Source organism: Cnephaeus nilssonii (assembly GCF_951640355.1).
Source record: "Cnephaeus nilssonii genome assembly, chromosome: 13".
In the NCBI taxonomy this organism is placed as follows: domain Eukaryota; kingdom Metazoa; phylum Chordata; class Mammalia; order Chiroptera; family Vespertilionidae; genus Cnephaeus; species Cnephaeus nilssonii.
The window spans coordinates 18,166,711-18,238,799 of record NC_137084.1 but is presented as its reverse complement, the minus strand read 5'-3'; the positions used below and the strand labels follow the sequence as shown (position 1 = coordinate 18,238,799).

The following is a 72,089-nucleotide window of genomic DNA, read 5'->3' as shown; positions in this document are numbered from 1 at the left end:
GTAGACGGGTTTTGATTAAAGTTACATATGTCATTATCTTGTTTGGAGTCATGCAATGTTTGTTATATTTGTATATGTGATTTTGAGAAAGCAAAAGCATCTTGTATTCACAGCAGTTCATAACTGCAGAAATATCCTTAATCATTTAATGATTTTTTTTCTTTTTCTTTTGCAGTTTATTTTGGGTTCCCTTCCTTTGCAACTAAAGACTCATGATAAATCACACGTTATCTCATTTAATCCTGCAACAAGTTTTTGTTTGTTTGTTTTCTTTTTAAATATATTTTTTATTGTTGATAGTATTACATATATCTCTCATTCACCCCCCTCCCTTTACCATTAGCCAATAGTATGCACATGTCTGAAATATTCAGATGAACATAAGACAATTTGTATGAATCTCATAAACAAAGATGATGTTTTAGTTTTGCCTAACCAGGTCAAGGTAGAAAGAAACTATTATACTCTTCATAGCTAAATGCCCCTTGTGACATTCCAAAACATGTATTTCCTACATGAGGAAAAGGGTATCAGCAGGCACGAAGAGCTAATGACAGGTCAGCATAATTTAAAAAGCATGGTTTTGAAAACGTATATTTAAATTCAGTTTCAGGCTTTGTCATTTACTGTGTGATCTTTGGTGAATTACTTGAATTGTCTACACCTCAATTTCTTTATCAATAATATTGACAGGGTAATAGGTATTTCATAGATGTGTAAAAATTAAATTAGGAAATGATATTAATATACTGAACACAAAATCTGGTAATCATGGAATCCAGGAGCTGTAGGTTTCTCTATCCTCACCCCTTTTTATCGTTAGTGCTATGGCTAATTGGTATTATTTTTAAACCCTGATATTTTTTTAATCTAAGGAACAGATCAAGGATCAAAGTGGGCAGCAATGAATATCTAGGTACAGTTTGGAATGTCAAAGTCTAGCTCATCTCTTTCCTGGATCTCCCCTTGGCCCTAATTGTCTTAATTCAGCAATTACTCTGCTTCACCAAGTTGTCTCTGTTTTCCCCTTTGCTTTCTCGTTATTATCTGACTCTTTCTTGTCCTCTGTTTCCAACCGCAGGTTGGTGCCTTTGGGAGGCTTAGCAAACTGCAATCATTACTCGGGTGAATTATGGTAGCTCGGTACCAGCCAGCTTCCCTGCTGCCAGACTGCACTATGAGAGCATCAAGCATCAATTTCTTCTTCCCTTGATGACAGTGATTATCATCATAACAGGCTTTGCTCTGAAAACTTTGATTTATTCCTAGTAGCTAATTTATCAAATCTAAATTCCTCTGCTCAGTTTTACCTAAAGCCTTATCTTAGCTCTCCCTCAGTAGTCAACCTTCTTTATTCATGCCAAATAAATGAGAGGTAACACAAGATAGATCACGGAGCCTGAAACCAACTCACCTGAAGAGTCTGTTTTTTGCTATTAATAGTCTCCAAGGAAGTTCCCACTCAGAATTCAAAATTATTTAAAATATAAAGAAGTTGGTAAATACAGAAGAAGTTTCCAATAAATTTTAATTGTTGCAATGGCAACATTTATCTTTCTTATTGTCCAGAAAAACAGAGAGAGAGAGAGAGAGAGAGAGAGAGAGAGAGAGAGAGAGAGAAATTGAAATTGATTTGGAAGTTGAATCTGACTCCCAGAACTTACGTAGGGCTTATGTATACTTCCATGACCTTGGGGATTTTGACCCTAGAGAATCTTTAATGAACTATTTCTTTTAATATCACAAACTCACAAATTAGATTGAATGCTCTCCTATATGACTTTTTTATAAGAATGCAATTTCTTCTAAATCACTGGAGATGATGCTTCATCAAGCCAAGCCTACCTTATAAATTTCTTTTTAAAATGTAATTATATAAAATATACCAATTAATGTAGAAAATATGGTCACTAAAGTAAACTGCAAATGGAAAAATAAATAAGCTAAAATGCAACTATTTACAGATCATTGCTGTTAACATTTCCTGTGTGATTTTTCTATCTTTTCTATGCATAATGTGTGTGTGTGTGTGTGTGTGTGTGTGTGTGTGTGTGTGTATAAATAATATAACTTTTATTATGCCTTTTTCATTTCACATAAAATCATCATTATTGTTCTTGGAAACATTGATTTACTTTTTTGAAACTAATGTGTTATCTTCCACATATAAGCAATCTACCCTTTCAAGCTTATATTAACCTAATTGAATAATATAATCTCTTTGTGCCTATACCATCTTTAAAATGAAAAATATATTTTAGAAGCATGTTTAGCTCTCTAAAGCTACTGGGTACCAACCAATCCATTGGTCTCACTATGCCCAAATACCACCCAATTAGACTCATATAAATTTTCCCTGGGCCTTTGACAACCAACTCATCATTGCCACACTCTCTACCAGGAACCCGTAACACAACAGAAGCTATTTTCTTACTTTATTTTTATTGTTGACACTATTACAGATATCCCCATCCCCCCTTTGCCCACCTCCACCCAGCCCCCACTCTTCCTTCTCTCTGGCCATCACCACATTATTGTCTGTGTGTATGGGTTATTATGTTCTTCGGCTAATCTCATCACCTTCTTTCATCAAGCCCCCTCCCCCAATTCCTCTCTCCTCTGAGATCAACAGAGGCTATTTATCATGGGGAATAGAATTATTTGTTATAATGGCAAGGCCTTGCTCCAGAATCCTAGTGGGTCTGCATTGTTACTCCCCCTATAGGATTGGCTTGAGTTCTACACTGCATCTGTTCCTCATCACTGACACCTCTACACCATGGACCAGCTCTGGACCCAATTTCTGCACCAGAGTGACTCAAAGCTAGCAACTTTCTATGTTACCTGGTATATGAGCTTTCTATGCTACCTGACAAATTACCATCTACTCAGTGGTTTAAACTAATACACATATTTTATATCACACTTTCTATAGGGCAGCAGTCTGGGCACCACTTAGCTGGCTTTCTGGACTCCGTAGAGAGTCATTAGGGTACAAATTAGGTGTCAGCCAGAGATGTAGTCTCATAAGAAGATTAGCTAGAGAAAGAACACTATTTTATTTAATTCTGTTTACCAGTCAGCAGAGGAGGGTGTGCACAGCCTATATGGGGCAGCAGTATACTTCATGTGCTCAGCTTGGGTGATAAGGGAGACTGTGCTACTGGATCCTAAAAACTACTACATTAGGCTACTCTACCAAGCCTGGGAGGGATAGAAGCTCTACCTAATACATAAAAACCAACACAGGGAGGCTGCCAAAGTGAGGAGACAAAGAAACATGTCTCAAATGAAAGAAGAGAACAAAACTCCAGAAAAAATAACTAAACAAAATTGAGACATAAAATCTTCTAATTGTAGAATTCAAAACACTGGTTATAAGTATGCTCAATGAACTTAGTGAGAACCTCAACAGTATATAAAAAAAAGAACCAGCCAGAAATAAAGGATATACTAACTGAAATAAATGACAATTTATAGGGAATCAACAGTAGAGTAGATGGAGTCAAGAACCAAATCAGTAATTTTTAATATAAGGAAGCAAAAAACACCCAATTAGAACAGAAAAAAGAAAAAAAGAATTTAAAAAATGAGGCTAGGGTAAAAAGCATCTAGAATAATATCAAGTATACCAACATTTGCATCTTGAGAATGCCAGAAAGAGAATAGAGAGAGCAAGAAATTTAAAACATATTTGAAAAAAAATAATGACAGTAAACTTCCCTAACCTGGTGAAGAAAATAGACATACAAGTCCAGGAAGCAGAGAGAGTCTCACTCAAGATGAACTCAAAGAGGCCCACACCAAGCCAAGACACATCATAATTAAAATGCAAAGGTTAAAGACAAACAGAGAATCTTAAAAGCAGCAAGAGAAAAGCAGTTAGTAATCTACAAAGGAGCTTCCATAAGACTGTCAGCTGATTCATCATAAGAAACTTTGCAGGACAGAGGGGATTGGCAAGAAATATTAAAAGTGATGAAAAGCAAATACCTACAACCAAGATTACCATACCCAGCAAAGCTACCATTTAGAAACAGGACTGAAAAGAGCTCCCCAAACAAGAAAATGCTAAAGGAGTTCAATACCAAACCAGTGTTATATGATATGTTAAAGGGTGTTCTTTAAGAGGAAGAAGAAAAATATATATCAAAAATATGAACAATAAAATGGCAACAAATACATATATATCAATAATTGAATTGAAAAAAAAATAAACAAATGAGCAGAACAGAAACAGACTCATAGATACAGAGAACATTTTGGTGGTGGCCAGATGAGAAGGAGGTTGAGGAGATGGGTGAAAAGGTGAAGGGATGAAGAAGTACAAATTAGTTGTTACAGAATAGACATGGGGATGTAAAGTACATCATAGGAAATATAGTCAATAATATTCTAATAACTATGTATTGTGTCAGATGAGTGCAAGACTTATCAGGATGATCACTTAGTAAGTTATATACTGTTTAATCAGTGGGTTGTATACCAAAAGCTAATATAATCATGTCAATTGTATTTTAAAAATAAAAATGATTTTAAAACAAATAAAATAAAATATTGGCACATTAATCTTTCAAGTAATAGGAAATTCTATTATATGACATTTAAATTTGTTTTCTCAGAAAAAAAAAAATTGGTTCGCTATTAGAAAATTCAAAAAAAGTAAGTTGTCATATTAAAACGTTCAAGAGTTAAAATGAAGAAAAAGTACCTTAGTTTAACATTCACCAAAAAAATACAAATAAAAAACATAACTTTGCTAATCTGGGGGAATGGGTTCCACAAAGACATAGCAAACAACATTTTAAATATAAAATATTCAATGCTTTTCTTGTGACATCAGGAAGTCAAGGATGCAGTTTTACTATTTGTCCAACATTACACTGAAGTTCCTAGCACTGAAGTTAACCAAAACAAAACAAACAAAAAAAAAAACGTAAAAGAAATAATATTGGAAATAAAAAATACATATTTAATCAGAGATTATATAATGTGCATTTTGAACATCCAAAATAATCTATAAATAAATTATAAAATTACTACATTGTAGGCTGTGATGCTCACATCACCTCAAAAATCCCAAACTTCACATTGCTTAAACTGAACTGAAATTTGACCTGGACAATCACTTGGTCATATATATTATCAAAGGAAACTTTATACTCCAATTTTTTAATCAAAAACTTAGTTTAAGTAATCAGAGCTTTCATCCCTAATATAATTTGTCATTTTAAAGTTGTTTTACTAAATATTAGGGTGAACAGATATTGGACTATTGATTGCAAGCTTACCATAGACTCATGTACTGATTTACTAATGAATAACTCTTACCAATACTCTCAAAAAAGAAATAAATAATATTCTAGCTTTACATTTATCACAGGATAATTTAGTGTTGAATAACTTCTTGACTGTCTCCTTCACATCTTTGTTCCTGAGGCTGTAGATCAGTGGATTCAGCATGGGGATGACCACTGTGTAAAAGACAGAGGCCACCTTGACCATGAGCCATGAGTTTCTGGAGTTAGGAACACAGTAGAGAAAAAGAATGGCCCCATGGAAGATGGTAATGGCAGTCAAGTGGGAGGCACACGTGGAGAAGGCTTTGTGGTGCCCCCAAGTTGAAGGCATCTTGAAATTCTTAGAAATTTCATTACATTTGTGTAAATAAATGTCCACTCGAAAACATTTCCAATAATCTATTCTAACAAAATTTGTAGCTATTCAGGATTTTCTATTCTTTGTGATGTGTCTTGTTTTCTCCTGCAAGACAGAAACCTAATTAGAATCTTAAAATTGTAATTTATTTAATTTCTATCATTTATGTGTTATTTTAAGATTAGGATCTTAAATTCAAGGACCTATAGCATCTATCAGTATGGTTCACTCTATATTGTGTTCACACACCCTAAATACATATATTCTACGATTAAAATATTTTTATTAACCTACACGGCATATGAAAGTACTTGTTGACTGAAACATTTAGTTGAATGTGTATGTCATCTGGTTGACAGAAAATTAAAAAGTTAATAAATCACATAACCCTGTAATTATATATCCTGGATTATTGAAAATATTGTTATGTGTTGCTAACCAAGCAGATAAATAGGTTAGATTACAAAGTTAGATAGCAAATCTTATAGTAATAAAAATTAGAATTTTTTTGAAAATAAAAAGCTCATGATTTAAGTAAAACCAGTAACATAATTCACAGTCTGCAGTTAGATTGGAACCATGATACCTGGAAATTTACCAAGATATTCTGTGAAACATCAACCATGATCAGCAAGTAACACCAGCAAAGAGTCATTTAATTAAGTTAATCCAATGGCCCATCCATTTATGGAAAAGTATTTCAAATTAGAACAGTTATATCATACTTATCTGGAAGATAGAAAAAGAATATTTTCCACAAAATAAACTTGACCATAAACTCTAGGTATCTATAATAATCTATAATAATCCTATCTAATAAAAGAGTAATAGGCAAATTAACCATCACTCCACTACACCCACAAGCCACACCCACCAGCCAATCAGGAGCAAATATGCAAATAAACCCAACCAAGATGGCTACGGTCACAGAGAGCAGGAGAGAGGCTTGGGTTTCCCCGGCGTCAGAGGAAGCCAAGCTTTCCACTGGCCCTTGCCGGCCTAGGCCTCCACTCAAGGCTACAAAGTTTCAATGATAGAAGATAAATAAATCCAAACAAAAATGGCGGCAACCACGAAGCTGGAAAGAGAAGGAGGCTAGGGTTGCCCCCGGCAATGGAGGAAGCCAAGCTTTCTGCACACCCTGGCCGGCCCAGGCCTCCACTTAAGGCTACAAAGTTTCAATTATAGAAGATACATAAGTCCCAACAGAAATGGCTGCCACCACGGAGCAAGCAGAAGGCTTGGCTCCACTCCAGGCTACAAAGTTTCAATTGTAGAAGATAAATAAACCCCAGATACCAGGGCCTCCACTTGGGTTGCCAGGGGGCATGGCCGGGCTGCAAACCACCACAGGCCCTCGCCCAGGCTGGCCCACGCCCCAAGGGAACCCACACCCTGATCCGGGACACCCTTCAGGGCAAACCAGCCATCCCCCACCTGTGCACCAGGCCTCTATCTTATCTAATAAAAGAGTAATATGCAGATTGACCATCACTCCAACACACAAGATGGCTGCCCCATGTGGTCAAAGATCCGGCCCCCATGTGGACACAAGATGGCCACCACAAGATGGCCAGCAGGGGAGGGCAGTTAGGAGGGACCAGGCCTGCAAGGGAGGGCAGTTGGGGGCTATCAAGCCTGCAGGGGAGGGCAGTTAGGGGTGACCAAGCTGGCAGAGGAGGGAAGTTGGGGGTGACCAGGCCTGCAGGGAAGGGCAGTTGGGAGGGACCCAGGCCTGCAGGGGAGAGCAGTTGGGGGGAACCAAGCCGGCAGGGGAGGGCAGTTAGGGGTGACCAGGCCTGCCGGGGAGGGCAGTTAGGGGCAAACAGGCTGGCAGGGGAGCAGTTAGGCATCAAACAGGCTGGCAGGGGAGTGGTTAGGGGGTGATCAGGCTGGCAGGCAGAAGTGGTTAGGGGCAATCAGGAAGGCAGACAGGCGAGCAGTTGGGAGCCAGCAGTCCTGGATTGTGAGAGGGATGTCCAACTGCCCACAGGGATCAGGCCTAAACGGGCAGTCGAACATCCCTCTAGGGGTCCCAGATTGGAGAGGGTGCCGGCTGGTCTGAGGGACACCCCCGCCCCCAAGCACAAATTTTGTGCACCGGGCCTCTAGTAAAAGCATAATATGCTAATTAGACTGGACAGCCAAATGACCTTCCAGATGACCTTCCGGATGAAGCCGGGGCTGCGAGGGCCAAGCCCCTTGCATGAATTTTGTGCATCGGGCCTCTAGTATTGAAATATTGAGGAATTACTCATTCCTCCTCTGTATGCTAATTGTCATATAACATTTTAGTTCTACATGAGGTAGATATACTTTCTCAATCATTGACTTTGTGCTCAGCGCTGTGATCTTCATTGGCTAATAGAATGTTAATAGACATAACATTCTGCCTTGTGATTCAACCACTGACAAAAGCAAAAAGTACTCTAATCAGCCCAATGGTACACAGAGCACAGCTACCCAATTACCATGAAGATCTATAGACTGGAGGTGAGTTTGCCAGTTAGACAAGACTACTGTACCAGGTTAACCAAGAAGTTATAGCTGATATTAGGAGGGCTTCCCAATCATATTACTGAAATGTTACTTTATTATTATGCATCAACAGACATATTATACAGAACTCAAGACTGGCATGAATAACAATTTTAGATTTTGTAATTACTATTTCTGAAGTGTAAATTTGTTTATTTTTTGGTGTTTTTTATACAAACAGCAAATAAAATTTACATTAACAAATACAATTTAACCAAATAATAATCTGGATTGCAGGGGGGGAGGGGGGTGCAAAGATATTTCTTCTTTGCACTTATAATGTTCTGATGTTTTCTGTGTGAAATTAAATATTTCTTTTAAATTTAGTGTTTGAGGGTAACTCTTAGATTGGAAACAAAATGGTATTATGTACTAACTCATAAATCTTTACAGGATAAACTCTGTGTATAAAGACAATTTAAACAATGGAATCTTTAGTTACTGTCATATATTATTTTATAGCTAATCTACTAATGTTTACATTAAACAGAGGTTGAATGATCCCTCAACTGGGGAATTACATTAAGTACATGCACTGCTTCACTTTTCAAAAAAGGAATTTGAAATATTAAAAATGCTAGAAGAATTAGACAAATACCCACAATGCTCTTGGAAATGAGAAAGTAAATCTTAGCCATTTTACATTAATTGACAGAATAATCTGGTACTGATTAACTTCCTAACTGTCTCCTTCACATCCCTGTTCCTGAGGCTGTAGATCAGTGGATTCAGCATGGGGATGACCACTGTGTAAAAGACAGAGGCCACCTTGACCATGAGCCATGAGTTTCTGGAGTTAGGAACACAGTAGAGAAAAAGAATGGTCCCATGGAAGATGGTAATGGCAGTCAGGTGGGAGGCACATGTGGAGAAGGCTTTGTGGCGCCCCCCAGTTGAAGGCATCTTCATGACTGTGATAAAAATGAAAACATATGAAGTAAGAATGATCATCAGGCTGCTTATTTCATTGAATGTGGCAGTAACTAAAATGATCTTCTGGCTAATGTAGGGGTCCGAACAAGACACAGAGACGATGGCAGCATGCTCACAGACAAAGTTATTTATGATATTATTTCCTCTGAAAGATAATTCCAATAGAAAGTAGGTAAGGGTCAGGGAACAGGCGATACCCCAAGAATATGATGCACCCACTAAGAGGGAGCAAAGCTTCTGAGACATGACTACCGTGTAGAGCAGAGGGTTACACACTGCCACAAATCGGTCATAGGCCATCACTGCCAACATGAATGTTTCTGTCACCACAAATATGCAGGCAAAGAAGAACTGTGTGATGCAGCCTGTGAAGGAGATGGTTCTGTCTTCCACAACCAAGTTTTCTAATAGTTTGGGTGTAACGACTGTAGAGTAACAGAAATCAACAAAAGACAAATGGCTGAGAAAGTAGTACATAGGGGTGTGGAGTTTGGGATTGATGTTGATAGCCATGATCATGCCCAGGTTCCCCAGCACAGTGACTATGTAGATGGCTAAGAATAATAAGAACAGGGGCACTTGGAGTTCTGGATATTCTGAGAAACCCAAAAGGATGAAAGTCAGGTCAGCGCTCTGGTTTTCTTGGTTCCTGTGGACAAAACAGGAAAGTTGACTCAGAGAAATGAGAAGCAAAATTTGGATAAGGCATGTTAAAATGAGCAAATGTGGAGAGACCTAGTGAATATATAAAATGTTTTGGAAAATACTTGCTTTCACTTGCTATATTATTTCAGAAGCTAGATTTGATGATATCTCAATTCTAGAGTGAACATGACATTTGTGCAGGTGAAATAATAAAAGAAGGTAGTTGAGAGAGGAAGAACAAAAATAGAGTGCTCTGTTATATTTTAAATGCTCAGACTCGGTATCCTCAGAGACAATTAGCATCATGAGAAGGACCAGTCTAGCTTTTTAACTGAGTATGAGTTTAGTTAAAATGCTTGTCTTGGAGGAAATACATATCATAAGTTTCTATAATTTCTTCCCTGCCCAAACAATTTAACAAGGAGAAGTTAGAACTCAAAAGGAAATTAATGATCTAAGAAAGTGGTTATTACAATTTTTCTTTTTTTCTCTCTATTGTTGCTAGAGCTATTTCTAAATTTCCCCTTGGGGTAAAAGCTTATAATAATACTAAAGAAGTTAGACTTGCCTATTAAATCAGGACCACTCTGTAAACTCACAATGCACAGAGACATATCTTGAGTCCAACAAAACAAGTTCTCATAGTAAAACCCCATGGGACCTAATCTTCCTGAAGTAGCAGAAAATAAGGACATTTAGGGGGGGGGGGGGCGGGGAGGGATGCAATGGATTTTTTTAAATGTCTTAAGCTCTTCCAAAATGCTTCAACTGCCATTTCTGTCATTATAAGCAATTATTCTCAATGCCATTTCCTGACTGCTGACTAAAACCTAACATGGCACTAGGCATAAAGGGAAAGTCATTCCATGTAGAATTCTGCAAAATTCTAGGTCTTATTATGAGCTGAAATTAAACACTCCATAGTTTTCATTCAGTTTTCACACCTTTCTCCTCCATGATCACAGGCAGCACTGAAAGGTTTCCTGCATATATAACCGTATCATTCACATCTCCTTGCACCTTTTCTTCTTTAATTGTTCCTTTAAATTCCTTTATTTAATCCTTGTGGTTTGATCTCCCATCACATTTATTATAATTTTCTGAATGTATTTTTCAACTTCACATAAAATTCATTGAATGCGAATCCATAACTGAGCACATTTTTGTTCACTTTTTCCAAAATCTATATTTATTCTCTATGGTTGTTGTAACAATGCCTGAGCATCCCAGTGTTGACAAGGAAATAGTCATCATCAAAGATAAACATACCAAAGTGTTCTTCTATAGATGATTGGATAAAGACGTGTTACATATATACAATGGAAAACTACTCAGCCATAAGAAAAGATGAAATAATGCCATTTGCAACAATATGGATGGATCCTGACAATATCATGCTAAGCAAAATAAGTCAGAAAAAGTTAAGAACCATATGATTTCACTCATATGTGGGATATAAAACTGAAAACAACAAATGAACAAACAAGAAAAATAAATAAAAACTCAGACACAGATGGAAGGGATTGAGGGGTAATAAAGGGTAAAGGAGATCAAATAAATGGTGACAGAATATTTGACTTTGGGTGGTGGACACACAGTGAAATATACATATGATGTTTCATAGAATTATTTACTTGAAACCTATAAAATTTTATTAACCAATGTCACCCCAATAAATTTAATTTAAAGAAAGATAAATATAATTTCTGATATATATTCATCTCATTCCTACCCACATATCTTTTCCACATGTGTAGCTTTTCACTCTACCTCCTGCCCTCTGTATTTATACTATCAGACTTGGGGCCAAAGTTCACAGACCCTCATTTAGGCCCATGAAATGTCAACATGCTCGTTGACTGAAAGTGCTATGCACACTCTTTGCCTTCTTTCCAGGGACATCTAACCTGGAGTGGCTTTCTCATTTTATAGCTACTCTGTGCTCAACATTGTTATAGGCATTTTAGAAAGCATGAAATTATAAAATATGGATCTCACCCACAAATCTGTCCCTTCTGAGAATTATCTTGAGGAATTATATATATAATTACAAATGATATAACACAACATGTAATTCTTGTTTATCATTAAAATTAAACCTTGTGCATATAAACAGAAGGATAAGAATATTGTGATCAACAAAAACTGAAACGTTCCTAGTGGTGTAGGTCAGTGAATATTCAAATACTTCCAGTTGGCTAAGTAGGTATCCTGGCAGTTAGATTGCCACACATGTTTGCCTCCTGCAAAAATTACTGGAGTACATTATCTTCTTTCTAAAGTGAAATAAACTAAGATTGAATAAACTCACCTGAGTGCAGAAGAATTTGACTTATTCATTTGCTAAAGCTGCTTTGCTAAAATTAATGAATTCCAGGAAAGTTCTTGCTGAGAATTTAACTTTTAAAAAATATATATATGGTAACAAACCTGTGAAAATATTAACAGGGGTCTAGAGTGTGTTGTAATATTTAAGGGAAATTATATTTCCTCTAATCTATTATAAATAAACTTAGAGATGACAGAGAGAAAGAGAAACCAAAAAGCTGAATCCTAGCACCAAGCAGTGTTACACTTATATGCCACCCAGACCTTAGGGATGTTAGCCCTGGAGAATATCATTGAAGTATTGCCTTGGAGACCACAGATAGAGCAGTTAGATGAAGTAATGTCTCATGTGACATTTTGGTTGCATGTAATTTCTTCTAAAGATTGGGGAATAATTTCATCATCAACTTTAACCTATCAATCTTTTAAAAATATTAAACCAGAATTAAAACATTTTGTCTTTAAATACCATATTTTCTGGCATATAAAACGACTTTTTAGCTCAGGAAAATCTTATACGCCCAGTCGTCTTATACGCCGAAAAATACGGTACCTATAAATGTACCAGAAATGTACAAAAGAAAACTCAACTACGGGTTCAAAATTTAGAGGAACTACTCTTAACCCTGGTTGTATTTTTGGTTTTACCTCTCTACGTAAATATATACTTATTACTGTGTACCTTGATATAAAACTTATACAATAAGTATCATATTATTGTTATACTGCCTACTATCCTTCCCTTAACATTATATTGTGAGCTTCATTTTCCATGAAAACAATTTTCTTAAAATAGTACAGTTTGCATTACTCTTCTAGATATGAGCGCAATGCTACTCACTGCTTACATTTATTATTGACATTGAAAAATAACATTTATTGGATAAAGGACTTAAATGTAAGATGGGAAACCATAAAAATCTTAGAAGAAGCCATAGGCAGCAAAATAGCAGACATTTGTTATAGCAATATCTTTAGCGATACAGCCCCTAGGGCAATGGAAACTAAGGAGAAAATAAACAAATGGGACTACATCAAAATAAAAAGCTTCTGCACAGCAAAAGAAACCATCAACAAAACAACAAGAAAGCCCACTGCATGGGAGAACATATTTGCCAATGTTATCTCCGATAAGGGTTTAATCTCCAAAATTTATAGGGAACTCATACAAACAAACAAAAGGAAGATAAACAATCCAATCAAAAAAATGGGCAAAGGACCTAAACAGACACTTTTCGAAAGAGGACATACAGAAGACCTCTGCCAAGAGACATGAAAACATGCTCAAAGTCACTAACCATCCGAGAAATGCAAATCAAAACAACCAGGAGGTAACATCTCATACCTGTCAGAATAGCTGTCATCAACAAATCAACAAATGACATGTGAACACTCCACAACTGGATAATTACAGAGAAACAACTGGAGGTCCTGCTGCTTCTAATTGTCACTGTCTCATGGTAGCTGACAACCATATGCAAAAACAAGAAGCAGTCATCACTTTGGATGATACTAACCATGGGGCCCTAAAGTAAAGGCATTCGAGTGCCCTCGGCGGTCGGTCAGGGATCTGTCCTTGCTTCAACAGTGTTTGGACGGAACAGACCTAGGGACTCCCTCCCCTTCTTCCAGCCTCCAGCTACTCTCCAGTGTCTTATCTAGTCACCACCTTCAGAATCACCTCTGAGACGAACCAACACACCTTTTTTTTTTTTCTACCTTAACTCCTTATTGCCAAACAACCATGAGCTCCCAAATTTGTCAGTATTCCACTGAGGTGAAGGCTGCCATCAACCGCCCGGCCAACCTGCATCTGCGGGCCTCCCACACCTACCTCTCTCGAGGCTTCCATTTCGACCATGAAGATGTGGCTCTCAAGGGTGTGGGCCACTTCTTCCGCGAGTTGGCTGAGAAGAAGCACAAAGGCGCTGAGCATCCCTTAAAGCTGCAAAACCAGCACCATGGCCGCATTCTCTTCCCAGATGTGCTGAAACCTTCCCAGGATGAATGGGCAAAACTCAGGACGCCAGGGAAGCCGCCCTAGCCTTGTAGAGGAACCTGAACCAGGCCCTTTTAGAGCTGCGAGCCGTGCAGACGCTCAGCTATATGACTTCCGGGAGAAGCACTTCCTGGGTGAGGAGGTGAAATTCATCAAGAAGATGGGCGACACCTGACTCACCTCTGCAGGCTGCTGGCCCCCAGCTGGGCTGGGCGAGTATCCCTTACAAAGGCTCACCCTCAAGCACGACTAGGAGCCTTTGGAGCCCAGAAGCCTTTGAGGGGCCCCTTTGCATCCCCTGGTGTCTGGCTTTTACCTGAGTCTCTTCCCGAAACTACTAGCCATTCTTTAACCACCCTGGAGCCCTCTCCCATGTATTGGATCAAATGAAACAATAAAGCTTTTTGCAGCAAAAATGAAAAAGAAAAGAGGAAAGGGGAGGGGAGGGGAGGGGAGGGGAGGGGAGGGCAGGGCAGGGCAGGGCAGGGCAGGGCAGGGCAGGGCAGGGCAGGGAAGGGAAGGGAAGGGAAGGGAAGGGAAGGGAAGGGAAGGGAAGGGAAAAGGTATTCATTAGCATCTGCCCAGGGTGAGCTTTGGCCATCTCCTTTCTAGTATGAATAAAAATCATATTGGTATCGTCATTTATTATTCTTTAAAATTTGCTGTTATAAAAATATGGAAATATGAACTGAGTGTATTTCATTTCAGAAATGTCTAATTGGCCGAAACTGGTTTGGCTCAGTGGATAGAGCATCAGCCTGCGGACTGAAGGGTCCCAGGTTCGATTCCGGTCAAGGGCATGTACCTTAGTTGCGGGCACATCCCCAGTAGGGCGTGTGCAGGAGGCAGCTGATTGATGTTTCTCTCTCATCGATGTTTCTAACTCTCTATCCCTCTCTCTTTCTCTCTGTAAAAAATCAATAAAATATATTTTTTAAAAAAAGAAATGTCCAATTGTATCAAAAGTCTTTTTTAATCATTCAATCAATTTGTAATTTTAAGAGCAATGAAAATGTAAATGGTTGAAGAAATAAAAAAAATTAACATTAAAAAAATAACATATATATTGTTTAAGAATCTGTCATATCTTAACATATAAATATCTCAATCTCCTTACTTGATTTAATAGAAAGGTGTCAGCAAACTTTTACTGTAAAGATTCATCTAGTAAATATTTTAGGCTTTGCAGGCCATATAGTCTCCATCTTAACTCTTTAATTCTATATGTCTTAGCATGCCTGCAGCCCTAGGCAATACATCAATAGGCATGGCTCTGTTTCAATAACATTTCATTTATAAAAATATAGTAGACAAGATTTGATTTGTAACTCATAGTGTGTCAACCCACGCAAAGCAAATTGATTACTTGGTTGTGCAAGGTTCAAAATTATTTCCAGTTCAGTAGGAAGATGTCCTTTGAGTAGTAATACAGGAACATGGCTCATAATGTGATCATTATAACATAATTATAATATAGTGGAAGAAACAATAATTTGCTTTAAAATACATTTCACTTTTCTGCATTGTCCTTATGCATAAATTGTTTTTATTTGTTTTTAGTTTTTTACTTAAACTCTTATCAAGGATATTAAGAGTACTTCTCTTGAGATCATTGAATAATGTCAAAGATTTTTCCTGATTGGCAAAATCATAATATGACTTTGAATTTGGGGCCAGACTATACTAAGATAGATTATAGGAACAAGGAAGAAAAACAAAAGACTTTTTTTTATTGTTGAGAGTATTACAGATGTCTCCCCTTTTTTTTTCTCCCCCTTAGCCCTCACCATCTGATTCCCTCCCTGCCCCAGGCCTTCACCAGACAATAGGGCAATGCATATTTACATATAAATTATTTTATTAATCTCTTCTGCCCCCCCTTCCCTCTGAGATTCATCAGTCTGTTCCATGTTTCCATCCTCTAGTTCTATTTTATTAATCAGTTTATTGTGTTTATTAGATTCCACATATAAGTTGGATCATGTGATATCTGTCTTTCTAGTACACTGCTGGTGGGAATACAGACTGGTGCGGCCACTATGGAAAACAACGTGGAGTTTCTTCCCAATTAAAAATGGAACTGCCATTTGACCCAGTGATCCCACTTCTAGGAAAAGACTTTAAGCAGAGAAGATAGTATGAACCAAAGTAGGAATTTGGATGTTCATATTTCTATCAATTAGAAGTAGGTTTTATGTAGGTAGCTGTACAAGATAAGGTTGGAAGATCAGAGGAGCCAAAATTTGTAAGGAATGCAGTTGGGATTTGTGTTGGTTGTTGAACCCTGTAATATGGTTTCGTGCCAAAGGACAAGTGCGGAATAATGAAGAGGTTGTGGTTGTAAAAAGGTATAGGTATTGGGAATGAAATTTGGTTCTAATATTATAATCGCAGGATTTAATTTTTCTGCATAAATTGTTTATGCAGACAGAAAGCGGTAACTCCCATTCTCATTTTAGTTCGGAAGGGAGCATTTTATTCTTGGCAGCCTTTCATTGCAGGTAAGCCAATGGTTCCAATAACTAATGATAATTGTACAAGTACCTTGCAATGTGAAGTAATCAACAGTGGTCTTATATATGAGAACTACAGCATCTAGCATCTCATAACCTAATCAAGGGCCTGAAGATGTCTCTAATACAGAAGAAAGAAAAGGGAACTCTCAGTAATGTCCAAACATTTCAAGGCTAAAAGGTGAAAGGCTGGTCTTGTTTTCTGTGTCTTCAAGAGAAAGAACTCATTCCATTACTTTAAAAACCACAGAAAAACCAATTTCAAAACAATAACAACATATAGCTTTCCACAGTATCCAAAAACTCCTATAGCCCCTGGATTGCTCAATTGCACTAATGGGACATAAGAAAGGGTTATACAGATATAAACTTCAATGTAAGTAAAAGGAAGGGGGTGGCTCTTGAGAATGAAAACAGAACCAATAAAACTGCATTTCCCATCTCCTGTAACTACTATAGTAATCCTCATGTTTCTATCGTGCTTTCAATAAGAGCACTTCATTTTTGGTCTTCTCAAAACATCTTATTGTTTTTAAATTATCTTCTTGCTTCTCAAAACCCAGAATGTGGCTACCGAAAATCATCTTCTTAACCCTCTGGAGGCTGCAGTTTACACTCTCCTGGCCCACGGATAAGGTCCCCAAGTGGGTCCACGCAGGGATGCGAAAGGCGGTGGGGGAGCGGGAGGGCTCCCTGCCCCAGCCCTACACCCATGAGACCCGAGGCTGGTGGGCCGTGCTAAACCTCAGCCTGGCCTACCACTCACCGCACTCGCACCAGTATTGTGGCTCAAGGCTCCCGAGGCCACATTTACCATGGCCGGAATCTGGGTTATCCCTTTGGGGATTTCTTACGTCAGATGACCGTGGATGTGCAATTCTTAAAGAATGGGCAGACCCTGGGCGAGTCAGAAAACTTTGAAGCAGCTGTAGACAAACTGGCCAATACTCCGCTTATTGCCGAGGTGTATTACATGGTTGGTGGCCTGTCCCCCGGGGCAGGAGCGGTCATCACAGGGAACAGAAGTGGCCGGGCGGGCATTTGGCCTCTAGATCCTTTCAATGGAGCGTGGTTCCAGAGTTGAGACAAATCATGATCCCTGGAAGCCAGCACCTGAGAAGGATGACCGAAGAACACCTGCCATCAAAGCCCTTACTCCCACAGGCCAGGCAAACCTCTTTCAGGTTTTGCCAGTGTTTCCGATTGAGCGCTGACAACCCAGACAAGTGCATGGTGAGGTTCAACCAACCTGTCAGATGTGAATACCGTATTCTCCGGCGTATAAGACGACTGGGCATATAGAAGATTTTCCTGGGTTAAAAGGAAGGAAGCAGAAGAGTAAACTCACCTGCTATGAAAGGTGATTTTTTTAAAAATGAAATTCTTGAAGAGCTGCACTTTAAAAAATAAAACAAAGTGAAAGGACAGTATTATTTTATGAACAATGCAGGCTCCCTCCTCATTAAACTTCTCAGCTGTGTGAGGTGGGGGTGGGGCAGGGAGGTCCCTTTGGAGCTCCATTTGGTAAAGTGGGTAGCAGGCTCCTTGCATTCCCTTCCCTTCACGGTTTGCCTTGCCCTCCCCAAGCTTCCTCTATCCTGGCTGGAACCACTACCTCAAAGATAATTGGTCTCAGAGGTCAAATCCTACCCCAGCTTCTCGCCATTACATAGCGATTTGTCATACCTCAACTTACAAAGAAATAAGCTCTTTGTTCATTATGAAGTGTATATAGAAGAGTCTGAGAAGATTCTTCTCAAAGAAATGGAGGGCTCTCATTTGAATAGAGCCTGTTTAATGTTTGTTAGTCTAACCTTTGACCACGTATTTCCATGTGATAGGATTCTCATTTTGCATAATGTTTCTAACCTGATGTACCCCCTTTTTCTAAATAGCTACTTTCTTACTGCCTTTTGAAAGCAATATACAGCCAAATAATTTCTGATGGCCACATCATTAGTTAATAAAATGCTGGCAAATAAAAATTTCCAAGATTAAAAAAAAAAACCAGAATGTATTCTCATCTGACAGGTTGTTTGAACTGCCCATCCTATAAAAGTAATTATTATAGTAACTAGAGACCCAGTGCATGAAATTATATAGGATTAAATAGGCATACTCTATCCTTGCTAACCAATAAGGACTTGGTTTAATTCAAGCTTTATATTAATTATTGTGTATAAATGAGGAGACAATTCTTGAAGTATAGAAGTATACTTCAAGAATTGTCTCCTCAAACATATAGAAGTATAAAAATATAGCATACTATGAAAAGTAAGAAATGTAATTCAAAATAGCCTCTCAAATCAGATGATAATAGGTGACGGATGTATAGATAGATGATGATGATAGATGATAGATAGATAGAGCCAGAAAAAGAGATAGATACAGAAATAAAGTTAGTAATATCTTTAAGAATGGAAAGTATAAAGTGTACACCCATGACTAGTGTTCTATATCTAGGATAACTCTCAGTTAATGAGATTAGACAATTTCCTTTATATTTCCATGATTTAAGCTGGGTCTTCTGTATGGCACATATTTCAAAAAGGATTAAATAGTAAAGATGAACTTGGTATGGATTTCTTAATTTCCATTCTAATATTATTTCAAGCAACTTTTTGTTTGTTTTCATTTATTTTAGTTTGACATAATCAGAAAAAAAATGTTGGTATGAATTTCCCCCAGTATTTCAGCTTAGGCTCTCATCTATTTGTGGTCTTATTCTCAACAGAATTACATAATAATTAGATTGTTCTTCAAATAGTCCACTACAAAATACTTCTGCAAAAATCATAGCAGAAAGTCTGAATTTGTCTTTCCTTTGCAAGCCATACAAATACAACATCCACTAGATGGCAGGGTGACACCATAATTTAAATCAAGACACAAATCTCAGCCTATTGATTGCTTTAAAGAGAGCAACAGAGAAACCAATGGAAAGCAACATGTTCATAGTTTGAATATATTTATTCCACACCCCTTTCTTTCAAGGATAAGGGAACAAATGTTCAAAGATGTTGAATTACTTGACCACATTCAAGCGTAGACACCTTTAATTAATTTATTAATTTTGAACTACAAATCATGTGTAGCAGTGTTAGCTCTTGGTCACTTACACAGCCACATAGTTTGGGGAGTAAAGCATGTTAACAGCTTACTTCAATTCACTTATAATAAATAAATGCACAAATAAAAAGTGGATTCAAAATATATACAGATATTAGTATAAAAATAAAAATCTCTTCAAAGATACAAGCCTTTCTAAAAGCAAAGAGCAAACTAAAATTGAAAATTCATTTACCTATTTATATGACACACACGTGTGTCATATGTATGCATGCATTTATAAGATGTAAGGTGTCATGTATACAACATTAAATATTGCAGATTTGAAAAAGAACATTTAATTACATTACTAGATTTAATGACAAAGTTAAATCCAACACTGTCCTATATATTTGAGAAAGTCGGAAACAAAGAGATCCAGTAAAGTTAAAATTAAAAAATAAGTTAGTAATTTCTAAATTAATTTCATTGTTGTCATAAAAAATATTCTGAATGACTTGAGCCTTTTTAAATTTGTTGTGGCTTGCTTTATAATCCAGCAAATGATCCATTGTGGTAAATTTTCTATTGTATTGAAAAACATGTGTATGCTGGTTTTCTTGGAAGTTATATTCTATAAGCATTAACTAGGTCAAATATGTTCATTATATCATTCAGAACTTCTATACCCTTAGACATGTATTGCTTTACTCATCAACTGAACAAGGATGGTAAAGTCTCCTATGATGATGGACTTGTCTATTCTTCTAATAGTTCTGGAATTTTTTTTACCTATTTTGAAGATCTATCATTGAGTGCACAATCATTTGAATTGTAATCTGTTTTTATTAGGTAAACTTCTACATAGTATGAAATAATCTTCTCTATCTGTAGTAGTTATATTTACTTAAAACCTTATTTTATTGTAACTGCATGAGCTTTCTTTAGAGATAGTTTGCTTTGTATACAAGGAGTAGACAAAAGTAGGTTTACAGTTGTTTGTATGAAAAATAATACAATGATTAATAAATATTAAGACAAGAATAAACTGTGCTTTACATATTCACAACTATAAACCTACTTTTGCCCCACTCCGTATTTTTATAACAACTAAAATAGATGAAAACATGTATAGCTTACTGGGAAATTTACCCAGGCCTATACCTCACAGAAACATTTATTTATGTTCACCAAACTATATGTCAAAATTATGATAATATACAAGAATGTTTTTTTAAAAAAAAAACACTATAGAAAGCTATCAACACTTTTATGTATAAAACTTGGGGTGTATTTATGTAGTGAATACTATACAGCAAGAGAAAAAAAGAAATTTGCAAACAACTAGATCAAAAAATGTTATAAACATACTGCTGATCAAAAGAAGCCAGATATAAAAAAGCATATCCTGTATAGTTTTATTTACATAAAGTTAAAAACAGGTAAAATACTGTTATAAATTTGAATGTTAATTTTATTTGCATGAGAGGAGGCTGATAAAATGACCAGATATGCTTCTGAATTATGTTCATGTCCTGCTTCTTGATCTCTGTGCTTGTTAGAGATGTGTGCTCATTTTGTTAAAATTCATGATGCTGTTCGTGCCCTTTTCTATATGCATGTTAACATATAAATAATTGGATAAAGATATTATACAATTCGAATTTTTAAAAAGGACGCCAAAATGATATGTGAAAAAAGGAGAATGCAGACCATAAAGCTTTAACTGTATTAAAAGAAACAAACACTATGTTACAATAAGCTAGAATCCACAATGAAGTTATAGCAGTTATTAATATGTATATACCCAATGACAAAGCAAGAATTAGCCACTAAGCAGAAACTATAGGAGTTGAGAAGAAACATATACAGAGATTCTCAATCAAGGCAAAAGAAAAAATCAACAAATGCTTAGTAACTAGAGATACACTCCCAAGCAATGTAACTGCATATATCTCAAAGAACACCAATAATAAGGAATACCATTTTTTTCAATTTCATATGAGCAGTTATAAAAATTGACTATATTTTAACTGATGAGTAAAGCATAATAATGTCAGCAAAATGATGAAAATGTAAATAGCATTTTTAAACATTAATAATTCATCATATAAATTAAAATACGAAATATAAGAAAAAAATTTCTTAGTGAAGCATCTTCAAGGATTTCATCAGTCAAAGAAGTTTCCTAAGAAGAAAAATTCCTCATCTTTGAGGAAAGATATTTGACAATCCTTAGAGACCCTTCTGGGGAGAAAATCATTTGTGCAATCCTTTGATGGAATTTAATGCAATTAAGAGCATCTTTGGGGAATTGAATTCACTCACCCAAACATATGTTTTGCTTAAAAATGTTTTCCTTTATTAATGTTTTATTTCTAAAATCTTTATTGTTGAAAGCATTACATATGTCCCCTTTTTTCCCCATTGACCCTTTGTAGTGCCCCTGCCCCTTGTTTAAAATTTTTAACCATTCTTTCTTATATCTAATTGAAAAATCTCACCCAACTCTACTTTCTACTTTTTCTTCTATACCTGTTACTATAAAGGGTAATATCCTTGATCTAGTTTTTACGAGGACTTCCTCCTTGGTGACAAGCTTGAAATAAAACTTTAATAGTTTCATCAATTTATTTGAGGTGGGGTTTTTTTTGGGGGGGGGGTTGTTTGGGTTTTGGGGTGTTTTTTTTTTTCACCTGACTAATTTCCTCTCTAGGTTGTTTGATGATTAGACAAATTTTAATTCTCAGAGTTTCAGTTTACTCGGTTGGTAAATAAAGCAGATAGTTAAGTCATTATTTCAAAACTACAGTTCTTAGAGCTTTTTGAGGAAAAAATTTTCACAAATACTGAATGTTGATTGAAATCATATTTTATTACAATGTTACTTAAACATGTATGGATATAAGTCAGAAAAACCTTATGCTTATATTTCTAATATGATTAAAATGTTTGAAGTATAATATGAAATATTATGTTAAAATTCTCAGTTAAAATATTTCACAAAATTAATTTACACATATTAAAATAATAACAACAATAATGAAATTATTTTCAGCAGTTTCTATTTGAAGATCAATACTCTTTTTCATTTATCCTCACAATTGCCTTATAAGGTAGTTACTATTATCTTTTTTTATAGAGGAAGAAATAGAGGAAGAAAGCAAAATTGCCTTACTAGGGCCCCTCAACTACGATGATATTATTCATCTACATTTTAGTGTTCAACTATACAAACTTCATATTTTTCTATTTTGAGCATGGTGAGAGAGCACTTGGCTATAATTGTCATCTCAGTTATTAGTTTAACTTTTATAATTACTCAATAACTAATAATAAAATGTATTTTATTGGATGATAAATTTAAAGGTTTAACCAAAATAAAGTATTAAAAATAAAACATTTGTTAATAATTTTTTCATTGCTTCAAAGTAACCTTTAATAAATTAGTGCTAATTGACATGTATCATGGTGTAGATTGCATAATAATTTCACTATAAATTCAGTTATTAATTGCTCTAATAACAATTTTCTTGAATTTTTAATACATCTACAAACATGTTACTTTTAAGGACAAGTCTCCAATAATATTTCTCTATTTGAACTTCTCTACAATTTTTCATTATACACATGACATTACTTTATCATTTTATTTATATACTAGAGGCCCGGTGCATGAAATTTTTGCACTTGGGGAGACCCCAGCCAGGCCTGTGCCCTCTCGCAGTCCAGGAGCCCTCGGTGGATGTCCAACTGATGGCTTAGGCCCGCTCCCCATGGGAGAGGCTCCTGCCACCACCGCTGCACTTGCCAGCAGTGAGCCCGGCTCAGGGCTTCTGGCTGAGCGGCGTTCCCTCTGTGGGAGTGCACTGACCACCAGGGGAAGCTCCTGCATTGAGCATCTGTCCCCTGGTGGTCAGTGCATGCCATAGTGACTAGTCGTTCCGCTGCTTGGTCAATTTGCATATTAGCCTTTTATTATATAGGATTAGAGGCCCGGTGCACAGATTCGTGCACAGGTGGGGTCCCACTGGGTGGCCTGCAGGGATCAAGCCAAAACCCACAGTCCAAAGCCGCCTGCAGCTCCTATCTGCCGCTCCCACTCATCCCAGCCCCACTGTGCCTGCCTCGGGCTCGTGCCCAATCAATCCTGATTGGGAGAGGCTCGCGCTGCAGCAGCAGCACTCACCAGTCATGAGCCCTGTGTCTGGTGCCCTCCCAAGGGGAGTGGCCTGTGGGATCAGGCTGAAACCGGCTCTCCAACATCCCCTGAGGGGTCCCAGATCGTGAGAGGGTGCAGGCCAGGCCGAGGGACCCCACCGGTGCATGATTGGGCCTGGGAGGGACCACAGGAGGGCTCCAGGATATGTCCAGCCCATCTCACTCAGTCCCAATTAGCCAGACCCCAGCAGCAAGCTAACATACTGGTCAGAACATCTGCCCCCTGGTGGTCAGTGCACATCATAGTGAGCAGTTGAGAAGCCTTAGCATATCATTACCATATTATGCTTTGATTGGTTGTTTGGTTGTTCTGTTCAGTCTATTTGCATATTACCCTTTTATTATATAGGATTCATTTATATATTCAGTCTATATCCATTTTTTTCTCCCTCACTTGTGCAATATAATGTCTTACTCCACTCCACTATGTTATTTTAATGATGTCTATGAGTTCTCTTTTATTAAATAATTAACAAAAATTGTTATTTAATCAATTATTTGAAAATTTCAATTATATAGAACTCTATAGCTATCTAAATACATAGAAGTTTCCTAGAAACTGGAAATTTGTCATTCTCATTTTGATGGTAATAGAAAAAAAAATTTAAGCATACTCTAGATCAGTGATGGCGAACCTATGACACGCGTGTCAGCACTGACACGTGTAGCCATTTCTGATGACACGCGGCCACATGCCGAGGATGAAACATTTGCTGCTCCTGAGGATGAAACATTTGTGACTAGAGTCTTGGAGTTAGTTTTTTCCTCAAAGTGACACACTACCCGAGTTATGCTCAGTTTTTTGGCGAATTTTGACACACCAAGCTCAAAAGGTTGCCCATCACTGCTCTAGATCAAGTAATTTCAATACCAGCATTGACATTTCTTTTTACAATCCACTGGCTCCAAATATTTTTCACTAGGGTATCCATTCTTCTCAGACATTTAAAAGTAGCCAGACATCCTACTCTTCTGGCACAATCCCATTTGTGTCTAATAATAACTAGACCCCTGTTATACACTCAAAATTGGCTTAGTTTGGACAATAAATTATATAGCTACTTTATTTATAACCAATGCCACCATTTCATTACCACATAAAGAAGAGTTTTATAGCAAATTTTCTGTGATTATTAACATTTTGTGATTTTAAAATGCTTTTATTAAAACCACTTTAGAAAAACTCTTCCAGTTTTTATATAACCATTATTTTTACATAAATAACATTTTTAGTATTTAGTGCCCACATGACTAATTTTTTATTTTTAAATTGTTACAATGAATGTGGAAATCATAAGCTAAGTGGAAAAAATGATTCTAAATTTCTGCTGCTTCTTTTTGATGAGAATGCAGGGAGGGTAACAAAGTCATATAGGCCCTCTGGATCTAGGATGATCAATATGAGTATTGCTTGTGTTCATCTGGAGACTCATTCATGGAACCAGAGTGCAGGGAGATTCAAAAGTTGATTCACCAGTTAGCAACTTAGAGATATCAAATGGAAAAAAATATCAAAGAAAAAGCATAACGTAACTTAAATAAGGAAATGATGAATCAAATTATTTGAAGACGTAAATAAGACATACAAATCAATAAAGAAGAAAGTATGTTATAGTGAATTACAATGTTAATAAAATGACAGCAGTGTCATTTTCTTACAGCATAGTTCCTGGTTTAATATATTTAAGTGAAACAAGTCTCACTGGAACCTGGTATGTAATGAGGAGGGAAAATGCCTTTCAGATGACCTGCCTTCCAATAAAAAATGGTTTCTGGCACCACACTTTCCTCAAAGCATTCTTCATCTCCATGTTTCTGAGTGTATAGATTAGAGGGTTGAACATGGGAGCAATGATGGTGTAGAAAAGAGCAAACACTTTATCTTCTGGAAAAGTTGTGGCTGGTCTAATGTAAATGAAGAGAGCAGGCACAAAGAACAGGACCACCACTGTGATGTGAGAACTGCAAGTGGAAAGAGCTTTGGCACGGCTCTCTGCAGGGGAAACCCTGATGGTGTACAATATCATAAAGTAAGATGCCATCAAAATCACAAAAGTCACCAAAGTGATCAGACCTGAATTAACAACTACCAAGAGACCAATTCCATAGGTGTCGGTGCAAGCCAATTTCAGCAAAGGATACACATCACAGAAATAGTGATCTATCTCATTGGGGCCACAGAATGGTAAAAAGATGGTGAGAAGAAACTGACTGGCAGAGTGGACAAATGCCCCAATGCAACAAGCTATGATGATCCTGTTACACTTTTGCCTGCTCATGATGATGATGTAGTGCAGGGGCTTGCAGATGGCCACATAGCGGTCATAGGCCATCCCTGTGAGGATAAAGATCTCAATGCCTCCAAGGAAGTGAAGGATAAAAAGCTGTGTCATGCAGTTATTATAGGAAATGGTCTTCCTTTCTGCCAGTAAATCAGTCATTAGCTTGGGCACCACTGTTGACGTATAGCAAAGGTCAGAGAGAGAGAGGCAATTAAGGAAGAAATACATGGGTTGGTCAACTAGTGGACTGCATGTGATAGAAATCATTATGAGCAAATTTCCCATCCAAATAACAATATAACAAAGTAAAAACAATACAAAGTAAAGGATTTCAATGTTCTTGTTTTGAGATAGTCCCAGGAGAATAAACACAGTGACATTATTTCTATTTTCCATGGCCCAGTGCAGAGAAAAATGCATTAATAGTTCCCTGGAAAGAATGCACAAGTCATAAGTCAATGCATAAGTCAATTTTGGAAATGTTCATGGATAAGATTGATGATAACACTAATATCATGAAACTACTAGTATGTTTAAGGAATGGAAATGCTCCTAGTGTTTCAGAAAATAAATATCTGATATTTAATATTTTTAAAATTAGTCTCATGATGATATCCATAAGTCAGTCGTTCAGGACATTATGTTCAATCTCGATATTAATAAAAATGAATGCGTTCAGTCCTGGCCGGTGTAGATCAGTTGTTTGGGCATCGTCTGTGTACTGGTTTGATTCTCTGTCCAGGCAAATGCCCAGGTTGCAGGCTTGATCCCCAGTAAGGGGCATGCAGGAGGCAGCTGATAGATGTCTCATTCTCACATCGATATTTCTCTACCTTCCTCTTTTTCTAAAAATCAATTAAAATCTTTAAAAAATAAGAATGCATTCAATCAATTTAAAATGTTTTAAAATTATTATTAGTTGCCAAATATTTTCCAATTCTAAAGTAATATATCTCTAAGCCCTTGGAAAGACATTACTCTGGATCTTTTCAAATTCATATTTAAGATGAAAGTATTAGTCACACAAAGTTTTTGTTTAATGGTGTAGAAGCAAAGATTCACATAGTGATATGTCTACATTTACATAGTGAAAGACAAAAACTCTACAAGGGGCCCATGCAATTGGTTTGAATAATTTTTTGATTACTTGTTTACTTTTATCTTAGTGACTCATGAAGGTAAAATGCTGGTATTGTATAATAGAAGCATAGCTTTTTCTATAGGAACGTCAATAATAACCATATACTTAAAAGAACCACAGAATAAAGCAATAGCTAAAATTTTAAAAGAGAAGCAGACATGCCCTCACCCCCCTGTTGGTAATACCTTAACCAATAAAGAAATTAAAATAAAAAAAGAAATGCGTACAAGATGTAAAGAGAGAGGGGGGGAGAGAGAGAGAGAGAGAGAGAGAGAGAGAGAGAGAGAGAGAGAGAGAAGCAGACAGCAGCTATCACTTCATGATATTGCTCTTGACTTGGTGTATCAAATTTTACAACTCAATTTCTTCTCAGTGGTTAGAATCAAAGTATGAATTTTTGTTCTATATTTGTCCAATCAATGCCTTTTGCCAAAACCCATAAAGAATCTTGACACTGCATAATTCATTAAAAAAATTTTGTGGGAAAGTTTTATATGAAGACAAACAGATGGGACCTAAGGTCTATTACTAATTATAGCAGTGTGTGAATTTGGGTACCAGTCACTTTATTTCTTTGAATTTAAGTTAGCTCATTTGTGAAATGAGGACACATGCTTGAACTTTGTCACAAAAATGAAACTCAAACAAATCAATAAATGACCATTGATTTATTAACCATAGCAGTATTCATTGATGATTTTATCTCAATGTTTGTGTTACTAAGTCAGTAATGTGGTGACCACATGGTCCAATTCTCTTTACTATAAATTTTGACCCAAAATTGTATCATTAATACTCACCACCTTTTCTTAAAATGTTTGCTATACCTTCTGCCCTAATCTTATCAATTACGTTTCAAATTCTCTTCTCCTTACTATTTTATAGATTTAAGTTATTGTGTCACTTTCAATTAAAAATACCTTTGTAATGGGTCTTTAAAACAAATTTATTTCCATGGTGAAATTTTAAGATTTAGAATTAGCTTATAGAGACGCCATTGAAAAATAAGGGTTCATGCCTCCAATTATAGTATATAAATACTTCCTTACTTACAAACAAATAAATACTATTTAAAAATAATGTTTTAAAAGCTGGTCTAATTTTTACTCTTAAAGTAATTGCTTGTTCATATGAATGGACATAAATAAAACGATAATTTAAATCATGTGCATGGAAATAACCTTCTGAATTATTCTCCCCTCCCATTCCCCAGAAACTACCGCCTGTATTTCTGACTTCTCAACTATAGAGTATGAGATCTCTAGTTTCTATTCTTGAGGCAGTCATCCATTTTAAGTGGGAGCTCCTATCTTTATATGCTTCAACACTTTTTGTTATCTAAAATGGAGAGAAATACTTTTCCCCTACATAAATAAGAGAGTTATGAGTTTCAAATTCAAAACTGGATGAAGAATTTTGAAATAAATAAAACATTGGATAAGCAAATATGGTATTAAATTTAGTTTGAAGCACATGCAAGAGTAATAATACCTTAGAGAGGTAAAAATTAGGTGAGGCTTTTCTGATGAAGTATTTATTGAACACCTAAGTGCTACTTAGCAAACTAGAACTTGAACCCAGAATTTTCTGAGTCTAGATCCTGAGTTCTTACATAAAAATGTAGTAAAAGCAACAGAGTAAATTTATGTTAACAATACCACTTTTTCACCTAATTATTTCCTTTTTTTTCTAATTATTTTATGTAAAACCAGATAACGTCTAAAGTTATTGTCCTTGAACCATTTCAGGCATTCTAATTTTGATATGCAGATGACAAAATAAGATAATAAATTAATTCAGGAGGACCTTGGAACCTTTTGTTTGAGGAAGATGATTACAGCTAAACCAGATAAAACACCGATTCAGGTATTACATGAATATGGCATGAAGACCAAGAACTTCCCAGTGTATGAATGTGAAAGATCCGATATGCAAATCCACGTGCCCAGTTTCACCTTCAGAGTAACCATTGGTGACATAACCTGCACAGGTGAAGGTACAAGTAAGAAGCTAGCAAAACATAGGCTTCAGGGGCTGCCATAAACATTGTGAAAGCCACGGCAAGTATTCCCTTTGTAGTGTCTGACCCCATAATGACTGACCCTCCCAAATAATCAATGAATCAGCTTAATCCTATTGGTCAATTACAGGAATTGGCTATTCATCATGGCTATTCATCATTAGTAAATATAGCCTTCCCTAGGAGGAAGGATCTGCTCATAAGAAAGAATATACAACAATTTGCAGGCTAGAGTCATTTATGGAAACTGGGAAGGGGACATCAAAAAAACAAGCCAAGAAAAATGCTGCTGAAATTTTTCTTAACAAATTCTGTAATATTTATCCAGAGAATTACATTTCTTTAGCAAATGTAGCAGGACATTCTTTAGGATCTACTTGGCATTCTTTAAAGAATTCTCCAGGTGAAAAGATCAACCTACTAAAAAGAACTCTCCTCAGTAGTCCAAATATAGATTATAACCAACTACTTAGTGAAATCACCAAAAAACAAGGTTTCAATATAACATATTTGGACATAGAAGAACTGAGTGCCAACGAACAGTATCAATGTCTCACTGAACTCTGGCCCAGTCCCATCATAATCTGCCATGGCTCTGGGATGTCCTGTAGCTATGCACAGTGATGCCACCCACAATGCTTTGCAATATTTGAAGATAATAGCAGAAAGAAAGTAAACTTGGAGCAACTTAGAAAACCCTTCAGGAGCACATAAAAAGTTCCTCTGTCAACCCTTCTCAAGCAAAGCATTGACTGTAATGTTTGAGTTTGTGTGTCATTTCTAAATCTCATAGATTCCATCAGCAAGCTAGAGTCAAATATTGCCTAGTTGTTATTAAACTCTTTTTAATGGCTTCAACTTTGTATTGGTGTATTGTATTTATAAACTTTGTACCATAGGCAGAGTGTAACACCCATTGGACAATGCCATGTACATAGAAGGAAGAAACTGCATGCTTATTGATGATGAGGAAGATGGTGAAATAAAACTGCTAACAGCAGTCTTTCTTCCTGGTGCTTAGCCTCTTCTTTGTGCAAGACTTTGCAAAGGGAATTCGAAGGAAGCCCCTTGGAATTACAGTGTTGAGGATGCACTAACAGGCTTTGACTAAATGTGATTGTTAAATATCAGGGAACATGATTGGTCTGCTGTGTACTAGTATTTGAATCCATGTAATAAAGAGATGTTTTTATAATGGGTTCTATTCATTAAAGTGTTATTGACTTGAAAAAAAATGAGCAAGCTAGTCTTGATGATTTATACGATATGTTTCAGTTAAGATTTCACATAACCCTTGGACTCCAAAATTGTTAAAAGTAAAGATTTGAAAAAACCTTGAGCATGAGGAAATGAAATGAAAGTGCTTGGGTTTATATTCTAGCTTTGTTATGAATTATCATATGGCCTCAGTACATTTTTAACTACACTAGCAGTAGGTCTAATAATTCTTATATTAGTTTACAATTTGAGCATTCCTGTGTGCCTAACACTCTTCTGAACATGTTATAGGCATAAACTTTTTTAATCCTCATAATAACACTAAGAAATAAATATTAATTGTAAACCCATTTCACAGAAGAGGAAAGTGAGTTATAGAGATGTTAATTAGGCCAAGACCATTGACCTAAGACATAATAGTATCAAGATCTAAAACCACATAAATCTCACTTAGCAATACACTTAGCAAAATGTTATGTACTTTGAACAGTTCCTGATGCATAGCCTATACTGAATGAATAGGTGATACTATTGGTATTTAAAACAGGGTCTCACTGACCCAATATGTCAATTTTTAATCTATGCTCAAGTAAACTATATACATCCTTAATTTGCAGGATCCTAAATTCCTGAAATACAGAGACTATCTTACATTCTGCTTTGAAATATTAGGAAGCACTTTTCACAAATTTAATTTTGAATTCTAGCCACCTCTCCCTTATATGTATGATTTTTGGCAAGTCCTATTTTTCCTCAGATCATTATATCACTGATGAGTACATCGATCTCCCAACACTGTTGTGAGAATTAAGTAGATAAAGTGTGTGTCACCCAGTTCATGGGAGGGGTTCAATAAACATTTCGATTATTTTGCCTTTGTTCTATCACTTGTCAACTACAGGCTATCATTCATTTAACCAATAATCAGTAGGCTACTATTCATAATAATCAGTAAATGTTGGTTGAATTATTAAAATAAATAACTTCAGTCACATAAAAGTATATAAGTGAAATATTCAATAATTGAAATTATCATCACCATTATTACAGACAACAAGAGCAGGTAAATAGAGATAAGGGAAATAGAGACTCAAGTTTTGAGATACTTCTATTTGATTTTATAGTGGCCTTGCCTGGGATGTTTGGTTAAATGAATTCTTGGGCCAACTTTTTTTGGGGAAGAGAAGGGAATAGTGATCATGGTAGTGGTTGCGGTAGGAAGCTTATTTGTCCTTTCATTTGGGTTTCCTCACTTTCTTGGTAACCTGTGAACCACTTTTATTCTTAATCAATACTTTGTCATTTTTTACCAAAAGTTTTGATAATGATTTCTTCTTATTTGAAATTGGCTGCCCAGCTAAGCATCAATTACCTGTCAGTGTCTTCCTGTCCCTTTACAATGTCCTGTCACACGCTCAATAGGGAACTTCTTGAATTTATTGCTTTCATAATCTCAAAACATATTAGTCTATAAAATTCAGAAAAGATCCCTGTATTTACCTTTAACTGCACCCAATCTTCTATCTACACAATAAAGACAAAATATATTCCACTGGCATCACACATTCAGGCAGGATCATGGAAAGGAAGGAGAAATAATTCACCACCAGTGCTCTTCTATTTCAGCTGTCACTTTATCTCTATTCCTTCCTCTCAGTGTTATCTCTCTTTCCTCATTAAAATTCTGGTCATTCAATCGCTGCTCAGAATCTATCATTTCAGCTTCTTGAATTCACATTTCACTCAGCATAGTTCATTAGCCATTCATAGAAAAAAAACTATATTATTTCAAAGACAATTGACACCTGTTACTCAACCAATATTCACATGAACAATGAGAAGTCAGATATTCAGAGAAACAGTTTGAAGGCAAGGAATACTTTTAATATCCAAACAAGTCAAATCACAATCTATATTTCTAGCACTATATTATTCTTAGAGATGTCCAGGCTCACATGAATAAATACTTAATAGAAAATACATTCTAAAACTGAATTTCTTTGAGCATTGACTATTCCTTGCAAGTTGTTTTTTATTTACCTAAGCTCACCAGGTGGATTTCCTTTAGGTCCAAGTTATCAGACCTGCTGCTAGAAAAGAATCTGGTTTATATAGTATGCAAGTGCAATTTTCTCTGTAGAATTACATTATCTCTCTCCCGCTCCCTCCCCCACTCCCTTTCTTTCTCCTTATCTCTAAACGTGTGTGTGTGTGTGTGTGTGTGTGTGTGTGTGTGTGTGTGTGTGTGTGTTTAGGTTTTACTAAGGAAGACATTACTAAATGTTTCTATATCATTTCTTGAATGCTCAAAATATTTACTAGAAGATATTTTATAACTGGACTACCAGGTTCAAGGAATGTAAAAGCACATTAAGGTAAATGGTGTATGAGGAGGGTCATGTAATGAACACAGAATGGGAATGTCATGATCCATATGATCCATCGTAAGTTTATCGAGTCTACTTCTCTCTAACACCAGAACACACAGAGTGATTTGCATTTCAGATGAATAATTGAAGATAAGAGTTATAGAAAAAAAGAAGTAGGCTAACATGGAAATGAAAGAATAATCAAGGCTGGAAAACAGGATTAGAAGAAGCTACACAGAAAATAAAATCAGAAAGGTTTATGTGGTTCAAAGTACTTTTAGTCTAATTAAAACTGGGAAATTGAAGCAAAAGTTTTAAAATTTCTGGGATAGCTTCTGGTATGTGTCCAAGGCTTTTTTGTTGTTATCATATTGTGTCTCACAAAAATAGTATGAAGTTATGTATTCCTATTGGAAATATGGGGAAGAAAAATCTACGATCAGAAAAATAAACCAATGTCTTGAGGTTGTTCAGCTTAGAAGTACCAGAGGGAAGATTTTAAACCAGTTCTATGTGTCTCCCAAATGTCTTATTTTAAACATATTTTTAAATGGCCTAAAACAGGAAACATTAAGAAGTTGATGCAGTGATCATAAACTGCACTTATTTTAGCTTCAAGGTAGGTGGTAGAATAAGACCATTAAGAGTATGACACCTGAAGGTGGACTGCCTGAAGCCAAATGATAGCTCCGCCACTTTTTTAACAGCTTTAGTGAGATATTTTTGACATACAAAAATTTCATATATTTATGGTGACAGAAGAAGATTTGACTTTGGGTGGTGGGCACACAGTGCAATATACAGATGTATCATAGAATTGTACTTGAAACATATAATTTTGTTAATCAATATCACTGCAATAAATTTAATTTTTAATTGCATATACTTAATGTGTACAGCTCAATGTTTTGACATATGTATAACTAGAGGCCCGGTGCATGAAATTCGTGCACGGAGGGGAGTTGTCCCTCAGCCCAGCCTGTACCCTCACCAATATGGGACCCCTCAAGGGATCGGGCCTAAACAGGCAGTCGGACATCCCTCTCATAATCCAGGACTGCTGGCTCCCAACTGCTTGCCTGCCTGCCTTCCTGATTGCCCCTAACCGCTTCTGCCTACCAGCCTGATCACCCCATAACCACTTTGCTGCCAGCCTGTTTGCCCCCAACTTCCCTCCTCTGCCGGCCTGGTCACCCCTAACTGCCCTCTCCTGCAGGGTTGATCACCTCCAACTGCCCTCCATTGCAGGCCGGGTGCCTCCCAACTGCCCTCTCCTGCTGGCCATCTTGTGGTGGCCATCTTGTGTCCACATGGGGGCAGGATCTTTGACCACATGGGGGCAGCGATATTGTGTGTTGCAGTGATGATCAATCTGTATATTACTCTTTTATTAGATAGAATAGAGGCCTGGTACAGGGGTGGGGGCTAGCTGGTTTGCCCTGAAGGGCATCTGGGATCAGGTGGGGGTTCCCTTGGGGTGTGGGGTGGCCTGAGCGAGGGGCCTGTGGTGGTTTGCAGGCCTGCCACGCCCCCTGGCAACCCAAGCAGAGGCCCTGGTATCTGGAATTTATTTTCCTTCTACAATTGAAACTTTGTAGCCTGGAGCAGAGCCAAGCCTGGGGCTCCCTCCGAGGCCGGCAGCCATTTGTGTTGGGGTTATAATTGAAACTTTGTTGCCTTAAGCAGGTGGGCCCGGCCAGGGTGTGCAGAAAGCTTTGCTTCCCCTGTTGCCGCCGGCAACCCTGGCCTGCTGTCTCAAGCTCCATTCTGCCGCCATTTGTTTGAATTTGTTTACCTTGTATAATTGAAACTTTGTAGCTTGAGTGGAGGCTTAGGCCTGGCAAGGGCAGGCGGAAAGCTTGGCTCCCTCTGTTACCTAGGAAACCTTGCTCTCTGTGGCTGTAGCCATCTTGGTTTGGGTTAATTTGCATGCTCGCTCTGATTGGATGGTGGGCGTGGCTTGTGGGTGTGGCTTATGGGTGTGTCGGAGGTATGGTCAATTTGCATATTTGTCTATTATTAGATAGGATGTGAAATAATCACAATTAAACTACTTAAAATATCCATTGTCTCACCATAGTTGTGTGTGCGTTGAAAATATTTAAGTTCTATCTTTGGAATTTCAGGTATACAATGTGGTATTGCTCACTATAGTCACCGTGCTATATATTAGATCTCTAGAACTTATTCATTCCACATAACTGAAAGCCTGTACCCTTTTACCAACATCTCTCCATTTCCCACAACCCCTAGGCCCTGGTAACCATCGTTCAACTCTCTGCTTCTATATCATTTCCACGTATAAGTGAGGTCATATCATATTTCCCATCTGTATCTTGCTTATTTCACTTAACCTAATGGCCCTGAGCTCCAACATGATGTTATAAATAGCAGCATTTTCCTCTTTTTCGAGTCTGTGTATGTATCATATTTTCTATGTCCATTCATTAGTCAAGGACAATGAGATTGCATACCTTGCCTACTATGAATAATACTGCAATAAACTTAGGAGTGCAGATATCCTTCAAGATCATAATTTCATATCCTTGGGATATATACCCAAAGTAGGACTAATGGATCATATAGTAGTTCCATTTTTTAGTTTTTGAGGAAACACCATACTCTTTTTCCATAATGATTTATTAATTTACATTTCTTCCAGAAGTGTACAAGGGTTCCCTTTACTCCACATCCTCACCAATACTTATTATCTTTTTAAAATTCTTTGTTGTTTAAAGTATTACATATAGTATTACATGTGTCTCCTTTTTCTCCCATTGACCTCTCCCTGGCCACCCCCACCCCCCAGCACATGCCCTCACCCCTCTAGTGTCTGTGTCTATTGGTTATGCTTATATGCATGCATACAAATCCTTTGATTGATCTCTTTCCTCCACCCCACCCTCTCCTGCTTTCCCTCTGAAGTTTGACGGTCTATCTTGAGTCTTTTTAATAATAGGCACCATTACTCTGACAGGTGTGAGATGCTATTTTTTATCTAGCTTTATTGAGATATAATTAATATATAAGTTGAGGGTATACAACATGTTGATTTGATACATTTATATATTGCAGAATGATTGCCACCATAAATTAGCTACCACCTCTATCACATCACATAATGGCCATTTTCTTCTTGTGGTGAAACATTTAAGATCTACTCTCTTAGCAGTTTTCAAGTACATAGCAGTAGTATTAATGGTATTTCAAATATATTAATACACTATAGTCACCATGCTTTATATTAGATCTCCAGAGCTTATTTGTCTTATAACTGGAAGTTTGTACCCTTTGAACACAATCTCCCCTATTTTTCCCAGCCCCCAACTAATGGTAACTACCATTCTTCTCTGTTGTTACGAGTTTGGCTATTTTATATTTCACATATAAGTGATATTATTCAGTGTTTGTTTTTCTCTGACTTATTTCACTTATCATAACCCCTTCAAGGTCTATTCATGATGTCACAAGTGGCAGGATTTCCTTCTTTTTCATGACTGAATAGCATTTCATTTTATATATACTTTTTTTTTCTTTATCTTTTGACAGAGAATTAGGTTGTTGCCATATCTTGGCTATTTTGAGTAATGTTGCAATGTACATAGAACTGCAAAACTCTCTTTGAGATCTTGTTTTTAGTTCCATTGGATAAATACCAAGAAATGGAATTGCTGAACCATATGGTAGTTCTATTTTTAATTTTTTTAGGGACCTCCACACTGTTTTCCAGAGTGGCTGCACCAATTTACATCCTCATCAACAATGCACAGGGGTTCCCTTTTCTTCACAGCTTCACCAACACTTATCTCTTCTCTTTTTGATGATAGTCATTTAACAGGTGTGAGATGCCATCTCATTACAGTTTTGATTTGCATTTCCCTAATGATTACTTATTTTGAGCACCTTTTCATGTACCTGTTGGCCATTTGAATGTCTTTGGAAAAATGTTATTTGTTTTTTGGTTGTATTTTGGATAAAACCCCTTATCAGATAGATGGTTTCCAAATATCTTCTCCATTTGATAGTTTGACTTTTTATTTTGTTGGTTGTTTCTTTTGCTATGCTTTCAATTAGAGTTATAGGCCTAAATGCAAGAATTGATTGGGTTTTAAAATTAATAAATAAAAGTAGCTTTAAATATTTTTCAACAAATCAAAAATGAGTCTGGAAATTACACCTCATTGGTAGTTCTCTGATGTGGTACTGCTTGTGGAGGGAGACTAGGGGAAAGGTGTTCCCCAAGGTCATTAACATTTTTCTTCACTTTCCTTATATAGACTTTATAAAAGTAGAGAAAAGACCGTTTGTTGCCAAAGATACAGTGAAATGGCAGATTTCAGTAGGTGAGAGACAAAACCTGAATAACAAAGACTTGATTTCTGTTAGCCTTTGACTTTCAGGGGTCAGGAATTCTCTGGTAGTTATTATTCACAAAGCAATTCCTAAGGCTTCATTCTTGCTTTATTTTGGACAGCTGCACCAAAATTATCTCAGAAGACATAGGAAAATAAAGCAAGACTCAATCTCTGGACAATACTGGTGAGATTTTCTTTCTTCTAAAACTAATCTAAAAAGTTTGTGGAAAAGGGGAATTCAATCAAATTGCTATATTTTGAAAACCTGTAATATAATTGCAAGAACCTTATTCTCAGAAATAAGGGGAGAATAAAGTTATTGTGATAATGATAAGATAATAAAGTGCCTCTAGGCATGTCTATGAGATAGGGTAGCATGGTTGTGAATAAGCAAATGCCAATAATTTCAAAGGAACGTGAGACACCATGTTTGAAATGCTCAAAACGTGGAGGAAGGAATTCTAGATGAGTCTTGATTTGAAGAGAAGGAAGAATTATTTTAAGACCTTATGGTATGAACAGTGGGGGCACAATTCCCAAACTTGTGTTTACACACCCAATTTCTTCTAGATGAGAACCAAGCAGCATAATTCACAGTTGTCAAAAACTGCAATTTGAGCTCTCGTAAATCAAAAGATTTTCTCAGTAGAAAATATTCCTCTTTTTTAAAATTCAGCAAGAAAATCCAAAGAAGAATGAACATATAAAAAGCAGGGGGGAATGTTTGAGTCTGAATTTGAATTTATATTACTATTATTATTACTATCACTATCACTATCACTAGTACTAGAGAAGGCACATCTGTAATGACTTCTCTACCTACTCTTATACACAGACGTGAGGAAAGCCAGCCCTGTAGTTTCCCCAAAGCTGGACATGCCAAGTACAATTTTGCTGCAAAGGGGGAGCTGAGGGCACTGAACTTGACAGATCTTGGGATGACATGGCCACAGATGGACAAAATTTCTAATGACTACCTAAGACACTGTGTAATCCATCCTAACCAATAACTAAAGGAGTCATTTCTGTGGCTTTGTTTGATGAATATCTTACAAGCCCCATGAGTCGAGACAGGTGCACATACCCCATTCCACACTTACATTCTAGTGACCTCACTAGAGTACCTGAAATTCCACCTCTGAAGATTTATCTATTTAAAGTAAATACTGTCTTCTTCCTAAACCCCTTTAAAGTATATTTCAGTGAAGATCTCTTCCAGAAATACTTAATTCATGTTTATCATTATAATTCAGAATTAATAATTATGTATAAGTATATAATTATAGTGGGAGACCTAGTATAAACTAGCATAAAATTGAAAGTTTAAAAAGGATGCATGAAGAGATACAGACAACAGTATGGTTTTAACCAGAGGGAAGGGCGGGGTGGGGGCGGGGGGGAGGTGGTAAAGGGTAAAGGGAGTCAAATACATGGTGACGGAAGAACATTTGACTTTGGGTGGTGGGCACACAATGCAATGTACAGATCATGTATATAGAAATGTGCACTTGAAATCTATTATTAACCAATGTCACCCTAATGAATTTAATTTTTTTAAAGGTGATTTTTTTTTTAAAGGTGCATGAAAGAATGATGAGATTAAGGACAAAGTCCTTCCTTTATTTCTTTGTCTTTGTGTGTGTGTGTGTGTGTGTTGATTTTTTCAAGTTAACAGACAAATGCTTAAAATACCAAGTCAAAGTAATTCCTGTGGAATCCTCAAACACTGGGTTTGAAGACAGAAATTACCTGAGACTTCACTTCCCTTCCTTTCAAATCAGACAGGTCCTGATCTGTCTCCAGAGGGTTTTTCTGTGGCTTTATCTTCTTTTATCTCTGCCTCCTTATCAGGGTTTTAAGGCTATTTCAGGCTGACAGAATATATTTAACTTTATGGTAGAAATATATATGATAGTGAAGTGAAAACCTTTGCATTTCATAAATGGGATAACAGAAGCCCCTTGAAGCTAAGTGACTTATCTGGAATTACAGCCCATTATCTCAGAATCAGGTTTGTATAATGTTGGCCCTCTTTCTACTTGCACCACACCATTCTTCACTATAAGAACTTGATGTCAAATAGGGGACAATAAATTCATACACACAAAGATCAGTGTTTCACAAGAAGAACAACCTGTAGAAGTCACCCTTTCTCAACTACTTGAAACACTCATGGCTGTATTCGGGAGGGAAAATGTGGGCATATGTTTTTTTGTTTCTGTGTCAAAAATAAGACAAACTTTTTCAGATATATAATTGGTACCATACCTCCAAACACAAAAGTTTTTTCAAAATTAAGCTGACTGCCTTCTACAGAATAAGAAGTAAGTACATTTTTTAGAAACAAACAGATCAAAAAAACCTTAATAAAGGGTGAGGGAGGTAAGACTCTTGACTAGATGTGTGACTTAGAGGATTTGCATTATCTCCCTGGAGTTTGTTTTCTCCATCTGAAGTGAAGAAATGGACTCTCACACTCAGGTAGGATGCTCACACTCCAGTTTCTTCATGTAGGCCTGCAAAGCAGCAGGAATAGCCATTTTTCTGTTTTCAACTACTGTGGTTATTTGTTTGTTCGAGTTAGAAATACTAACTCTGTTGGTCTCTGTTATGTTTTTCTTTCAGATAACTGAATTGTCTCTGGGGACCTTGGTCTGCTAGACTAACTCAATGGGAAAAAGAAACAATGTAACTGAATTTGTTTTCTGGGGTCTTTCTCAAAACCTAGAGGTTGAAGAAGTTTGTTTCGTGGTGTTTTCTTTCTTCTATGCCGTCATTCTCCTGGGAAACCTCCTCATCATGCTGGCAGTTTACAAAGGCAACCTTTTCAAGTTTCCTATGTATTTCTTTCTCAGCTGCCTGTCTTTTGTGGACATTTGTTACTCTTCAGTCACCGCTCCTAAGATGATTGTTGACCTGTTAGCCAAGAGCAAAACTATCTCCTACGAAGGGTGCATGCTGCAAATCTTTGGGGTACATTTCTTTGGTTGCACGGAGATCTTCATCCTCACGGTAATGGCCTATGATCGCTATGTGGCTATCTGTAAACCTCTACACTATCTGACTATCATGAGCCAGGACAGATGCAGTAAAATGCTGCTGGGGACCTGGTTAGGTGGGTTCCTACACTCCATTATCCAAGTGGCCCTGATAGTCCAACTACCCTTTTGTGGACCCAATGAGATCGATCACTACTTTTGTGATGTCCACCCCGTCCTGAAACTTGCCTGCACGGATACGTATGTCGTTAGTGTTGTTGTGACAGCCAACAGTGGTACCATTGCTCTGGGGAGCTTTGTTATCTTGCTAATCTCCTATACTGTCATCCTGGTGTCCCTGAGAAAACGGTCAACAGATGGCAGGCTCAAAGCTCTCTCCACCTGTGGCTCCCACATCGCCGTGGTCATCATCTTTTTTGGTCCCTGTACTTTCATGTATATGCGCCCTGATACTACCTTTTCGGAAGATAAGATGGTGGCTGTATTTTACACCATTATCACCCCCATGTTAAATCCACTGATTTATACGATGAGAAATGCAGAAGTAAAGAATGTAATGAAGAAACTATGGGTCAGGAAGGTTTTCTGGGAAGCTAACGATAAATAGTTGGAAGTAACAATTTAAGCTGGATAATCTTAAACTTCATCATCTGTACAATGAAGACAATGATAACCTCATGGGGTGTGGGGGAGGAAAAATGAGAGAATAACACATTCTACAAAAGTAAGGTATTGTGTATCATCATTATTATTATATTTGTTCTAATATTTCCTAATCAGATAATTTTCTGAAATATTTAGACCAGAAAAATCTTATTTAAGTTCAGAAGCTCACCATGATTATACTTAGCACCATTATTTTCTCCCCATTTTTGCCTTTTTGACACTTTCTTTAAAGAATGAGAGTTTATTGTGAAATTCTTAAGGGTGTTTTCTAGTGTTTAGAACTGTGATTGGTGTATACAAAGCACTCGCTATGTATATGTTGTATGAATGAAATGATAAGTGAAAAATAACAGAGATCTAAACTAAAGCATATTTATGTAAGTCCTCCCAAACAGAGTGAAAATTAAATCTAATAATGTTAGAATGGAAGGGGATTTGTCTGCAGAATGTAAAAGAGATAAAAAAACAAGGGCTTAAAAAATAAAAATACTTGGGCCCTGGTCAGGTAGCTCAGTTGGCTAGAGGGTGGTCCCATTTGCCAAAGTTGCAGTTCAGTCCTGGTCAGGGCACATACAGGAAGCAGCCAATGAATGCATAAATTAAGTGGAGCAAAAAAATCAGTGTTTCTCTCCCCCTGCCCTCACTTCTCTCTCTCCCTTCCTCTCTATCTCTAAAAAAAATCAATTTCAGTCTCTGATCTTGGGGAAAAGCTTTTCCTTTCTCTAGGACTCATTTTCTTTACTCAAACAATACAAAAATTGAAAAAAAATACCTCTAAGATCCCCCTTTTAATGGTAACATCCCATTAATATGTTGCTTCTGATTCTAATCTTCACTTATGTTCTGTCGCCTGCTGTCCCTATTAATGTAAAGTGACTAACAGAAAAAAATAAAGAAACTGAATAAAAATTATGCCATTTGTAAGAATAGGTGACTGTCACTCAACTGACAGGATAAACACAATTTGCTGAAATGCAAAATTGGGTACTGTGTTTTCTCCAATGTTTGGACCAAATGGCTCTACTATAACCTGATTCCCAGCTATGGATTCCAGAAAGACTCCTTCTGGACAGACAAGTATGTCTTTCTTATGTGAACTGATACTTGCCATAGTGCTACATTTCTCCTTCACACAATCTGAGCTTTATTTTTCTATAGCAAATGAACACGTCATTAATTACCTCTGCAATTGTTTCATTGTATTTTCCACAAATCTGATTATTTAAGTTACTGCCTATACCTGGGTATATGTTTATACCTGTGGAGTGTGTGTGTCAGTGTGTCCGTGTGTGTGTATGTGTGAACTTTATATAAAAGACTGTGAATAGTGCTTTAAAAAATTATCTCTGATGTCGATGCATTCATCAAATTAAAGATAAAAAAATAAAAGATCAAAAGGCAGTCAATCCCAATCAGAGGAGCCCAGAGTCTCCTCTTGGTTCCTTGGAAAGAGATGACCAAGAATTGTGAGAACTCAGACTCTGCATAATTTCAGTGGGGTTGAGTGTGGTCAACAACACCATTTCATTTCATAGAAATATGATTACAACATTGACTGCCAGCTTTGCAGTTTTAAAACCTTGTTGTTACAAGATGGAAGATGTGACTTTGATTAGAGCCTTCATTGATGAAATTAATGACAACCTTTCTCATTTTCTAGATGAATAAATTAGCTTATGCATAGTAGAAAAATTAAAGCTGTGTCTTCCTGTATCTTCTAATCAGTGATTGTAGCATAAAATATTTTCAACATGTTTCCATGCACTGCTCAATTTAATATGTAAAGAGAACTTTGATGTGCATGTCTTCATATGGCATCCCTTTGCTCATTTAAACATATCCAGGAGGTTAAAACATTTATCACATGTCAGAGTCACCAGAATGTCACCATTTATATAGTATCTGAGAGGGAAAGCCTCATTTTGACAATGTTCTGATGTGTCCAGCTCCTGCATGGGGACCAACTGTTTTTTGGATTTTTGTTTGTTTGGTGTAATGGCACCTCATCACTTTAATCAAAGCTTCAAAATAGTCTTTATTCTACATTTTTAGTATAATAAAATCTGCAAGTCGAGTACACAGCATAGAGAGATACAACACTGAACTTCCATAACAGTCAATGGTATAGAACATGTACAGAACACAGAATCTAAGATGACACTTCTATTTTCCATATGAAAATAAGAGCCACATGGAGTACGTTGGAACCTACCCTGGGTCTGCAATTAAGCCTAGTCAAGCCTAAACTAGATCAGCTAAACCCCAGCTTCCCCAGTGACACAGGAGCAAGAATTAAATGCTTGTTGTATAAGCCAGAAGTTTTTGAAATGGCCTGCTACATGGCATTATTGAGCTGGCTGATCCAAGAATACGATCAAACTATAGAAGTGGAAATTGGCACAAGTGGAATGAGGCACATTCTTAAATTAGTAAAACCTCCAGTATATTTAGTGTTGGGTATTTTGAAAGGAACAGTAGAAAAAGCCAACGTAGAGGGAATGGACATGGAAGAGGGCACTTAACCTTCGTTATGTACATAAAGCACTAATTCCAAATACCTTCCTACATAGCCGATCTCCATCCCACTATTTTGTCCAGGAAAACACATGGGAAAAGAAGACACAATATCAACCACCCTTGGATAGACTCCTGTTCACCTCTCCTTTGTTGATAAATTATAAGAAGAGAGTTAACAAAAGATTAATATGAGCTATGTTCAAAGGGCCTGTCTTCTTTGGGGAGAAATCAAATAGCAAATTTGACACAATAAGCCAACTGAATTCATTATGTGGACATTTAATTCATTATGTGGATGAAAACGGGCCACATGCTACCCTGACTTGTTCAGGGAAGGCCTGTGTGGCAGCCTTGCAAACTCTAGAGACCTAAAGTAACCACAAAGGATGGTCTGAAATTAAAACTTATTTAACTAAAAGCAATTAATGGTAGGTAGACATGCCCTAGACAACTAAACCTGTTTGTTGTCTTTTGCATCTATGATAGCATATCATTGGAATGTCAGGGTAACTTGTAACTTCCCTTTATCCAGACCCCTCAGGGCACAACCAACGCACCAGGGCACCAGTATGGAGACCACAGATTTCTTCATTGTTATTGTTATCATGTTAATTGTTGACTGTTAACTATCCTGTACCTACCTATGTAAAAGAAGCATTTGTCTATCATTTTACTTTTTATCCAATCCCAGAGGTTTCCCTGCTTTGCTTTCTCCCGCTTCCCTAATCTATCATGAGTGATTTCATGTAACCCACTTATGTCTCCTCCTTTGATTATCCTCTCTAATAAAATGGTAATATGCAAATTAACCATCACTCCGCTACATAAGCCACACCCACCAGCCAAGCCATGCCCACCAGCCAATCAGGGTGAGTATGCAAATTAACCCCAATCCAAGATGGCTACAGCCACAGTGAGCAAGGTTTCCCAGGTAACAGAGCAAGCCAAGCTTTCCATAGCCATTGCAGGCCTAAGCCTCCACTCAAGCTACAAAGTTTCAATTGTAGAAGGTAAACAAATTGAAACAAATGGCGGCAGAATGGAGCTTGAGAGAGCAGGCCAGGGTTGCCGGCGGCAACAGGGGAAGCAAAGCTTTCTGCACACCCTGGCCGGGCCCACCCGCTTAAGGCTACAAAGTTTCAATTGTAGAAGGTGAATTAACTGCCGCAGAAATGGCTGCCGCCCCAGAAATGGCTGTCGCCCCAGGCTACAAAGTTTCAATTGTAGAAGGAAAATAAATTCCAGATACCAGGGCCTCCCCTTGGGTTGCCAGGAGGCGTGGCCGGCCTGCAAACCACCACAGGCCCCTCACTCAGGCTGCCCCACACCCCATGGGAACCCCCACCCTTATCTGTGACACCCTTTAGGGCAAACCAGCTGGCCCCCACCCGTGCACCAGGCCTCTATCCTATCTGATAAAAGAGTAATATATAGATTGATCATCACTGCAACACACAATATAGCTGCCCCCATGTGGTCAAAGATCCTGCCCCCATGTGGACACAAGATGGCCACTACAAGATGGCCAGCAGGAGAGGGCAGTTGGGAGGCACCCGGCCTGCAAGGGAGGGCAGTTGTGAGGGACCAAGCCTGCAAGGGAGGGCAGTTGAGAGGGACCAGGCTTGCAAGGGAGGGCAGTTGGAGGTGATCAACCCTGCAGGAGAGGGCAGTTAGGGGTGACCAGGCTGGCAGAGGAGGGAAGTTGGGGGCAAACAGGCTGGCAGGGGAGCAGTTAAGCATCAACCAGGCTGGCAGCGGAGTGGTTAGGGGGTGATCAGGCTGGCAGGCAGAAGCAGTTAGGGGCAATCAGGAAGGCAGGCAGGCAAGCAGTTGGGAGCCAGCAGTCCTGGATTGTGAGAGGGCAGTCGGACATCCCTCCAGGAGTCCCAGATTGGAGAGGGTACAGGCTGGGCTGAGGGACAACCCTCCGCCATGCACGAATTTCGTGCACCGGGCTTCTAGTAATGTATAAAAATAGGTGAGGAAAGATAACATTCTCCTGAGCATTATCTCCATATGTTGGGATTCTGCTTCCCAGCAATTATCGACAGTTTGACTCAAATAAACTCAGAAAAATTCTTTACAGGTTTGAAAGTTTCTTATGTTAACAACTAGAGGCCCAGTGCACAAAATTCATGCATGGGTAGGGTCCCTAGGCCTGGCCAGCAATCAGGGCAGATCAGGTTCCCCGTCTCCCCGCCTCCTCCTTCCCTCAGTGCCCTGCTGCCATGTTTCGTTAACCGCCATGTTTCGCGCCACCCCCTGGTGGTCAGCATAAGTCATAGCAAGCGATCAAACTCCCAATCTCCTGGTTGAACTCCTGAGGGGACACTTTGCATATTAGCTATATATATATATATATATATATATATATATATATATATATATATATATATATATATATATAGATTACCATAGGATGTGGCCTAAATACACATCAATAATGGGCTTATTAAAATAAGCACCAGAATAAGACACCTGCCCATGCAGCTATAGACATTTCTGCTCATCTTCACCTTTCTGAATTGGATAATTCCACCAGGAGGTATTTGCCACAAGGTCAACATCAAAATTAAACCCTGACTTGATCTGCTTTTGTCTTTATCTCCTTCTCAATACACTTCATTATTTCATTATTTTTCTTCCTCCTCTTTGGCTCTAAGGTCCTTAATTTTTCAGGCAGTACACATGTCAGGGTCCTTTTGGAAGAGAGAAACTATTGTTAAATCTTCATCAACCTATGGCTAACCTCTGCAAATGCAATCCTTGCCTGAAAACTTGGATCCTGTTGCACAGAGGACAATAATACATTAAGTATATACAATACAATTACTTAGTGGGGACTGTGGTGAAGAGGACGAGCATGAGAATATATAAGGTCTGTGTCTCTCATCTTTGAAATCTTGGTGCCCCCACCCTCTAGGCTCAGTTCCTCAGGTGTACATTGTGCTAATGGATGACCCTAGTTAAAGTCAGAAGTTCATTTCAATTCACAAAGCTGGAAGATTCTTGCATAAATTAAGGAACCACATCAATGTACCAAAAAATGATCTTGGCCTACTCCTGTTTTCAGTTGGCTATACCTGCTTCTTAGTTCAATCTTCTTTATTTCTTCCCAGTATCAGGGCCTGCCTGAGTGGAGAGGAGACAGATTTGCATTGTTTTAGAAAACTTCAGCATATTCTATTTGCATAAGGAGCACCGAGGATTAACAAAATGCACCCAGGAATGTTCATCCCGTTAGCATTGTGCCTTCTTAAGCTCTAGGCCTTACACAGGATGGAACATTTTCCATGTTGCTCATTTATAAAGAGCATCCATTTGTACACTCATGGAGAATTTTTAAAATGAGGTTATGAATACAGTCATAGAATTACACCTGTAGGATTGAAAAAAGATGTTCACCATCTCACTTGAAATTCCCAATTACAGGACTACACCGCTGATAGGGTACTAAGAATTAATTACAATTACTTCTGTAAGTATAGTGCAAATAGTGTAATTACATTGCATTGCACCATTTTAGAAGTGTGATTTGTTAATGTAAGGAGTTAAAATATACAGCAACAAGTGAAAATATTTTTATTGCAATGGAAACTAAAAAAAAAAAAAAAGTGTTTAGGACACCTCTCTATCTGTGAGAGGTGTTGCAGTCAAGATATCTGTTTCTGGAAGCAGGGCACAACTACCAAACCATGCAGTCTTCACAATTTTCCCTGGTAAAAGTGTTGTCATGCTCACTATGTCTGAGATTATGATGGGCAGAATATTCCAAATGCCCAACATAAATTCCGGAATGTCAGAGCTGCAGGGGACCTGGAGATTGCCTGATCCACTCCATTGAATCCAGGCTTATAAAGGTAAAGGAAGAGGAGAGTGGCTGAGGGACTTGTCTCTTCAAGCCTGCGACCTTTGACGGCAGCATACCAGCTCAGGGTACCTGCTGAATCTGCTGACATTAACAATTCTGTACGTACAAGGAGGCCTGCAATGGGCTCACACACCACAGGATTCATTTTCCTTCCAATAATTTGTCTCGGCACCACACTTTCCTCATGGCATTCTTCATGTCCGTGTTCCTCAGCGTGTAGATGAGAGGGTTAAACATAGGGGCGATCATGGTGTAAAACAAGGCAAAGACCTTGTCGTTACTGACGGAATCGGCTGTGGGGACATAGGTGAAGATGAGGGGCAAGAAGAACATGAACACGACAGTGATGTGCGAGCCACAGGTGGAGAGGGCTTTGCGGCAGCCCTCGGAGGAGCGTGTCCTCAGGGTGGACAGGATGATGATGTAAGAAATTACCAAGGCAACAAAGGTCAGAATGGACAGCACCCCGGTGGTGGTAATGATCACAATAATCAACAGGCTCGTGTCGGTGCAGGCCAGTTTCAGCAGGGGGAATATATCACAGAAATAGTGGTCTATCTGATTGGGGCCACAGAAGGGAAGTTGGACAATAATCAATACCTGCAGGATTGAATGGATAAATGCCCCGATAATAGAGGCCATCACAAGGACATAGCACGCCTTTCTGCTCATGATGACCGTGTAGTGAAGGGGTCTGCAGATGGCTACATAGCGGTCATATGCCATGGCCACCAAGATGAAGATCTCAGTGGCACCAAAAAAGTGTGCATAAAACATCTGGGCCATGCAGCTGTTGTAGGAGATGGTCCTCCGCTGGGCCAGTAAGTCTGTGATCAGTTTGGGGGCCACCGTGGAGGTGAAGCAGACATCCATGAAGGACAGGTAGCTGAGGAAAAAGTACATGGGCTTTTCACTGAGGCAGCTGCCCCTGATGGTGACAAGAATGAGCAGGTTTCCTGAGAGAACAGCAATATAGCACAGTGAGAAGAGCACAAAGCAGGCAACCTTTGCATCCTCACCACTAAAAAGTCCCAGGAGGATAAATTCTGTGATGTTGTCCTGTCCCATGGCTTCTGTGGGTTTGACCAGATAGAGGGAGGAAGTTAATAAACCTGAAACACTCAACTTTCTGAAATTATTGACTTAAAAGTCACTGATCTAGTCAATAAAAATGCATTAATCATTTATTATGATGCAATCACTATAATTGGTGCTAAGGGTAAGCAGTGTACAAAATATGATCTCTATCTACAAGTAGATTGCAGCTTATTAGGACAAACAGATGGTAACAATAAAAGAACAAATAATCAATTAATTGCAATCATGATAAATCCAAAATCCCACATGTACCATGAACAAGACAATGAATACTGAAAAGATGAAAAGTCCTTTTTCTGGAAAATTTTGAGATGCAATTTTAGTATTATACCTTAAGAGTGATTTTTAAATCTGTTCTTCAAGGGCTATGAAATCACTATAATTCTCAATTCTTTCCAAGGACTAAATCTGTGCTAAATCCTGAAATTTCAGTATTGTCCTTAGACTTCAGTGAGCTAATAATTTTAAATATTGGACATCTGGGTGACAATTTCAGAAAGTGCATATAGAACCTTTACACATTTTTCAAGGTAAAGGCCTTAAGCAAAGAAAAAGAAAAACCTCATAGACACAGACAACAGTGTGGTGATTGCCAGAGGGAAAATTGGGGTGGAGGGAGGTAGAAGAAAGTAAAGGGAGGATAAAGGGGGATGGAAGGAGATTTGACTTTGGGTGGTGAACACACAATACAATATACAGATGACACGTATGTAGAATTGTACATCTGAAACCTATATAATTTTATTAACCAATGTCAACCCAATAAATTCAATAAAAGTTTATTTAAATGATCTTTTCATGAACATATTTTGTAAGTGGAGGGAGAAAAAGAGCAACAAGCAGGTCTTTGGGGGGAAGTGTTGCTGCATTGTAGAGACTCTTAGTGCATTTACGACTTCCTGAAATTGACCTTATTTCCCAGTTCACTTTCCAGTCTAACCCAGGAGTTCTCACCATTTTTGTCCTTTAGTCACCCTTTCTGGTGCTTGCTTTTAAGACACACTCTTGGAGGAGCAAAATGCATCCAGAAATCATTTTACACTCCATCTGTTTCACCACCCTGCAGCTCCTTGAATTGGACCACTTTTTTTCCTTACCAGGCTTGCTGCACACTCATTGGACCAAGTCCTGGAATATTTTAGTTACAAGGAAGTGTTTCTTTGGTGCAAAATATTATACAACATCTCTTACTTCCTCTCTGCAACCTGATCTGAAATGTATCACAAAATTGCTAAACTCAAAGCTCAGTTTTACAAAAAATAAATCCTACACATTGATTAGCCTGTTTATGAAGGGTTATAATGTTAATTGAACAATGTATTTTACTTCATCTGAGTTCCTATGAAATTGTTTTAGAAAAATGAACATTTGGCATACAAAGAGAATTTTAATAGGATTTTAGGGATTTCATGGATTTTTTTAATTTGAATTCCATCCATCAACCCCAAGTAATACCATGTGATCTAATTTCTTGCAAAATCTCTGGAACTATCACAAAACTCCAATTACAATTTTCCTGAGCTGTAGTATGATTTGTTTAAAATAAACAATTAAAAGTTCTTTTTAACTGTGAGTTACCTATTCTAGCCTGAAAAATAGAATCCCTTACTTTAATATAGAATTATATTTAAGTATATAAAAGGATTGCAACCCTAAAAAGATATACCAGGTTTATGATTAAGGAATAGCAATATAAAAAGATGTCAATTCTTTCTAAATTAACCAATATGGTCAATAATTAAAACAAAAATTCTGACAAAATTTTTTGTAAAATTTGAAAAGTTGGTTCCAAAATTCAGAAACAGTTTATATCCAGAGTAGCTAAGCTAACTTTTTAAAGGAAGACAGAAGAAGGTAGACATCCCTTCTCAGAACGGAAATATATTATCAAGCTATGGCAACAAAACAGTTGTTGGTAAAGACACAAAAGTGGACTTAAAGACAGTCAATAAATAAACACATAAATATACTGGAATTTATTCTATGTTTAAGTTGGGATTTCAAACTGATGTGAAATGATGGACTTATTGGTAATTGGTGTTAGGACTTTGAATCTCCTTATGGAGGAAACAAATATATTACTCAGAAGGCACAAAAAATTATGTTCTAGATGGCCGAAGATGCAAATGTATCAAATAAAATGAGAAAAATATTTAAGAAAAATTTAGAATGGGTTTATATCTTAAGAAGGAACATTTCTTTAAGCAAAGCACAAAAGGCAAATTTGTAAAATATATATAATACGTCTAAAATTTCTGTATGACAAATTCCATTTGAATCAAAATTTTTTAAAGTGGCAAAATGGGGTAACTATTTATGAATCCTGCAAATCAATAATATATAAGTACGTAACCTGTTTTTCTAGAACAGCAAAACCTTTGACTAAGCAATATGCAGAAAGGAAATTCCAACTGGCCAAAAGCATATATAAAAATATTCAGGGAAATGCAAATCAAACAGTAATGAAATACTATTCTCACTCATCAACTTCATAAGAGTACAATTTTAAGTTTGTTCATATAAAACTTTATGAGCAACTGAGCAAAACTATCCAGAAAGCATTCAGAAATGTGTTTATTGCAGACTCATTTAAATTTGGAAGATAGAAGTGATCTAAATACCTGACAATAGAACAAAAATAAGATGTGGTATGTTCTTGTTATGGAAAAGTAGACAGAAATTTAAATGTTGGCTCCATATGACATATCTACCATGATACAAATCACTGAGATCTATTTTGAGTGTGAAAACAGATTTAGTCACAGGAAAGGACTGAAAATTATAGTGCCTTCATCATCCTGAAGAATAGATGACCTCAGTGCTATTTTATAGATACATGGATATCTATTTCCTCTCCAGGAAATAAGAATGTGAGTATTCATGGATTCTTCCAGCTGCAAATAACTAATGTTTTTAAAACAAGTGATTTACTAAATTATTTATTAATTAATTTATCAAAGTCATCAATTAATTTTCCATGTCCTTACAATATTTATTCTTTTTATTATTGCTATTTTCATCAATTATATGGTCATTTTTTCAAACTTTTATAGTTTTGTATCATTGCTTTTCTATCTGAAGTAGAGTACAAAACACCACTATTTCTCATAGCCTCCTGTCCTGGCATCTAACAATCTCAAATTTCAAGCCAGATTTCAAGAGAGCATTCCCCTTGTTCATTTCCTGTTAAAATAGACCTCTTAAAATTATTTTGTAAACTATTAAAATGCCAATTTTGACATGAATTAGGAGCCCATAAAAGTTATGAAAGAAATAGTTACCAAGGAGATACATTTTTAGAACACATACTAGTATTTATGGAAAATATAATTTCCTAAGAAAAGAAGCAGATAAGGATATATTATTCCATAGCTACTCAAAGAACTAACTTTACATAGACTCAGGCATGCAAAAACAAAAAAAAAGGAAGAAAAAAAGATGGAAAAGGAAAAGAAAAAATAGGAACTCACATATTGAACATCAGTTAATTCCAGTCAATATCTGAAGGGAAATCCTTGTCTTCTTGAACTCATGACAACAGATAAAAAAAAAAAAAAATCTATTCTAAATCAAATAGATCTCTTAGGGGAGAAAGGCAATGAAAAAAGTCTCATGCTTTGTATTCAGCTTTCTAATTATATTTAAAATAAATATATTTTGAAAATTAACTTTCTGTATACACATAAAAGGAGTGAGCATTATATCCCAAACTGCAGGGGAAACACCCAAAGCTCTCATCTTTTTTCCCTCCAACGCAGTAATGAGCAGCAAGGTCCTCAATGCATGGGGCTTGGAGGCATCTGGGGAAGCTGCAGTCAGGTGTATTTAAGGGCATGAGAGGACCTGGGTGCCATCTCACAGGCAATTCCCGTGGTGATTCTTGGACAAGACCAGTAAAAATAAACTGGTGATTTTAATTTGCTCTTGCTTCGACTTTTCAAGTGTGCTGTCAAATAAATATTTTTAAATTGCTTCAAATATGTGATGTTAAATATTAAATGTAAGTTTTATGGTCAGTGACCAAATGGTCTTAAAAGTAGCTTTATTTCTTTCTATGCAGGGATAAACCCTAATACATCCTACCTAATAAAAGAGTAATATGCAAATTAACCATCACTCTGCTACACCCACAAGCCATGCCCACCAGGAAACCATCCGCAGGAGGCTTTTCCGGCCTTGGGCACCAACGGGGAGCCTGCGATGGGTCGCAGGCAACTGGGGGTCAACTCCTGCAAGGGGGTCTGCTCCTGTGGTAGATTGCAGGGAGCTGGGGTCCCCTGCCCAATGGGCGGTGTCTGCGATCACAGGGAGCTGGAGGTCCCCTTCCAAGGTCTAAAGCTTTGGCCAGAGGCTTTAGGCCTGGGCAGGGCCCAGCCCGTGATTGGTGTGAACTATAGAGGAAACACCTTTTCTGACTGCACATTGGCTAAGCTTCCTGTATGCCACTGGTAATATTCTTAGTAACTTGGGTAATAAGAATCCAAAAAGGTGATCTAGGGTTTTTCCACCAAAAACAAAGGTCCGCTGCTGGAGGGCTAAGAAATGTTATATCCTGCTCTAGCCGGTTTGACTCAGTGGATAGAGCCTCGGCCTGCCCACAGCAAGGTCTGGGTTGATCCTGATCTAGGGCATGTACCTAGGTTGCAGGCTCCTCCCTGGCCGGGGCCCAGATCAGGGCTCATGCAGGAGGCAACCAATCAAAGTGTTCCTCTCACTTTGATGTTTCTCTCTGTCTTTCCCTTTCTCTTCCACATTCTCTAAAAGTCAATGGAAACATATCTTCAGGTGAGGATAAAAAGAAAATAAAGAAAGAAATGCATATCCTATGAAAGACACATCTTGAAATGCCTAAAGAAAGTTGTCATTTTTTCTTGGTGAAGGGACTGGAGTCTGTGTTGATGAAAACACCTTGGTGGCTGTGGTGACTAGCAGTGGCTGCAGCAGCAGGGTGATGGGGCTGGTGCCTTCCCCTGACCAGCCCAGTTGCCTCCCACAAAGGGAGGCCAGACTGCAGCTTAGGCCCGCTTCCCATGGGGATAGGGCCTAAGCCATCAGTAGGACATCCCCTGAGGGCTCCCAGTATGTGAGAGGGGGCAGGTTGGGCTGAGGGACCCTTCACCCCCAGTGCACAAATTTCGTGCACCGGGCTCATAGTTTATTATATTTCTTAAGAGCCTCCCTCTGCTTCCATGTCCAAGGCTAATATTTATTAAGTAGAGGACCAATGCATGAAAATTCATGCACTGGGTGGGTGGTCCCTCAGCCCAGCCTGCACCTTCACACAGTCCAGGAATCCTCAGGGGATGTCCTACTGATGGCTTAAGTACACTCCCACAGTCTGGCCTCCCTCTGCAGGAGGTGAGGACAGGGATCAGGGGACAATGCCAACCCTATCACCCTACCGTTGCCACCCGGCCTCTGTCTGAGGGAGGCAACTGGCCTGGCCGATCAGGGGATGGTGCCATGCCCCCCCCCACCCCCATTGCCCCTCCGCCACCACTGGTCGCTGCCATCCCATCTCCATTCCCTCCCTCTGCCACTGGCACACACCTTGCCTGACCTGGAGCCACCTGCTCGCTGCCCCCCCACCCCCCGCCAACTGGTCTTTCTGCCATTCAGTCGATTTGCATATTACCCTTTTATTATGTAGGATGTTGACGGTGCTCAGCTTTTTCCTAACATACTTAAGGTCAGACTTAAATGTCCCTATTTCCACAAAGCCTTTCCTCATTATGTTGTCTTTCCTATAATCAATTTCATACCCCAAGTTATCCCATCACACTCCCAGTACCTAAATGACCCCGCTTTCCGTTTTCACAGCTTTCCACTCCTACACAGAGAAATTATTACCTTTTTCTCATGCTAAAGAAGTTCTAAAGTTTCTGGTATGACAAAATTTAACACAGATTTAGTAACCTTAATATAATTTAGTAATTTATAAATAGAAATAGAAGTTCCAAATTTAAAACAAATAGTCATGCTGACTTTTCTATATAGATAAAAATGCAAATAAGAAAACGTTGAAATCAGAAAGATTATTAGTGATCATGTAATTAGAGACAACGATATTGACAGATGGTGGCAAAAGGTGGGTATCCCTCTCCATTGCATTAATACATTTTTCATCCAAATATCTCAGTCTCTCTGAAGTTACTGTCTTTTCTGGATTATATTAAAACTCGCTAAAAATAATTCATATCTGTGATGTAACTATTCTGCTTTCAAAGCCTAGAAATCCTTCTCTGGTTATAACATTTTTTTATCTATCTTTAATTGGTTATTATTTTAAAATTCCCTACCATCAACTACTGTCTCCTTTACTTCTAACCCACATAAATATATCTATCTTAATTTGGGCCACTATGTGCCAATCATAATAACTCAATGTTATAAACAAATTATCATAATTGGTATAATTCAAGAGAAAACTTAGCACTTCCCCAAAATTCAAAGGGATCATTTTTGAAGGAAATAAAAGCATTTTTTAGAAAAATAATAATGAGTGCAACCTCAATAGTCAAAAGCTTAAAAAAAAAAAAAACTCCTTCAGAAATGTGAACTTTCTCACCATATTCTGTCACTGTACTAGAAGGATCTAGGTAAACATGAGAAAATTTTAAAATATTATCCCAAGAAATAGAAGGGAGATTAACTAGATTATATACATTGTCCCTTAAAACATGAAGATCCTATTATTTTAATATGAAGCTTTCTTCTGAGTCAGGAAGAACAAGAAAGTTGAAGGTCTATGCTCAGACATTCAGAACACAGTGTCTAATAAATGAGACACTGGAAGGAGAGCCTGTTAAACAATGGACATAAGTACATAAGGTGTAAGTATAAACAGAGAACACTACAAGCCAACATGAAGCAGGGCAGGGAAAACACCAGGTCAAAATCACAGTGACAATAGGCAGGCAAGAGAGGCAGAGACACAGTAGGAAATAGTGATGGCTGTTTGTTCCTGGGCTGTATCTTCTTCTACTTAAAATTGACTGGAGTCCTTAGCTGGATAGCTAAGTTGGGTAAAGGTCATCCCCATACTATAAGGTTATGGGTTTGATACTCAGTCAGGGTACATAAAAGAATCAACCAATGGCCCAGCCAGTATGGCTCAGTGGTTAAGCATCACAGTTCACTTCTCATTCAGGGCACATGCCTAGGTTGTGGGCTTGACACTCAGTGTGGGGCATGCAGGAGACAGCCAATTGATGATGCTCTTATCATTGATGTTTCTATCTTTTTCTCCCTCTCCCTTCCTCTCAAATGAATAAAAATATGTATTTTTAAAAAGAATCAACCAATGAATGCATAAATAAATGGAACAACAAATCAGTTTCTCTCTCTTTTACTTTTTCTCTAAATCAATAAATAAAAATAAAAATCTATATTAATAGTAGAGGAATATGCAAATTTTCCAGAATGCCATCACAGTAACAGTAATGACCAGCAGGCTGCCTGGGGTGACAAGGCCAGCAGGGGGGTTATTGAGGGACGACCAAATGACTGAACAGCAGGCTGCGTGGGGCAACCAGGCCGGCAGGGGGGAGTAGTGAGGGGCGACCAGGCTGGTGGGGGAGCAGTTGGGGGCAACCAGGCCAGCAGGGGGGCAGTTAGGGTTGACCAGGCTGGCAGAGGGGGGCAGTTGGGGGTGACCAGGCCGGAGGGGGGGGGCAGTTAGGGGCAATCAGGCTGGCAGGCAGAGGTGGTTAGGGGTGATCAGGCTTGCAGGGGGGAAGTAAGGGGTGATCAGGCAGGCAGGCAGGTGCGCAGTTAGAAAACAGCAGTCCCGCATTGTGAGAGGGATGTCCGACTGCCAGGATTGGGCCTAAACCAGCAGTCGGACATCCCCCGAGGGGTCCCAGATTGGAGAGGGTGCAGGCTGGGCTGAAGGGACCCCCCCCATGCACGAATTTTGTGCACCGGGCCTCTAGTATATAAATAAATATCACTGACTTGATACCACCCGGTATATGTGTGCACATTGCCTTTCTTCCTGAAGAAACTAATTCTAATGCCCCAAGTTAGCATTATATTAACTCCATAATAAGAAGATAATATTCTCTATGTGTTTCTTCTAGATCAGTCCAAACTATGAAGAAAAATTTGCAAGTTCCAATCATCATTTGTCATCTGAGACGAGCTTCTTGCTCCAGAACTTCCTCATGGCATTTTTCACCTCCGCATTCCTCAGTGTATATATCAAAGGGTTGAGCAAAGGTGTTCCAAGTGTATAAAACACAGCTATCATCTTATCCATGGGGTAAGTGGTAGCAGGGCGAGTATATATAAAAATGCAAGGACCAAAGAACAAGACGACCACGATGATGTGGGAGACGCAGGTGGAGAGGGCTTTTCTCCTCCCTTCAGCACTGTGGTTTCTCAGAGAATGCAAAATGATCACATAGGAGAACATCAGCATGACAAAACTCACTGTACAAATGGCCCCACTGTTGGACACCAAGAGAAGATTGATCACATAAGTGTCTGTACAAGCAAGTTGCAACAAGGGCTGCAAGTCACATAAATAGTGATCAATTACATTGGGACCACAGAAAGGTAAACTCAAGGCCAGAAAAACCTGAGCTAAAGAATGCACACAGGATCCTACCCAGGCCACAGCCACTAACACGCCACAGACCCGCGGACTCATGATGGTCATGTAGTGCAGGGGCTTACAGATAGCCATATAGCGGTCAAGGGCCATGAGGATCAGGATGAAGATCTCCAGGCAGCCAAAGAAATGGAATGAAAAGACTTGTATTATGCACTCATTGAAGGAGATAGTACTATTCTTCAAAATGGCGTCCACAATCATTCTAGGGGCTATGGAGGTAGAAAAGCAGGTATCAGATAAGGACAAGTGGAAAAGGAAGAAGAACATTGGACTATCAAGTGTCCGGCTGGTCTTGATAGTAGTAATAATCAGAAAGTTCCCCAGCAACGTCCCCAAATAGAAAAGCAAGAAAGTGGCAAACACTATTTTCTTCCTAACAGGATCCTGGGTCAATCCAAGCAGAATGAACTCAGTCACATTATTATTCAGCTGCATGATTTCATGAAAGAGGACAAGGGTGAGTGTGAAATATTTTATCTGCAAAAATAATAATGATAAAGGAATTAATTCATGACATAATATGTGATTTTATGAAATATCTCAAGAAAAATAAATATTCCTCATCATGGACATTGTAGCTGTGGTTTCTTATTATGTCATCTCAACTCTTTGATCCTGAATTTGTATGACTACTTTATAGGGTCTTTATGAGTCTCAAAGTGAAATTTGTACCGTCGTACAGTACCCTTCAAATACAACTCTCCAGCGGCAGCCTTTGGTGATCATTTTGTGAAAAAGGAAATTCCCTTTCCAGTTCTCTAAAGGTTCACTTTGCAGCTTTTCTCATATTATTACATACTATGCTGAAATTCAGTTATACGTGTAATTCCTTTAGCTTCCTTTTTGGAATAAGAATCTTTGGAAACTACATATTCTCAGGATTATATTCTCCATCATGCCAAACCCAATGTCTTGTGCCATGTAGGTGCTTAGAGTGTTTTTACATTGAACTTTCTCTATTACCTCTTAAAATATCATATCTGATTGTTTTAGTACTATTATAATTACAAAACACATTCATACCATTAATCTAATGTGGCCTCCTTCTACCTATTATGTATAGTAAACAGATAAACACGCTCCCAACTTATAAATAAATTTTTTTAAAAACCTGAGATCAACTTTAAATAAGTTAGTAATTCAGCTCCACACTCTGGAGTAGAATAGCCCACACAGTCAAGTAAGACTTGGGGATTTGGACACCCAGAGAAAGGATTACCTTAAGCATTTGACGTTGTTTATATGAATCCTTGGCCTTGAAAGAATGCAAGGAGAGCTTGACACTGTTCCTATCTTCCCGACACTGATGTTCCTTTTAGTGCTTGTCTTTGTTGATGACCACATTCACTATTTCCAGAGGTACATTAACACCTTTCATCATTGGGTTCTGAAAGGAACTTGTAACAAAATTGGGTAACAATGATCTGGAGGCAACACCACACTAGCAAAATAGCACATCTTCTAATAACTTACCTGAACTTTCCAAGCAAGTTTAGCCAACTTTAGAATAACTAAGTATGTTGAAACTATGATAAAAAAAAGACCACGTGTTGGGTTGGAGATAATGAGGAAGAGCTTAAAGGAAATAAGTGGGAAAAGATGGAGAATAGATGAGAGTGGAACACAGAGTGGTAAGTGGATCTTTTCATCCTAAAAGTCCATTTTTATTGCGGAGACCACAGTGAGAATCAGTATTTTCCTTAAAGACTCTCTCTTAAACTACTCAACTCTCCCTGACTCAGTTCTACTGAACTTCTTTCTATCTTAGGGAGAACCCCTATACTCATTTTATTTCTATGAAAAATTTAGCATTCTCTGTGGGAAAATTAATAGATTGTACCAAAATTCTTTATCCTTCAAAATCCCAGATTAAAGAATGACAAAGTCTCCCTCCCATGCATATGCCACATTACTTTACACCTTCATTATAGTTTTTAACCTTCACATTGTCCTGGTTTCTCTAAACTTTCCATGAGAAGCAGTTGTTCAGCTTTTCAAACTAAATCCCAAATGCACATCAACTGCAAATATGTTCTTATGATACTGTATTAGCAGCATGCGAAGCATAATAATTCCAGACTGTGATTCACAATCTTCCATTTAAAGGAGATGGAAGAGGTAGCATTCTCTAGCAGCTATGTCAGGCCCTTACCTCTATTAACAGTTTCTCTAACTTCTAACTAGACATATTCTCCTCTAACTTGTAATACCCGTAATGAGGACGTATCTTGCTCAGCTACTGAATATGAAAAGCATTGTAAACTGTTCTGCACTCTGCCATCTCAAGAAACTTTAATAAACCTTAAGGCACGGAATTCATTTTTCTCTCCCCGCACAATGATGGCTTTTCACAGACCTAGTGCTCGTAAAACATTTGTTGGATTCAAAACGTTGTTTTATACCAAAACTTATTTTCATCCTACTTATTTACTACATTAACAATAAACTTTTTAAAACATTTTTTTTCCTGTCTCAGAGGAAGTAGGAGCAGTATAAGACATACGGAAATATATTTTCAAATCATGTTGGATTGTTCTGTGATAATACTCCCCTGACTATAAAGATATCAATCATCTGTCACTTACCTGTTAGAACACTCTAAATCAGTGTCAAGTATGTTCATCCCCTTTGGAAAGCAGGAAGAAGAAACAACAGTGTCTTAGGTGAAAGAGGAAGTAGAACGTCAAGAAACTACTCTGCTCCCATCGAGTGCCCTTAGCTGTCCCTCCATGCATTAGGAGACAAAAACTCTTCTTGTTATTATTATTTATTTGCACATATAATCCAGGGAAGGAAGTGTGGTGTCTGAAGCCAGAGGTTCCATTCTTACCCAATTTATCTGTATCATATTTGAAGAAAAAAATTAGAACACTAAAATAGACTGGTGTCCTGTGAGAGGAAGAGAGTTTCTTTAAAGCAGAAAGACTTTCCCTTATGCATTTAATACTATTAAAATATGTGACCTAGAAAGTTAGGTTTGAGATATATGATTATGCCTCTATTAATAAGAAGTATATTTATAATAATGTTTCCATCTATATCTACATACCTATGTTAATTAAAGGTGACTTTCAGAGGTTAGGAGAGCCACGAAAATAAAGGATCTTAGAGTATTACATGATATCATAAAGTTCTTCGTTCCCCAAAGTTTAGCCTGAGCTCAAAAGCCTAGCCAAGTAAAATAAGATCTTCTGTTTGGAAAATGATCATGAGATGTATCATCTTTACTCTCTTATTGATTTGTTACCCCCTTATATATAGATGAACTTCCAGAATCTTGAGCCCCAAGTGGATCTGGTATCTTCCAATGGCAGACCTTGTCTGCAGGTACTTTTGCCTATAAGAAATTACTTAGAAGTGAAGAACTAAAAAAAGATGGCCTAATTAAAGAAAGATTGACCTTAACCCTATATTGTAATTTAATAACCGAATACGAACGTGTGGGGGGAGGGGAGATGAATAGGTGAGCACAGAGGATTCTTAGGGCAGTGAAACTACTCTGTATGACACTATAATGATGGATGCGTGTCATTATATACTAGTTTTTGTCAAAACCCATAGAATGTATAGCACCAAGAGAGACCTCTAAGGTAAACTATGGACTTGGATGATTATGAGGTGCCAATGTGGGTTCACTGAGGGTAACTAATGTACCACTCTGGTAGAGGACATTGATGATGGGGGGAGGGAGGCTATTCAGATGTGGGGGGGGGGCCACAGGGTATATGGAAAATCTCTGTACCTCCTGCTCAATTTTGCTGCTCAACATAAAAATGCTCTAAAATATAAAGTCTTCCATTTAAAAAATACAATATGATTCATTAGCTAATATATAGATTTTTACACACATATGCTAAATATTTCTCTAAGGTGTAATTTTGGGGGGTCATAAGCTATATTGAGGTGACGACAATGATGTATTCTTTAGGTCAGCCTTAGCTACAGATGCCTTGGACTCCAGCCCTGCCTTTGGCTCATGAAGCAGGGAAGGGAAAAGTGTATTCCCTGACGTACATGGGAAACTGTGGTCAGCATCACCTTCCAACATGGTCTCTTGGTCTCCGAGGCTGATGCAATGCTTTAATTATGTAGAATGCTTGGTGCCAAAACCACTTCCACACTAACAGGTACTTTTGTCTATCCATTCCCCAGTGATAACTTCTAGCAGCCAATGGTTCTTGGTCAGAAGCTTTGGCAATAAATCTTACCATTAAGCTACTGAAAATGGCTCCTACTAGCAGATACAATTCCCCAACATAGTGAGAGAATTCTCTGAAGACATTACATCAGCCACCTTGAATGGCATCTTTGCCTCCAGTACCCTGTCCATCACAAACTGTGGCTGAGACCTCTTTCCTTTTCTCTCCATCCATGAGTGCATGCCAACACTCTGCCCTCACACAGAGCATCTTCCTAAGATCATGCTCCTCGCCCTTCCACATTCTGAGCATGAGCACAGCACCAGCTTCACATTCAAAACCTGTGGGTCCCTTTGAAGTTTCCATTGCTTGTATACATGGCACATAAGAGTACCTTGTCAATGTGTGGACAGTTGTTTCTCAAATTTGAGTATCTTGCAGAGGCTTTTAATAAAAATGCTGTGAAGGTCACCTTTGACCTTGGTGTTCATCCAAAATTATATATCAGCCTAAACTTCAGCATTTAAAAGGCTGAAGAGCCCAATGCCTACATTAGTGTCATTTCTGACATCTCTGCCTATCAGGGATATGATGGCATAGGTTACAGTCATATCCCATCTGCAATTCCACAGTCCATGTATCCTGTTCTAAAATGAATAAAGGATGATTAGGATGGTTAGTGATAAAGGACCACATGTGCTAGAGGACTATTTCCATCTTTTGTTTTATCTTTAAAATCCCAATACCTTCTTCTCTTTCCTCATTCTCGACCAGTCTCTTTCTACTTCACAAAGACACCTTGAAGCAATCAGAAAAGAATTTCTACAAACTTGCATCGCATCCTTTGCCCACCCTCCAGCATTTGTGGCCTCATATTCAGACTCCCTGCCTATTGTGGTAGAATCTTGATCCCTATAAGCTAGCTGTTCTGCAACCTAAAAACAACACTCCTCTTGGAAAAGTTGCTATGGAGAGAATTCTTTCCTCTCTGCAGAGGAGAGATTATTTGACTTGAGCACCACCTCATTGGAAAATAAACTACCTTTTCCATTTATTTTTCCCCTTCATATTAAAATATGTTGGAAGAATTTCATATTTTCTCTTATGTATTATACTAGAGGCCTGGTGCACGAATTTGTGCACATGTAGGGTCCCACATCCTGGCCTGTGGGATCAGGCAAAACTGGCTCTCTGACATCCCCCAAGGAGTCCTGGATTGTGAGAGGTTGCACGCCAGGCTGAGGGACCCTACTGGTGCACAAGTGGGGGGGGGGGGGGAGGACACGGGAGGTTGGTCAGCTGGGGAGGGATTGCGGGAGGGCTCCAGAGCATGTCTAGCCTGTCTCAATCAGCCAGACCCTAGCAGCAAACTAACCTACCAGTCAGAGCATCTACCCCCTGGTGGTCAGTGCACATCACAGTGAATGGCTGACCAGTTCACTGTCTGCCCCCCCCCCCCCCCCCCGGCTCCCGGTTGTCAGTGCACATCATAGCAAGTGGTTGAGTGGCCTTAGGATATCATTAGCATATTACACTTTGATTGTTTGAACGGATGACCAGACAATGGGAAACTTAGCATATTAGGCTTTTATTACATAGGATTATTTTTCAATTATGGTTTGTATTCAACATTATTTTGCATTAGTTTCATGTGCACAGGCCAGCAGATTGGCATTCACATAGGTTACAAAGTGTTCCCTCCTGTAGTTCAAGTACCCACTGTGGGTAGGTCCTAGCATCATAGGTAGTTACTACAATATTGATCCCCTGCCCATTCAAGATTCCTTTCCTCCCAGTCCATCTAAACCAATACCAGGCAGGTTTCTCCACCATTCCACCTTAACAAACTTCCTGTGAATATTGCAAATGGCCTCTACATTACTATATCCAATGGCTAGTTCTCAGCCATCATCTTACTAGATCAGTATTAGATTTACATAACATTCTTACCTTCTGGACATTCTTTATTCACTCAGCTTCCAACTTACCTTAGTCTCGGTTTTCCTCCTATTTCACAGATCACTCCTTATTCTCCTTTCTTAGTTCAGGTTCTCCCCTCTGACTTAAGATTGTTCTACACCAGTAACAGTCCTAGGTTCTCTTCTTTTCCTCTGTCCATGCATATTGCCTCAGTAAATGCATCCAGTCACTTGACCTTAAATGGTAGGGAACTGCTGAAGACCTACAAATGTATATCTGCATCCCAGACCATGCTCCCTAACTCCAGACTCATATAACTAACTGCCTGTCCAAATATCCACTTTGTTGTCTAATCAACATCTCAAATTCAGAATATATAAAAAACTGAACACCCAATTACAACCCCTCAACCTTCACACAACCATGACCACCATGCTCCTTTCTCAGTTCATGGCAATTCCATCCTGTCCATTTCTGAGGCCAAAAATCCTTTTAAGTCGCTCTTTACTTCTTCCTTCACACAATCTGACACTAAATTCTGCTGGTTCTCCCTTGAAAAATACATCCAGAAGCCAGCACTCCTTGCTATTTTTACTAACACCAAATAGTTTTTACCTAGAGCATTGAAATTCACCTATAACATTCAGCAAAATGTTCCTCTGTGAAAATGCAATATAAATACTTGACAGAGAAACATGTAAAGATTCTTTAACTGGGATATTTTATGCTAAATTCTCACTATACCATTCTTTTTCCCAAAAGCTCTGCATGTCTTCCACCTCCCTCCCAACTCTGAATCTGTTGAAGGTTTGTTAATGCTAAAGTAGGACACTGCTGGGTGACTGCAGTTCTAAGAACTGCTTTGCTTGTCAGATTTTTGAGCTATTACACTTGCTTCCAGGAATTCCAATTCCTGCAGAATATTATAAGCAATACTTAAACTATTTAAAATGACAAAAGCTGAGTTATTGCCAAAAATGAGAAATAGCAGAAATTAGAATCCTATATAATAAAAGGCTAATATGTAAATAGACCGAACAGTGGAACAACGGGAACAACTGAACAACCGGTCACTATGATGTGCGCTGACCACCAGGGGCATGCGCGGAACATGGCGGGCATCAGCCACAGTGGGATGGTGGAGCAGGTGAGTGGCGGCTCCAGACCAAGGCAGGACACTGGTCATTGTCATCAGAGTGAGCGTCTGGTGGTTACTGAAAATTCTTTGCTCCCTCGCACCGTGGTCTCCCCCCCTCCCCCAAGTGCTTGTACTTGCTGCCGGTGCCAGCCCCGCTCGCACCCACTGCCAGCTCCAGCCCCGCTGGTCCTGATAGCTCGGTGCTGTCAGTGCGTGCGAGTGGTGGCTGCCAGCCCCAGTCTCCCCTGAGGGCTTCTCCACTTCCCCCTGCTCCTGAGGGGCGATTGGGGCAGCAGTTGCAGCTTGCACCTGCTGCTGGTGCCAGCCCCAATCATTCTGCACCATCAGTGGGTGCGAGCGGAACTGACACCATCAGCATGTGGGAGCGGCAGAATCAGGAGAGGGGCTGACAGCAGAGAGGGGACCAGGGTGCGGAGGATGGGCCAAAACCCACCCCTTTGCCCACCGCAGCCTCATGGCCCATAGTTCCTTTCAAGGTGCACAAATTCGTGCACTGAGCCCCTAGTAAGAATATAAGATTCCTGGCTCTTTTCATCATCTGACAGTCATGTCCTGCCTAAGAGGCTTTGAAGTTTTCTCTATTCACAAGATAAATGCAAAATGTAAAATGTAAAAATTTTTGCCCATAAATGTGTCTTTTTTTATTTCTACTCTTATTTTTTTATTTATCTTTATTGCTGAAAATGTTATGGATGTCCCCCCTTTTCCCCTATTGACCCCCCTCCACCCCACTTCCACCCCCCATTAAATGTCTTTTATGTGAGTAGAAACAAATGTTTCTCAAATCAGAATAATATACAATCCCTTTCTTAAAAAAAAAATAAATTATCTTGAAGTTCAGTGTCAACACAAATTACTTATGAATTAACATTTCTTATATAACAGACTGTTAACGCTCAAATTTTGACTAAACACAGTAGCTGTGAAGTTACAGTGTGTCCAAATCATGTGTGCCTCTCTCCAAACCAAAGGAAGTGATAAACGTAAGTATCCTACAAAGGATATAAACCAGGTCAGAGTGTAAAGCGGGAGAGTGGTTTTGAGAACAGCTTAGGGGAAATCACCCCAAAGTGTGTGTGTGTGTGTGTGTGTGTGTGTGTGTGTGTGTGTGTGTGATGGAGGGGGATTTCAGAGTGCTATTCTGAGAACCTAGCATGTTCCTCTGTATTGCTCAGCCCAAGGGATTGAAAATCTAGGCAGGAAGAGAGACTGGCTGACTTACAGGTGGATTCAGGTGAGGGTGGCTGGTGGACATCAGCCTACATCAACAGTGTTTCTACACTAATAGCATTCCTAGGGCAGAGATTCATGATCCTTTCCCTGTGGAATGCCATAGAGGAGCCATAGGAGGTCTTCCAGGAACCAGCCCAATAGGGCCACTTGAAATTCCAAGTACAGTATTTTGAAGATAACCACTGGCTTTCTAAGGAGTAAGCAAGAAGTCAACAGAAATCATAATAGACATTTTCCAACTATGTCAATGGTACTAGAATTAAACGATCTACAAAAAGTCCCCAAAAGGAAGGAGAATAAAAAGCTTTCAACATTTGCCAGGCAGCCCAGTAAGAACTTTATGTCCCCTGATTGCTCCTCCCACCTTCTCTAATTGAGCCCATATCTAAAATCTAAGGGAATCTGGGCTCTGTATTACCTAATAATGAGAAGAAATTTTCTGAAGCTTTCTGAGTTTTCATTTAGGCACAGATAAATATTTCCTTACACCATAATAAATTTGAAGGAATAATGAGAGATAAAAATTAAAGTTTTATTTTGAGTATGTCTAGGTTACTTAAGAACCAATTGCACTTAAATATAATATTCATACGAACAGATTCAAATGCTTTCAAAACAGAACTGTAAGACATAAAATTAGGAAAATTGTTCACTCGGAAGAAGTATGAAATTAAATTGCCACTTGTGAATATGGTATTGATAGCTCTGACAAATGTCCTATTTTGGACTCAAATATTTATTCTGCCACTGCTTGTCTAAACCAGGACTATTGGGAAGCTTTGGTGAACATAACATTTTGTCCTCAATTGGTGGAAATGCTTTACAGACTTATGAGTTCATTGTGTTCCTTTCTCATTAGCCCATATGACTAAAAATAATACTTTCTGGTGCCAATTTGATGGTAATTATAAACTTGAGTGCTGAAATGGCATGGCAGTATTTGATTATGAGATTAGAAGGTGGAGGTGGTGGTGGTAGTGGTGGTGGTGAGTGTGAATTATACATGTAAATTATGTTCTCCTCAAAAATGAAAACACACATTTTATTTTTTAATTTCAATTAATGTTATATCTTTTTTAACATATTTTTATTGATTTCAGAGAGGAAGGAAGAGGGAGATAGAGACAGAAACATCCATGATGAGAGAGAATCATTGATGAGAGAGAATCATTGATCAGCTGCCTCCTGCACACCCCCTACTAGGATCGAGTCTGCAACCTGGGCATGTGCTCTTGACCGGTATTGAACCTGGGACCCTTCAGTTGCAGGCCGATGCTCTATCCACCCAAGCCAAACTGGCTAGGGTGAAAATACACATTTTAAAACATTCTTATATAAAACTAAAAGAGCAAAGTTAAGAAATAGTAGACCTGACTTTTGATCCCAGATTCTTCCAAAAAATCAGATTTTTTGGTTTTAAGATAGAAGAAGAAAAAAGCTTCTTTCCTATCTTTCCTGGTACCCAAATAAACGTAACAGCCCAGGAAGATCAATGATAGAGGAATATCTTGAGATTTCATTTTTTCTTCAAATGTTCACATACTCAAAAAATGATGCTCGAGAAGTAAGGAAGATAAAGCTCCTTCTCTCCCATCTGGACAAAATCTCCACTTTCCTTTCTTCTTTTCTCTCTCTTCATCATACATTGCTCTCTGCCCTCCCTTCCCCCTGTACCCTTCCTCTGCATATTCCTGCTGCCAAACTCTCTTACTGTCTCTTTCCCTCCTTTGTGAAGACCCCAAAGAGCAACTGACTGGCTGGTATTGCCTATCTCATCCAAATAAAACATTCCTTCTTGCTCACCACTCACAAAATTAACTTTGAGAGATTTCCCAGGGACAGTCTAGATTCTCACTGATGTTTCTAGCTTTCATTGGAGTTGGAGGGTTCACCAACGTAGATACCCCCAGGGAAGTAGGCTCAGGCACAGATTTCCAGAGCAGCATTTTCTCAGACATGTTCTCTAATCTTCAGGTTGTCAAGACAGAAATCTTGACTCTGCAAGTGTTCAGACATTCATTAGGACAAGAATAAAACCTATAAAAAATGGTGCATACACACACAGACTTACAATATCATTAGTCAATACTTTTCTTTCTGAAGAAAAATTTGTATACGAAGCCAAATTACCTACTGAGTATGGGCAGATGTTGATAGAATTCAACTAAGGATCATCATAGATTGTTCAAAATAATTATGGACTTTAGTAGTCATATTCTAATGCAATTTTCTCAGATTTCTTAATTGTTTGTTTCCCAACAAGAATATTTTGCCTTTCCTATCTATGAAACAAAACTAAGCTGTTAAGGCAGTATTCATTAGAATTCCCATACATCATTTATCAACTGGAGTCATCCTTTGCTACACCATAGTTTTTTCATGGCGTTTTTCACTTCTGCATTCCTCAATGTATAGATCAGAGGGTTGAGCAAGGGTGTCCCAATTGTATAAAACACAGCCACCATCTTGTCTATTGGAAATATGGTTGGTGGGCGTGTGTATATGAATATACATGGGCCAAAAAATATGACAACCACAATAAAGTGGGAGGTGCATGTGGAAAGGGCTTTTTGCCTTCCTTCTGTGCTGTGGTTTCTCAGAGAGTACAAGATGACACCATAGGAGATAAGCAGGATTATAAAACTCACCATGCAAATGGCCCCACTATTAGAAACAACTAGCAAATTTATCACATAAGTGTCCATGCAGGCAAGTTTCAACAAGGGCTGCAAGTCACAGAAATAGTGGTCAATCACATTGGGGCCACAGAAAGGCAATTGCAAAGCTAGTACTATCTGTGCTAAAGAGTGGATACAAGATCCCACCCAAGCCAGAATCACCAGCACACCACAGACTCGCTGGCTCATGATGGTGGTGTACCGCAAAGGCTTACAAATGGCGACATAGCGATCAAAGGCCATGAGGAGGAGCACAAAGATCTCCATGCAGCCAAAGAAATGGGCTGCAAAGACCTGAGTCATGCACTCATTGTAGGAGATGGTCTTCTTCTGAGAAAGGGCGTTCACAATCAATCTGGGGGCTGTGGTTGTAGAGAAGCAGGCATCAGCAAAGGACAGATAGAACAGGAAGAAATACATGGGACTGTCAAGGGTCCTGCTTGTTTTAATAGTCACTACAATGAGAAAGTTCCCCATCAGTGTCGCAAGGTAAAGCATCAGGAAGACCCCAAATATTGCTTTCTGCTTTCCTGCATCCTGTGTCAACCCAAACAAAACAAACTCAATCACACTGTTATTCATCACCATACTAGTAGCTGGAGAAGGTAAGGTGTAGTTGACGAAGGTTTAATCTGCAGAGAAAAGGAAAGATGTGTCATGTTGAGATTAGTGAGCTGAACTCTGAATTCCTTGTTTCTGCTCCATCCTGTTATCTCCAACTGCCTTTAATCCCCCATGAACCTTTGTAAATCTGTGATGTCCAAGCCTCTCCCAGATCTACCTGTTGTTCAGAAACTTATCACATTGGACCAATCTGTCTGCATTTGGGGAATAAAATAAATAAACGTCCTTTAAAAAGTTTGATTCCTATCAAGACTGAGAACTGCACAATTTGTACTTTCCTTGGGCAAGTGACTTAGTTACCTCTTTGAAATTTAGCCTTCCTGTGAAAAAAATAGAGGGCAAATACTTTCCTGCCTTATTCTAAGTTTTCCTAAAATTTAAAATATATATATAATATACCCATATGTATGCACACACATGCACATGCATATTTCATGTATTATACCAGTATATCTTATCTATGAGCTTTGAAATCTGATCAACACTATTCCAATATAATTATTGTTCAGTTCACTCATTTTTGTGTCCGTTATCCCAGAACTCTTCGGGACACTGGTGAAATGTGCTTTATTTTAGGTCTTTTACCGATGCCTCTTGTATAGAAGATGCCAGCTTCATTGACTGTCTTGATATAACAAATGTCTGGACAATTCTTTGAAGATGGCATAATTTGGGAAACTTTTTTTTCCTGCTTTTTCTTTTCTTCTGTTATTCCTCACCCTAGGATATTTTTCCATTGATTTTTAAAGAGAGTGGAAGGGAGGAGGAGAGATAAGAGAGAAAAACATCAATGTGAGAGAGACACACATCCTGACCAGGGCCAGGGATCCAGCCTGTAACCTAGGTAGCAACCTAAGCACATGCCCTTGACCGGAATAGAACCCAGGACCCTTCAGTCCACAGGCCAGTGCTCTATCCACTAAGCCAAACCAGCGAGGGTGGAGAACTACTCTTTATTTACTCTACTCTTGAACTTATCCCGTTAAAATATTGAGCCTCTCTGCTGATGAATTTGACCTGACATAAAATTTCTATTATGCCTATAATCTAAGTAGTGTTTTTACTTTTATATATTCCTCTTTACTATGAATTCCCTTTGATAACGAGTCCAGCCCTGGCTGGTTTTGCTCAGTGGATAGAGCTTTCGTCTGCAGACCAAAAGGTTCTGGTTCGATTCCCATCAAGGGCACGTACCTCAGTTGCAGGCTCCTCCCCGGCCTGGGCCCTGGTCAGAGGGCATGCAGGAGACAACCAATCAATGTGTTTCTCTCACATCAATACTTCTGTCTTCCACTCTCTCTTCCACTCTCTCTAAAAATCAATGGAAAAATATCCTTGGGCAAGGACTAATAAAAGAAGAAGAAAGAAGAAGATTCCATAATCCCAATATACAATTTTATGATTTTTTTATTTCAAGCCCTTATTCATCACATGTATAGTTTGTATGATTAAAATCATCATATAATATCATTTTGTGTTTTCATGTTGGCTTAATATTTCTTACCATGCTATTATATTTTCCACAGTTAATTATCAATTTAATGATGTTAAAATGTATAAATTTGTCCATTGAGATACTTATGTTGCTTCCAGTTGTCACTCATAAATAACAATTTTATAAACAACTTTAGAATAATTTCCCAAGTATGATATTGCTGCCCCAAATGCTAGAGATTATCATTGCTATTGATAGGAATTACATTTTCAGTATTTTATACCCTTTTATTAACTATATTTTTACTATAGAATAATCTATGATGATGATAAAATATTTAAAGAAGAAGAATGTAAAAAGAAAAGATTAAAATATCTCCCAAGAATATTTGAATCTATAATCTTGGTCTCCAGAAATAACTCCTTTTAGTTTTTGTATGTCCTCCAGAAAATTTCTATAAATTATTTTCATGTGTTTATTTGTATGTCCTTTTTTTATATGCAAATATGGCCACTATTTAATATTGATTATTTTGTAGAAAAGTTAGTGGTGCACAAACAAAAAACAAAAAATAAACAAAACAAAAGCAGGTTATCTCGTATCTTGTGATATTATCTTATTATCTGACTGACTTGGTTAATAGGCATTTTTATTATATTTACATAAATTTTTATTAGCAGACATGTTTAGTATTTTAATCCTTTTTCTTTTGAAGAATGTTTTACCTTTTGTCAGCTCACCTTTTGTGATCTTGATATTTTACCTGGTATAGATATTAATCTAGAAAAATCACTTATTTCTTGGCCTGAGGGCATCCCAAAGATGATGGCACAGTGGCTCTGACTTGTCACCTCTTTTCTTAAAGAAGTATCAGAGTGCTCACTCCCAATTAGTTTCAGAGAGGCACAGCAAAATTATACATCCCCCCTCAATAGGGTCATCTGCTGTCATCATCAGTGCTGTTAAGACTTCGTATTTTAGAGCAGTTTTAGCTTCATAGCAAAACTGAGAGAAAGCTACAGAGATTACCCATAAGGTCCCTGCCTCCACACACACATCCCAAGCACACACCACTATCAACATCCCCACCAGAGTGCTATAATTGATGGATCTACAATGACACATCACAACCACCCAAAATCCATAGTTTATCTTGGGGCTCACCAGGATGGTGTACATTCTGAGTCTGGATAAATGTGTAATGATATGGGTCCATCATTATAAAAACCTACAGGGTATTTTCACTGTCCTAAAAACAGAGCCATTTTTATATTCACAGAACATAGAACATAATTCCTTTCACACAATACCTAATACTGGTACTCGATAATTTCTAAATAAAATGTTTCACACAAGTTAGTAGAAGGAAATAACACTTTGAGTGAGCTATCTGTGTGAATTTTCAATGTTAGATTTATTAGCTCGTACATACCAGACAGTCAGACTGATATTTCATAAATGTCAGTATTACTAATGGCCAATCCTAGAATTCTTTAAGTGAATCCTCACATGGGTCCTCTCTCTTTCTAAAGAGAAAGAAAAGACACAGAAAAGACACAGTTTCAGATACTCCCTCTTCTCATCTTCCTGTCCTCTCCTTCTCACCTCCTCGTCACCTCTTGAAAATAAAACGCTTTAAAAATATAATGAATCATGAATATAATAAAGTGGTTACTATGGTTTTCAAATGCAGTGGCTGAAATACTGACCATGGCTTTCAAAGCCTTCTAACCCTTGCCATCTCTTGCTTCCCCCTCTTTTTCCCCCGTATTTCTCCTTATGCATGTTTCAGCTAAGCCTGACACTGCCCAGACCATCTGTTCTCTGAATTTTCTATTTCCCACAGTGGCTAAAGGACCTTCCTC

The 72,089-nt window shown here is 38.2% G+C and overlaps 6 protein-coding genes and 1 pseudogene across 7 annotated transcripts in view; 2 read left to right on the top strand and 5 right to left on the bottom strand.

Annotated features, from left to right (window-relative positions):
- LOC307109331 (uncharacterized protein) overlaps nt 1-12,114 on the bottom strand; it is a gene marked incomplete at both ends in the record, with an annotated part of 19,631 nt that extends 7,517 nt beyond the window's left edge. Inside the window, 2 exons of the mRNA XM_079788017.1 lie at nt 8,865-9,778; nt 12,086-12,114. Of these exons, the coding sequence (XP_079644143.1) occupies nt 8,865-9,778; nt 12,086-12,114 (943 nt within the window). The remainder of the gene's footprint in view (nt 1-8,864; nt 9,779-12,085) is intronic.
- Nucleotides 12,115-25,622: 13,508 nt separating this feature from the next.
- On the bottom strand, nt 25,623-26,561 carry LOC307109330 (olfactory receptor 4P4-like; the record flags this gene model as incomplete). The annotated part of the gene is made up of 1 exon (XM_079788016.1): nt 25,623-26,561. One exon carries the CDS (start codon nt 26,559-26,561, stop codon nt 25,623-25,625), a length of 939 nt encoding a protein of 312 aa, XP_079644142.1.
- A 2,575-nt stretch (nt 26,562-29,136) lies between these two features.
- On the top strand, nt 29,137-30,002 carry LOC307109729 (interferon-inducible double-stranded RNA-dependent protein kinase activator A-like; annotated as a pseudogene). Its single transcript has one exon. The product of its transcript is annotated as an interferon-inducible double-stranded RNA-dependent protein kinase activator A-like (transcript).
- Nucleotides 30,003-39,938: 9,936 nt separating this feature from the next.
- On the top strand, nt 39,939-40,874 carry LOC307109715 (olfactory receptor 4S2; the record flags this gene model as incomplete). The annotated part of the gene is made up of 1 exon (XM_079788583.1): nt 39,939-40,874. One exon carries the CDS (start codon nt 39,939-39,941, stop codon nt 40,872-40,874), a length of 936 nt encoding a protein of 311 aa, XP_079644709.1.
- Nucleotides 40,875-47,462: 6,588 nt separating this feature from the next.
- LOC307109725 (olfactory receptor 4P4-like) lies at nt 47,463-48,389 on the bottom strand (the record flags this gene model as incomplete). The annotated part of the gene is made up of 1 exon (XM_079788593.1): nt 47,463-48,389. One exon carries the CDS (start codon nt 48,387-48,389, stop codon nt 47,463-47,465), a length of 927 nt encoding a protein of 308 aa, XP_079644719.1.
- Nucleotides 48,390-56,541: 8,152 nt separating this feature from the next.
- Nucleotides 56,542-57,471, bottom strand: LOC307109722 (olfactory receptor 4C16-like; the record flags this gene model as incomplete). Its single annotated transcript, XM_079788590.1, has 1 exon — nt 56,542-57,471. One exon carries the CDS (start codon nt 57,469-57,471, stop codon nt 56,542-56,544), a length of 930 nt encoding a protein of 309 aa, XP_079644716.1.
- Nucleotides 57,472-67,838: 10,367 nt separating this feature from the next.
- LOC307109726 (olfactory receptor 4C11-like) lies at nt 67,839-68,753 on the bottom strand (the record flags this gene model as incomplete). The annotated part of the gene is made up of 1 exon (XM_079788594.1): nt 67,839-68,753. One exon carries the CDS (start codon nt 68,751-68,753, stop codon nt 67,839-67,841), a length of 915 nt encoding a protein of 304 aa, XP_079644720.1.
- Nucleotides 68,754-72,089: the final 3,336 nt, after the last annotated feature.